This window comes from Dendrobates tinctorius, unplaced genomic scaffold (genome assembly GCF_039654945.1).
Source record: "Dendrobates tinctorius isolate UK_male_01 unplaced genomic scaffold, ASM3965494v1 ptg000069l, whole genome shotgun sequence".
Lineage (NCBI taxonomy): Eukaryota > Metazoa > Chordata > Amphibia > Anura > Dendrobatidae > Dendrobates > Dendrobates tinctorius.
Genome location: NW_027361737.1, coordinates 19465980 through 19538068, shown reverse-complemented (window position 1 = coordinate 19538068; position 72089 = coordinate 19465980). Strand labels below are relative to the sequence as shown.

The window sequence follows — 72089 nt, the reverse complement described above, 5'->3', positions numbered from 1 at the left end:
TTTCAGCCCTACCACAGGAAAAAGAAAGAAAGGGGAAAAAGAGGAAAAGGAAGCAAGGAAAAAAGTAAGAATAAGCTTTCGGGATTGAAACAAAAAATTACCAATAATAATGAGAACATCATCAATTTGTCAGACCATACACTAACAGAAGAGGAGACAAGGGTTCTCAATAAAGGCTTACTATTTTGCCCCACTAACCAGCCAGATGATTTTAAACTTTTCATAGATGTGCATCAATTTATTAGGAGGTTGACCCTCAAAAGACACTTTTTACTTAAACCTGACAACAACAGTGATAATAGAGACATAATACAATCCAATCCCAATTTAAAAGCAAAGTCCAGTTTTTATCCCCTGGAGAGCAGGGGCCACATACTTGAGACATTTCAAGATTTACTATTGAAAGACCTCAAGAAAGATATTCTTATAAAGAATAATAACACCTACACAGGCAGGATGAAGGACAAAAATAACCTGACGAAAAAAGAAAGAGAAGCACTTCAGAATCTGAGCAAGAACAGAGAAATAGTGATTCGGGCAGCCGACAAAGGTGGGGGCATCGTCATACAAAATATTGATGACTACAAAAAAGAAGCATCAAGATTATTATCAGATACGAAATATTATGAAAAAATCAAAGACAACCCATATCCCTCTCTGATAAAACTTTACAACCAAAAAATAAATACGGCATTCCAACAAGAAATAATCACTGCAGATTTAAAGAAATTTCTGATAAAAAGGCAACCCCCCACCCCGTTTCTATACCATCTACCTAAAATTCACAAAAATTTGGTCAATCCCCCTGGACGACCAATAATCTCAGGTATTGACTCTCTCACAAGTAATCTCGCAACCTACATTGACCAAAATCTACAGAAATATGTGGTGACATTAGACAGCTACATCAAAGATTCGACAGACATGATCAGGATCCTAAAAGGAATGACATGGAAGAAATCTTACAGATTTGTCACTATGGATGTTACTTCATTGTATACAAACATAGGACATGACATAGGACTTTTGTGCACAGAATACTACCTGAAAAAGGATACACAATTGGATAAAGGAACCATCAATTTCATCCTCGATGGGCTGAACTTTATACTTAACAACAACTATTTCACATTTGATGGTGCAATGTATCACCAGAAACATGGCACAGCAATGGGCTCAAAAACAGTTTGCTCTTATGCAAACCTATTTATGGGTCTTTTTGAAGGAATACATATATATGACAACGAACATAAGAAAGGCCTGGTCCTATACAAAAGGTACATTGATGACCTGTTCCTCATCTGGGACACTGAGCTTGGCAATTTCGACAACTTCTTTGATAATATAAACAACAACAACTGGGGCATCAAGTTCGTGCCAACAACACATGAAAACAACATCAATTTCCTTGACCTTACAATCTTTTCTGTTGATACACAGATCTACACAAAGACATATTTTAAACCGACAGACAAGAATTCCTACATCAACTACAAGAGTGGACACTACACAAAATGGTTGCGTAATATCCCGGCAAACCAATTCAGAAGAATAAAGAAAAATTGCACTTCAGAAGAAGATTATACATCACAATCCCAAATCCTCAAAGATAGATTCTTAGAGAGAGGTTACCCGAAGGAATTAATATCCAGTACGCAGAGACACAGTGGAGAAATCCCTCAAGCAATTCTCCTAACACAGAAGAATAAGAAAAAGACCGAGGAAGTGAAAGCACTGAATTTTATAACAACATACAATAATTGCCACAAAACCATCAGGAAATGTTTGAACACTCATTGGCATCTACTTCAGAGTGACCCCATCTTAAAATCAATCATACCTGGGAAACCAGGGATAACATTCCGTAGAGCCCCAAACATAAGAGGAATAATAGCTCCAAGTCGGCTTAAACAAAAAATGACCACGAAACCCAGTAAAGAACCACTGAAAAAGGTCTTAAAGTGCAGAAGAAATAGATGCCTCTGTTGTCAAAGTATACAACAGACAACCACCTTCCAATCTACCTCAACAAAAGAATCCTTTTCCATCAAACATGGTATGAATTGTTCAACAGAATTCGTTATCTATTTGCTTGAATGCCCGTGCGGATTGCAATATATAGGGAGGACCATCAGACCGCTTCACGAAAGGCTAAACAAACACCGTTCAAACATAAAGAATGGTTATAGAGCCCATGGTGTGTCACTTCATTATGACACCCATCACAACAGAGATATAAGAGCAATCAAACTAACCCCAATTGATCACATAGCAGACAATGTACCAAATAGGTTCGAACACCTAAAAAAACGTGAGAAATACTGGATGTTTAAGCTGGACACATTAAAACCAAAAGGCTTGAATATAATTTCTGAATTGATATGAATTCCCACACCACGCTCACTTCCTGACATTTATCTAAGTGGGTGACACAATCACAGGTAATAGATGCTATCAGTATAAACACATACACACTGAGATCACTCCCAATCCCTTTCTAAAATCTGTTATTTTCAAATCTGTTTCACCCACAGTTTTGTATTTACTTTTATTTATTTATTATTATTTTATTATTTTTTCCCCCACTGGTATATAGAAATCACAATTCACTAGTATTTGTTAGAATAATGTTCACTCGAACACAAGATACACGAATTCACATAAACTGATGGTTTAATATATCTATTTCTACATAGTAACAGCATCCACACTGCTTGGTATGAATGTATGTAGTGCCATCTACTGGTGCTTTAGAATACTAACACAAGATCTAATGAACAGCTATATGAATTTGTCTTGTTTTTTTCTGGTTATTGAAGATAGTATATGAATACCAACACAAGATCTAATGAATAGCTATGTGAACTTTCTGGTTTTTCTGATGGCGTGTATTTTCTCCTCATTGTCCTTTATGCTATATTGCTTGTGCTATATTGTTTGCGCCTGTATTGAGACCTGTGATCTTCCTGGGTATTAGAACCTAGGTTTGCTGTACCAACAGACACACGATCTATGGGTGATACCACCACAGCCAATATATAAAATAGTGACCATAAACACACGGAAGATGAGAAACACAGTTTTTAAGCCATTTTTAATAGTTTTAATACAATTTTTTAGATAATTTTTTATTGACAATAAATAATTAAAATAAAATAAAAATAAAAACTTTTAAGAAGCAGTTGATCTTAGGAATAATCTGGTTTATATTTTATGAAGTTTATTTTAATAGCAGTACCACTCTTTGCTCCCCTCCTAAAACAAAAATAAAGAAGATTGTTTGTTACAATAATAATAATATTTTTGACATATTTCTTTGATAATTTTTCATAACAATTCTTTTATAACAACCATAGGACCATATATTTAACAGGATAGTGTCATGAAAAAGCAGTTTATAGAACCTTCGATCCACAGGCACTGATACCAGTGAGATGGTGGCGCTCAACATTAGTCACAAGAGAAAACACTGAAACCAGCAAATACATGGGTTCTACTACCCTGAAAGTCGGGTGACAATGGGTTTATAAAGCATTTTTTCTGCAGTGATAGTCTGGATATTTTAGCAATGTTTCTGCTGCATTTTTTATGGAAATTTTTACATCATTATGTTTGTAAGATTTTTATGTACATTTTAGCAAGTGTTTTGGACCATTTTCTTGTTTTATCATGCTATTTATGTGAAATTCCGCCAAAAATGTTGGCCCCTCCCCCAGTGATGACCATTATGACATCACATGTAAACAGAACACACCCATAATTGCTAATGTAAGGGGCTATAAATTCCCTGCTCCTATGGCTGATGTAATAACCCTGAGGAAGGTGCCAGGAAGGGCGCCGAAACGCGTAGGAGGAAATAAAGGAGTACACTGCTACAACATCTTGCATCCCAGGTGATTTGTGAATCTCGGCAGCGCGGACTGCAACACACCCTGCTTCCCACAACTTTCTGAAGGTTTTTCCACGTGCGAGTGGTTGGTGGAGGTCCTGCAGCAGCTGATTCTGTGATATGCTCTCAAGCCAGTTGTGGGTTACACAACTGGAATAGGTGAGTGGAACTGTATTATACCGCTCATACTTCTAGTGTCACTAGTGATAGGGCACTATTGCGCCTCTTGTTCCCCCCACCATTTTTGTATTGAATAATGAGTTTGAACTATTCGCTTTTGACTGATGAATCAATTATTGCATAATGAGCCAAAGGGTATTTAAAGTTAACAACGCAAGAGGAGCCATCCCTGACGAAGGAATCCGTAGCAATTCTGAAACGCTTTGGATTTTTGGTTCCTTTTGCACACGGTAGCAGATCTGGGCACCACGTGACTGCGCGAGTCACGTGACTCAAATATGTCACGCAGGTCTTGCCAGCGTTCACCGCTGACACCGGCGCTTCAGCGTCTGGCTTATTGAGCACCCACCACCGGCCAGGGCAGCGCTCTAGGATTATTCTCCTCTCTTCCTCGGATCAACTTAAAGGACCGAAAGATAAGTACTAGTATCCTACCAGCACGGACTTTATACTGTAACAGCTGAAGGTATTGGGCTCGGCTAAGTGTTGACTGTTATTACCGCTCAGTTATTCCTCTGGCCCTACCAGCACTATTAGCACTTTACCTCCACTGCCATTAACACCTTGCTTGCACAATTCCATATGTTGCAGCGCACGATGGCACTCTTAGCACTTTAGCGGTTTTCAAATTATTTCGGATTCAAATATATCTAAAAATACATCTAGCACATACTGCACTTTAAGATACCATCTGCTTATTTGCACAAAGTTGCTGAATTATATAGTCAGTGGTTGGTACCTATAGGTACGGTATATTGTATTGTGTTTTATTTATTTATTTTTATCATATATCCTCCACCATGGGAGGTTTGTAAGTGCTGAAATGTAAAGTGCTGCGAAATATGTCGGCGCTATAGAAATAAAATTTATTATTATTAAGTGCTTCTTTTACTAGCATATCCTACTTTTTCAATCTATTTCGCCGTATTGATTTTACATCTGATCCATCAACTGGCACTTTATATGTTTCAAATCAGTTTTTGTGCTTATATGCTTGAGTCATAGCGCGAGTGCTCCATTATTACCCTTCCCGTATTATATCTTGGTTGTCATAAAAGGACTGCGTCCCAAATACGTTTCTTGCACAGAGGCCCCAAGCTGTCAGTGTCCATCCCTGGTTCTAATGATGGCTTTCTTGTGAATTCTGGAAGTATTTCAATGGAAAATGTTTACAACATAACCTGTTTTGCAACATGAAGCAATTAAATATTTGTAAATATAATATAAATATTTGAATCTATGAACGATCAAAGCCAAAAAAGCTGACTACTTGCAAACTACTGATGTGTGTTGCATATTTTAAACAGAGATATCTCTAAATAGATCACGGAAGCTGTAGATCTAATCATCTATATACATAGCAATGTATAAAGATAACAGATACGTTTATTACAAGAGATTGCAAAGGTAAACCAATTTTTAATCATCAATCATTGATAACTTAGAAATGATTAATCAAGGAAGGCAGGAAAGGATCAGCCCATTCTGCGCGAATAATTAATTCTATCTAAATATTTTTATATGGTTATAAATGGACGTAGCAAACAGTCAGCATTGTCAATCATACATAATGCTGGGTGTACCTCCAGCAATCAGTTATTAGATGTGTAGTAATCAATCCTGTAGGTGTCAGAGCTCTCAGTGATGTGATGCTCCAGATTCCACGTTTCTCTATTGTATGAAATGCTGACTTTCCAATGGTGCGAGGAGTCAGGAATAAATATTTTTTTTACATTCATTACTATTTTTATTCAGATGTTATGATAATGCTTCCCATTGGTGACCATGGGCTCCAGGAATCAAGTATTAACGTTTAGAGTTTGCCTTGTGCATTCCACTGCACCACTACTGCCAGATCTGAATGCCACCTAGAACTGTGGAGAATTGTGGGCACTTTAAGGGGGTTGCATAGGTTTGTTTTTTTTTATAAAGTGTTACTAATAACACAAACATAGTTTTGTCACATCTTTATGTACATTGTCACTTTGCCCACATCAAAGATGCAGAATATCTACACCATACATATACAGCTGGAAGTAAAGTTTGGAAGCTCAAAAGGTAAAGAAATACTGGCAACACTACCTGAAATTGGCAAAAAAAAATTCCTGGATGAGGCAGGAAGTCAAAAAGAATTGATGGTAGCAGGCACTGAGGTTTCAGTTTGTTCAGTAAGGTGCCTGCTAAAGGCTGGTTGTCTCCATACCAGAACCCCAATATTAACACCTCTACTGACCCAAAAGTATAAGAAAAGGCAAAACCATATAAATAAAGCAGCATAGTTTTGGGAGTCTGTTCTCTGGATGAAACAAAAGTAGAACTTTTTGTGATTATGGATCAGCAGTATGTCTGTAGGAGGAAGAAAAAGTCATATCCTGAAAAGAACACCCTGGCTACAGTGAGGCATGTTGGGGGCTCAGTTATGCTCTGGGGCTGCTTTCCTGTTTCTGGCACTGAAAACCTGCAGTGTGTGGAGGGAGAAAAAAGATTTATTCAATCAAGTATCAAGAAATCCAAGGAGAAATTGCCTTCTATGAGACAGCTGAAATGTGGACACGATTGGACCTTACAATAGCACAATGATCCCAAACATACCTCAGTGTCCACCAAGGATTGGTTTCAGAAGAAGTCCTGGAAGATTCTGTGGTGACCGTCACAGTAGCCTGACTTGAACCTCATAGAAAATCTGTCATCTGTTATGAAGAAGGTGGTTGTGTCATGATCCAGGACGGGATTTCGCTTTGACCCGTCCTGGTTAGACTAGGGGTTAATTGTGCTGCCTCTCTCTGGCAGCAGGAGGCTATTTAGTGCTCACTGGACCTGGGTCCGGTGTCAGTTATACTCCTGCCCTCGGCTGAGTTAAGTGACCTCTTGTATACGTGTGCCTTGTGCCTGATATCTTGCTTGTTTGTTCGGTTGTGATCTGGTTCTGTCCCTGTTACGAGTTCTGCCTGTCCCTCTTGTACTGCGCTACCTCTCGTGTATGACTCTCTGCTTGTGACCCGACTTCTCTCTGCTCGTCCCCTTGGTACCACGTCGCCCTCTTGTGTATGACCTTTGGCTCTGTCTGACTACCCGTCTGTTGGTCCCTCCTGTACCTCGTTCGCCCGTACTGTGTGTGACCTCTGTTTTGCCTGACTCTGAGCTGTTGTATGGTGTCCTGTCCTATCTGAATACAGGACGCTAAGCCCCGCCCCCTTGCAGTCACATGACCATAGGTCCCGTGCACATTATTCAGTTTTAGTGTCCGCAGGTCCTATGCATCTTTACTTTCCAGCACTGACTGGATCCTGACACTATTAGCCTGAAGCACGCCTGGTCACCTCTGCTGCCCTGCTCCCCAGGTAACTCTTAGCACTGCTTCTGTACTCAGGACACGCGCACTGGCTCTATGAGCAAGTGCAGTGCGGTGTCTCTGACATTATAACTGACCCATACCATTTTTTTTTCTCTGCTCACATTCACCTGTGTGTGTGATGGATCCTGTGCACGCTCTTTCTGAGCAGGTTAAGCATCTGACGCAGATGTCTCAGAAACTCTTTGGAGAACAAAGAGTCCTGGCTCAGTCTCAGCAGCTGATCGCTGACACTGTGCAGGGGGTTCTTTCATTGGGGGCTCGGGATGTTACATTAATTTCCCCTGAGTCTCCAGTGAAGTTACCAGATACCTTTTCTGGAGATAAAAATGACTTCAGAGTTTTCAAGGAGGGCTGTAAGCTTTTTTTTTCCTTAAGACCACACTCTTCTGGGGATGAAAGTCAGAGAGTGGGGGTCATTATGTCTCTGTTAAGGGGAGCCCCCCAAGCTTGGGCTTTCTCCCTTCCTACCACGGCCCCTGAGCGTATGACTGTGGATGCATTTTTTGAGGCCCTGGGGCATATTTATGATGAGCCTGATCGGGTGCGTATGGCTGAGGACAGGCTGATGAATGTTTGTCAGGGGAAACACTCAGCCGAGTGGTTTTGCTCAGAGTTCAGACGCTGGGCTGCTGAGGTCTGCTGGAACGAAGCTGCTCTCCGGGGGTTGTTCCGCAGAGGCCTGTCTGAGCATCTGAAAGACGCCTTGGCTCTCCACCCCCCACCTGATGCCCTGGAGGAAGCTATGACACAGGCCGTCCGAATGGATCGCAGGTTACGGGCAAGGGGAGTGATACAAACCGAGACATCATTGTTCTCCCAAGGAAGGGGAGCCAGTTCTTCACTGAAAATCACGGCGATGGGAACCATCAACCGTAAGGAGGAAGAAAGGAGGCAACGGCACGTGAGAAAATGCTGTGTTCACAGTGGCGAGTCTGGACATGGGAAAAAGGATTGCCCCTCCCGGCCACTAACCAACAAACGACTGAGCCCGGGTGATTATCGTGGAGGTCACCCAGGCTCTCAGGTACCCTTTTCTGCATTTTCTAAAATGTCATTCCAAGTGGAACTTTGTTGTGGGGGTGTCTCCACATCCACAACTGCCTTCGTGGATTGCGGTTCATCATTGAACTTTATTGACTCTGACTTGGTGGCCAGGTGTAAGTTAGGGACAGTTAGGTTGGAGACTCCGATTCACCTTGTTGCTATTGACAAAACACCACTGGGTAAGAATGACATTGTGTTTTGAACTGAAGAGTTTCTCCTTAAAGTGAGTTCCTTACATCAGGAACGTATTTCATGTTTTGTAATGAACAACCTGCCTGCGGGACTGGTGTTGGGGTTCCCCTGGTTACAGCTGCATAATCCTGTGATTAATTGGGAATCTCGGGATATTGTTAAATGGGGTCCCTATTGCTCTGAGAAATGTCTTGTTTCTGTGTCTGTGTCGTCCGTGGGTCTAGAAGGCATTCCGGAGTGCCTGATAGATTATACTGACGTTTTCTCCGAAAAAGAGGCTGAGGATTTACCACCACACCGCCCATTTGATTGTGCCATTGACCTGGTTCCAGGTGCTAAATTGCCCAAAGCCCGCCTGTATAACCTCTCGGGTCCGGAACGGGCTGCGATGAAGGAATATATTTCTGAGAGCCTCCGTAAGGGACATATTCGTCCTTCTGTTTCTCCTGTGGCGGCAGGGTTCTTTTTTGTAAAAAAAAAAAAAGACGGTGGTTTGCGCCCATGCCTCGATTTTCGTGAGTTAAATAAAATAACTGTGAGGAATACTTATCCCCTTCCACTTATTCCTGATTTATACAATCAGTTGTCCGGAGCTAAGTGGTTTTCGAAATTAGACCTACGGGGAGCGTATAACCTTATCCGAGTCCGGGATGGAGATGAATGGAAGACCGCCTTTCTCACTACTGAAGGGTTGTTTGAAAATTTGGTCATGCCCTTCGGCCTGACCAACGCTCCAGCGGTCTTCCAAAATTTCATAAATCATGTGTTCTCCGATTTGATTGGACGTTTTATGGTGGTGTATTTGGATGACATTTTAATCTACTCGCCTGATAAACAGACTCACATTGGTCATGTTCGGGCAGTTCTCCAAAGGCTCAGGGAGAACTGTCTGTTTGCTAAACTTGAAAAATGTTTATTTTTTGTTCAGGAACTGTCCTTTCTGGGGTTCATCGTGTCTGCTGAAGGGTATCGCATGGATCCTAATAAGGTGCAGGCCATTCTCGAGTGGGTTCAACCGTGTGATTTGAAGGGTCTGCAACGTTTCCTAGGGTTCGCTAATTATTATCGGAAATTTATAAGGGGGTTCTCACAGGTGGTTAAACCCCTCACAGACATGACTCAAAAGGGGGCCGATATTCAGAATTGGTCAACCGCAGCGGTAGCGGCATTTCAGTTTTTGAAAAAATGTTTCATGTCGGCCCCGGTTCTTATCCAACCGGACCCCTCTGAACCATTTATTGTTGAGGTAGACGCCTCAGAGGTGGGGGTGGGGGCGGTATTGTCCCAGGGACCCGCCACTTTGACCAATTTAAGACCTTGCGCCTTTTTCTCAAAGAAGTTCTCTCCGGCAGAGAGAAACTATGATGTGGGGAATCGGGAACTTCTGGCCGTAAAATTGGCTTTTGCAGAATGGAGGCATTTTTTGGAGGGGGCTGTCCATCCTATAACGGTAATCACGGACCACAAAAACCTAGCTTACATCGAGTCTGCTAAAAGGTTGACTCCCAGACAGGCTAGATGGTCACTTTTTTTTTCTCGATTCAACTTCTCGATCACTTTCCGACCAGGATCCAAGAATATCAGAGTGGATGCGTTGTCACGCAGTCTAGATCCGGTGTCCCCCCCGGAACCTCCATCCTCCATTCTTCAGCCTGGGGTTGTGGTGGCAGAGGTTTCTAATGTGTTGGAACGAGAGATTCGAGAAGCCCAGGCTCTTGCACCTCCAGCTAAGCCGGTGGATAAACTTTATGTGCCAGCTCAGTTTCGTCTCAAGGTCCTCCAGGAGTTCCATGACTCAGTTCTGGGTGGACATCCAGGGATCTCAGCGACCCGGAAGGCCATTGCTAGAATGTTCTGGTGGTCTTCTTTAGCCTCTGATGTTGGGGAGTATGTGTCTGTGTGTGAGGTTTGTGCCCGTGCGAAAACTCCCCATAACCGGCCGGGGAATTGGTACCACTGCCAATTCCTGAGAGACCATGGACTCATCTGTCCATGGATTTCATCACCAACCTTCCCCCTTCCAAGGGTAATACCGTGGTCTGGGTCGTAGTGGACAGGTTTAGTAAGCAGGCACATTTTGTACCTTTGGCAGCTCTACCTAATGCAGAAACATTGTCCAGATTGTTTGTGGAGCATGTGGTGCGGTTGCATGGGGTACCCCTGAATGTGGTGTCTGATAGGGGAGTGCAATTTGTGTCCAGATTTTGGAGAGCTTTTTGTAGGAGGTTGGGTATTAGTCTGTCCTTTTCATCCGCCTACCATCCAGAGACTAATGGGCAGACTGAGTGGACCAATCAGTCTCTGGAGCAAATTCTGCGTTGTTTGACCTCAGCCCGACAGGATGATTGGTGTTCTGTGTTACCATTGGCTGAGTTTGCTTTTAACAACCGCCCTAACCAGTCTACGGGTACATCTCCTTTTTTTTGCAATTATGGGTTTCATCCTCATTTTGGAGAATTTTCCCGCTTGAATTCTGGGTGTCCTGGGGCGGACGAGTCGATCCAGCGGTTGGGGGAGGTATGGCGGGAGGTCCAGAATAACATTACGAAGGCCCAGGACAAATTTAAATTTTTTGCGGACAAAAAACGAACCGTGGATCCAGTGTTTCAGGTCGGGGATAAGGTATGGTTATCCACCAAAAATATAAGGCTCAAGGTCCCCTCTGCGAAGCTTGGACCCAAGTTTATAGGTCCCTATGTAATTACCAAAGCAGTTAACCCGGTGGCTTTTCGGTTGCAGCTCCCGCCATCTCTGCGGATCCCAAATGTTTTCCATAAGGCCCTTTTGAAACCTGTGAGGTCCAGTGGGGTGGGATCATCATCTTCCCCGACACCGGTTCTGGTAGATGGGCAGGCTGAGTACGAGGTGGAACGAATTGTCGTCTCCAGGTTGGTCCGTCGCGCCCTTCAGTATTTGATACATTGGAAGGGCTACGGTCCTGAGGAACGCTCGTGGGTTCCTGCTCGATCAGTTCATGCGGATCGGTTGATCCGAGCCTTTCACGCCAAGTACCCTGAGAGACCTGGGGGTCCGGTGGCCCCCCATTGAGAGGAGGGTACTGTCATGATCCAGGACGGGATTTCGCTTTGACCCGTCCTGGTTAGACTAGGGGTTAATTGTGCTGCCTCTCTCTGGCAGCAGGAGGCTATTTAGTGCTCACTGGACCTGGGTCCGGTGTCAGTTATACTCCTGCCCTCGGCTGAGTTAAGTGACCTCTTGTATACGTGTGCCTTGTGCCTGATATCTTGCTTGTTTGTTCGGTTGTGATCTGGTTCTGTCCCTGTTACGAGTTCTGCCTGACCCTCTTGCGCTACCTCTCGTGTATGACTCTCTGCTTGTGACCCGACTTCTCTCTGCTCGTCCCCTTGGTACCACGTCGCCCTCTTGTGTATGACCTTTGGCTCTGTCTGACTACCCGTCTGTTCGTCCCTCCTGTACCTCGTTCGCCCGTACTGTGTGTGACCTCTGTTTTGCCTGACTCTGAGTTGTTGTATGGTGTCCTGTCCTATCTGAATACAGGACGCTAAGCCCCGCCCCCTTGCAGTCACATGACCATAGGTCCCGTGCACATTATTCAGTTTTAGTGTCCGCAGGTCCTATGCATCTTTACTTTCCAGCACTGACTGGATCCTGACACTATTAGCCTGAAGCACGCCTGGTCACCTCTGCTGCCCTGCTCCCCAGGTAACTCTTAGCACTGCTTCTGTACTCAGGACACGCGCACTGGCTCTATGAGCAAGCGCAGTGCGGTGTCTCTGACAGGTTGCAGCTCTAGAATATTAGTAAACTGGAGCCCATTACCTATGAGAACTGGGCTAAAGGCCCCATTACACACAGCGATCTTGCTATCGAAATCGCTGATTTTGTGATGCCACAGCGATCTCACCAGCGAGATCGCTGTGTGTGTGACGAGGATCAGCGACCGGCCCCCCTGCCGGGTATCGCTGATCGTGCTCGATCGGCCTGGGCCATTTTTTGATCGCTGGTCTCCCGCTGGCCAGCACGCATCGCTGCGTGTGGCAGCGAGAGACCAGCGATCGGCGATGCTGGACGCTGGTTTCTAATGTAAACATCGGGTATCCAGGAGCCGCGGCTCCTGGATACCCGCTGTTTACCTTGGAAACTGGTGTACATGCTGGTTTCCAAGGTAAACAGTGGGTATCCAGGAGTCGCGCAGCTCTTAGATACCCGATGTTTACATTAGAAACCAGCGTCGCTGGTCCTGATCGCTGGAGGGGCTGTCTATGTGACAACTCGCCAGCGATCAGTCTAACGATGTCCCAGCGCTCCCATCATGTCGGATTGTTGGTGGGATCACTGGGACATCGTTATGTGTAACGGGGCCTTAAGATTCCTCAAGAATACTGCCAGAAGCGGCGGTCTGGTTATGCATCATATTTGCACAGGTCACATTAGCCAAATAAGTTCTTCTAAGAACTAAAGATGCTTGTCATGAAGGGGTGAATTTTGAGCTAAATTTGGAGAAACCACTTGTTATATTAGATGTGTTGAGATATATACAGTAAATTGATCTTGTTTGATTAGTTTATTGCAAACAACCGAAAATTTGTAAACTTTGCTAATAAACCTAATCTGCAATAGGGGATGACTACTGTTAATTGCAAATGTGTACAAACATTTCCGGTAAGACACTTTACCACATACCGAGCCTGAGAACGTAGGTATAGTGGCCAATACTAGCACTCCAATAGCATGGTGTCAGCATAAGAGAGAGTAATACATCTGTTGTTATGTGTTGTGTGGTGCTTATTTAACTTTTGTTAATATAGATATTAAATAATGGTAAGTAAAACAACAATATAGAAATTTACATAATATTTTATATATATATATATATATATTTTTTTTTTTTTTTTTTTTTTCTTTTTTAACCCCTTCACCCCCAAGGGTGGTTTGCACGTTCATGACCGGGCCAATTTTTACAATTCTGACCACTGTACCTTTATGAGGTCATAACTCTCGAACGCTTCCATGGATCCCGGTGATTCTGACATTGTTTTCTCGTGACATATTGTACTTCATGTTAGTGGTAAAATTTCATTCAAATAACTTGCGTTTATTTGTGAGAAAAACGGAAATTTGGCAAAAATTTTGAAAATTTCGCAATTTTCCAACTTTGAATTTTTATGCCCTTAAATCACAGAGATAAGGCACACAAAAAACTTGATAACTAACATTTCCCACATGTTTACTTTACATCAGCACAATTTTGGAACCAAAATTTTTTTTTGTTAGGAAGTTATAAGGGTTAAAAGTTGACCAGCGATTTCTCATTTTTACAACACCATTTTATTTTTAGGACCACATCACATTTGAAGCCACTTTGAGGGGTCTATATGATAGAAAATACACAAAAGTGACACCATTCTAAAAACTGCACCCCTTAAGGTGCTCAAAACCACATTCAAGAAGTTTATTAACCCTTTAGGTGCGTCACAGGAATTTTTTTGAATATTTAAAAAAAAATGAACATCTAACTTTTTTTCATAAAAAAAATACTTCAGGTTCAATTTTTTTTATTTTACCAAGGGTAACAGGAGAAATTGAACTGCAAAAGTTATTGTGCAATTTGTCCTGAGTACGCAGATACCTGATATGTGGGGGGAACGACTGTTTCGGCGCATGGCAGAGCTCAGAATGGAAGGAGCGCCGTTTGACTTTTTCAATGCAAAATTGGCTGGAATTCAGATTGGACGCCATGTCACGTTTGGAGAGTCCCTGATGTACCTAAACAGTGGAAACCCCCTACAAGTGACCCCATTTTGGAAACTAGACCCCCCAAGGAACTTATCTAGATATGTGGTGAGAACTTTGAACCCACAAGGGCTTTACAGAAGTTTATAACGTACAGCGGTACAATTAAAAAATCATATTTTTTCCACAAAAATGATCTTTTCACCCCAATTTTTATTTTCCCAAGGGTAACAGGACCCTAAAAGTTATTGTGCAATTTGTCCTGAGTACGCTGATACCCCACATGTGGGGGTAAACCACTATTTGGGCGCATGGCAGAGCTCGGAAGGGAAGCAGCGCCATTTGACGTTTTTGGCTGGAATTGAGATCGGACACCATGTCGCGTTTGGAAAACCCCTGATGTACCAAAACAGTGGAAACCCCCCACAAATGACACCATTTTGGAAACTAGACACCCTAAGGAACTTATCTAGATGTGTGGTGAGAACTTTGAACCCCCATGGGCTTCACAGAAGTTTATAACATAAAGCCATACAATTAAAAAATAATATTTTTTCCACAAAAATGATCTTTTCACCCTCAATTCTTATTTTTCCAAGGGTAACAGGACCCTAAAAGTTATTGTGCAATTTGTCCTGAGTACGCTGATACCCCACATGTGGGGGTAAACCACTATTTGGGGGCATGGCAGAGCTCGGAAGGGAAGCAGCGCCATTTGACTTTTTGGCTGGAATTGAGATCGGACACCATGTCGTGTTTGGAAAACTCCTGATGTACCAAAACAGTGGAACCCCCCACAAATGACACCATTTTGGAAACTAGACCCCCTAAGGAACTTATCTAGATGTGTGGTGAGCACTTTGACCCCCCCAGTGCTTCACAGAAGTTTACAACGCCCGGGCGTGAAAATAAAAAATTCGTATTTTTTCCACAAACATGATCTTTTAGTCACCATTTTTTTATTTTCCCAAGGGTACCAGGAGAAATTGGACCCCAAAAGTTGTTGTCCAATTTGTCCTGAGTATGCTGATACCCCATATGTGGGAGAAAACTACTGTATGGGCACACGTCGGGGCTCGGAAGGGAAGTAGTGACGTTTTGGAATGCAGACTTTGATGGAATGGTCTGCGGGTGTGATATTGCCTTTGGAGAGCCCCTAATGTACCTAAACAGTGGAAACCCCCCACAAATGACACCATTTTGTAAACTAGACCCCCCAAGGAACTTATCTAGATGTGTGGTGAGCACTTTGACCCCCCCAGTGCTTCACAGAAGTTTACAACGCCCGGGCGTGAAAATAAAAAATTCGTATTTTTTCCACAAACATGATCTTTTAGTCACCATTTTTTTATTTTCCCAAGGGTACCAGGAGAAATTGGACCCCAAAAGTTGTTTTCCAATTTGTCCTGAGTACGCTGCTACCCCATATGTGGGAGAAAACTACTGTATGGGCACACGTCAGGGCTCGGAAGGGAAGTAGTGACGTTTTGGAATGCAGACTTTGATGGAATGGTCTGCGGGTGTCATGTTGCCTTTGGAGAGCCCCTAATGTACCTAAACAGTGGAAACCCCCCACAAATGACACCATTTTGTAAACTAGACCCCCCAAGGAACTTATCTAGATGTGTGGTGAGCACTTTGACCCCCCCAGTGCTTCACAGAAGTTTACAACGCCCGGGCGTGAAAATAAAAAATTCGTATTTTTTCCACAAACATGATCTTTTAGTCACCATTTTTTTTATTTTCCCAAGGGTACCAGGAGAAATTGGACCCCAAAAGTTGTTTTCCAATTTGTCCTGAGTACGCTGCTACCCCATATGTGGGAGAAAACTACTGTATGGGCACACGTCAGGGCTCGGAAGGGAAGTAGTGACGTTTTGGAATGCAGACTTTGATGGAATGGTCTGCGGGTGTCATGTTGCCTTTGGAGAGCCCCTAATGTACCTAAACAGTGGAAACCCCCCACAAATGACACCATTTTGTAAACTAGACCCCCCAAGGAACTTATCTAGATGTGTGGTGAGCACTTTGACCCCCCCAGTGCTTCACAGAAGTTTACAACGCCCGGGCGTGAAAATAAAAAATTTGTATTTTTTCCACAAACATGATCTTTTAGTCACCATTTTTTTTTTATTTTCCCAAGGGTACCAGGAGAAATTGGACCCCAAAAGTTGTTTTCCAATTTGTCCTGAGTACGCTGACACCCCATATGTGGGAGAAAACTACTGTATGGACACACGTCGGGGCTCGGAAGGGAAGCAGTGACGTTTTGGAACGCAGACTTTGATGGAATGGTCTGCGGTTGTCATGTGCGTTTGGAGAGCCCCTGATGTACCTAAACTATTGAAACTCCCCACAAGTGACCCCATTTTGGACACTAGACCCCCCACGGAACTTATCTAGATGTGTGGTGAGCACTTTGAACCCCCAAGTGCTTCACAGAAGTTTATAACACTCGGACGTGAAAATAAAAAAATCATTTTTTTTCCACAAAAATGATATTTTTGCCCCCAATTTTTTATTTTCCTAAGGGTAACAGGAGAAATTGGACCCCAAAAATTGTTTTGCAATTTGTCCTGAGTAGGCTGATACCCTACATGAGGGGGTAAAACACTGTTTGGGCGCATAGCAGAGCTTGGAAGGGAAGGAGCACCATTTGACTTTTTCAACTCAGAATTGGCTGGAATTGAGATCAGACGCCATGTTGCATTTGGAGAGCCCCTGATGTGCCCAAACAGTGGAAACCCCCAATTCTAACTCCAACCCGAACCCCAACACGCCCCTAACCCTAGCCCTAACCCTAGCCCTAACCCTAGCCCTAGCCCTAACCCTAACCCTAGCCCTAACCCTAACCTAACCCTACCCCAACACACCCCTAGCCCTAACCCTAATGGAAAAATGGAAATAAATACATTTTTTTTATTTTATTATTTTTCCCTAACTAAAGGGGTGATAACGGGGGGTTTGATTTACTATTTATGGCGGTTTTTATGTTTGGCGGCTGTCGCACGCTAAAAGACGCTTTTTATTGTAAAAATAGTTTTTGCATCACCACATATTGAGAGCTATAATTTTTCCGTATTTTGACCCACCGAGTCATGTGAGGTCTTATTTTTTGCGGGACGAGTTGACGTTTTTATTGGTACCATTTTCGGGCACGTGAAATTTTTTGATCGCTTTTTATTCCGATTTTTGGGACGCAGAATGAACAAAAACCAGCGTTTCATGAATTTCTTTTGGGGGGGGTGCGTTTACACCGTTCCGCGTGCGGTAAAATTGATAAAGCGCTTTTATTCTTCGGGTCAGTACGGTTACAGCGATACCTCATTTAGGTCTTTTTTTATGTTTTTGTCGGTTTTATGCAATGAAAACTATTTTATATAAAAAATAATTATTTTTGCATCGCTTTATTCTGCGAGTTATAACTTTTTTATTTTTTTGCTGATGATGCTGTGTGGCAGCTTGTTTTTTGCGGGACAAGATGACGTTTTCAGCGGTACCATGGATATTTATATGCGTCTTTTTGATCTCGCGTTATTGCACTTTTTGTTTGGCGGTATGATAATAAATCATTATTTTTTGCTTCGTTTTTTATTTTTATTTTTTAAGGGGTTCGCTAAAGGGGTTAACTAATGGGACAGTTTTATAGGGCAGGTCGTTACGGACGCGGCGATACCTAATATGTGTACATTTATTGTTTTTTTTTTTTATTATTTTAAAAAAATGAATTTATTGGGGAATATTTTTTTTTTTTTTTTACTAATTTATTTGGCGATTTTTTTTAATTTATTTTTACAATTTTTTTTTAATTTTTTTTTACTTTATTACATAGTCCCAGGTGGGACATCACTGTCCTGTGACAGATCGCTGATCTGTCACATCACAGATCACTGTGACAGATCAGCAATCTGTCACAGGCAGTGCACAAGGCTTCCTCATGCCTGCGCTTTGCAGGCACTGAGGAAGCCAGCTTCCCCAGGCCCCCGAAGGCCCCCGTCGCCATCTTGGATTCGGGGGCCTGGGGGATAGGAGTCCCCCGCAGCAGCGCTGCACATTGCGCTGCCGTGGGGGGCTCAGGGAAGCACGGAGGGAGCCCCCTCCCTGCCGATGCTTCCCTTTAACTCCCGGTACACCGCGATCGCGTTTGATCGCGGTGTGCAAGGGGTTAATGTGTCGGGGGCGGTCCGTGACCGCCCCTGACACATTGTGCCGGGTGTCAGCTGTGATAATCAGCTGACACCCGGCCGCGATCAGCGGCGCTCACCACGTGGGCGCCGCTGATCGCGGTAGACGTACTATCCCGTCCCCGGTCATACGGGCCCGGGTACCGTGGACGGGATAGTACGTCTCATGTCAGGAAGGGGTTAAACTTGATCTTTTGCACAAAGCATATAGAAAATATCTTCCTGACTGGCTATCACCAACATTTTAAAACTGTTCAAGGTGGACATACCAGTCTAATATGTCCAGGAACGGTCATAGTTCTCATGTTTGTACCTTGTCTTCCACTCTTTTTTGAGTGGGTACTTCATCAGCATTCTGTAAGCACCATCGGTGCAAGAACATCTCTTCCGTCACTTCCTAGGATGGATTGTGTCTGCCCCTAACAAAGTCTACCTCTCGCGTATGCCTGTATGCAGTTTGACAGACAGGAGAGCAGCCAATAACTGATCTACAGTCATGGTCAAAAGTCTTGGCACCCTTGTTGTTGTCCCAGATAATTAAGTATTTCTTCCAGAAAATTATTGCAATTACACACGTTTATTTCCATTGTGTGTATTGGAACAACACAAACAAAAACTGAGAAAAGGGACAAATTGGACATCATTTCACACAAAACCACAAAAATGAGCTGGATAAAATTGTTGACACCTTTCTAAAATTTTGCGTAAACAACTTTGTTTCAAGCATGTCATGCTCATTCAACTCACCTGTGTTTTGTAACAGGTATACGCAATATAAAGATCACTCCTGAAACCAAATAAAAAAGGGGAGAAGTTGACTTAATCTTTGCATTGTGTGTCTGGGTGTGGCACACTAAGCATGGAGAACAGAAAGAAGAGAACAGTCTGAGGACTTGAGGCACAAAATTGTTGAACAATCTCAAGATTTAAAGTCCATCTTCACAGATGTTTATGTTCCTTTGTCCACTATGCGCAACATAATCAAGAAGTTTACAACCCATGGCACTGTAGGACATCTCCCTGAACTTGGACATCAGAGAAAAATTCATGAAAGGTTGCAAAGCAGGATAGTACGGATGGTGAATAAGCAGCCTCAATCAAGTTCCAAAGAATTTTAAGCTGTCCTGCAGGCTCAGGGTGCATCAGTATCAGCGCGAACTATCTGTCGCCATTTAAATTAAATGAAACGGTATGGCAGCAGACCCAGGAGTACCCCAATGCGGACATAAGAGACATAAAAAGCTAGACTGCAGTCTGCCAAAATGTACGTGAGTAAGCCAAAAGCCTTCTGAGAAAGTGTTTTGTGGACAGATGAGACCAAGATAGAGCTTTTTGGTAAAGCACATCATTCTACTGTTTACCGAAAATGGAATGAGGCTATGAAAAGGACACAGTACCTACAGTCAAATATGGTGGAGGATCAGAGATGTTTTGTTGCCTCTGGCATTGGGTGTCTTGAATGTGTGCAAGCCATCATAAAATCTGAAGATTACCTAAGGATTTTGGGTTGCAATGTTGTGCCCAGTGTCAGATAGCTGGGTTTGCGTTCTAGGTCATGAGTCTTTCAGCAGGACAATGACATCAAATATATTTCAAGAAGCACCCAGAAATGAATGGAAACAAAGTACTGGAGAGTTCTGAAGTGGTCAACATTTAGCCCGGATCTAAACCCCATTGAACACCTGTGGAGAGATCTTAAAATTGCTGTTGGGAGAAGGCGCCTTCAAATATGAGAGACCTGGAGCAGTTTGCAAAAGAAAAGTGATCCAAAATTCCAGTAGAGAAGTGAAAGAAGCTTGTTGATGGTTATAGGAACCAATTGATTAAAGTTATTTATTCCAAATGGTGTGTAATAGTAATGAGTAGAGTTGAGCGACTTTTGGTTTTTTAGGGTCGCCTTTCGTTTCGTGAAACCCGACTTTTCCAAAAGTCGGGTCGAGCAAGATCGTCCGATTATAGGGAAAAGTCGGGGGTCGTCCCGAAACACAAAACCCAATGTAAGTCAATGGGGAATAAAAGTCGGCAGTGAGAGGAGGACAGGAAACACACCTACAGTGCCCATTTGAATGCCAAAAGCATCAATTCTTCTTACTTAAGCTTGTCAACCTTAATCAACTTCATAATACAAGTTACGCAATGAAAAATGGGGGTTATTTGGCTAAAGTTGTGGGGGGGGGGAGGGCTGGCTGCAGGTTTTCATGTGCCCTGGGCGAAAGAGCGCCCCTTTAACACATACCACAACTCATCATGCTCCGATACGGCAGAGAAATAGCGGTATAGTACAATGAAAAATACCTCACTTTTTACATCTCATGAAAATCATTGGTCCCATATAATGTTTGAAACAGTATATGATGAGCTCCACATAATGCTACAGTATATGTTGGTCCCCATGGATGAAGCTCCACTGTCTTATGGGCCCAAATAATGCTCCAAACATAATGGGCCCCATTTCTAATGCTCTAGTGTATAATGGGCCCTGTAAATGCTGCTCCAGTGTCTGATGTCCACCTTTGGAATGTTCCAGTGTATGGTGGGCCCCATCTATCATTCTCCAGAGTATAGTGCTCCCCAAAAATTGCTGTCCCAACATTGAAAACAATCAAATAAGTCTCCTCGCTAGGGAATCCCTGTACTTGTCTGGACTCCTCGTCGTCCCCATCTTCCATCTCACTGCACAGAATTTCAACTTTGCAAGTGCTGTGATCCTGAGCAAGCAGGGGGGGCCCACTCGTTGGCGACGGCACTGGCACAGGGCCCCTGATAGTACGGTGGTGTGTCTGATGGCGGGTGGGCCGAACCTGCACTTTCATCTGCAGCTTCCTCTTTGTCACCGTGTAAGATGGAACTGTATATGGGAAGGGTAACCTGAGTTTCATCAGGGTCAGATTCAGGTCGTGTAGCGTGCGAGGGGAATGTAGTGGTCTGGGTCAATGTACCAGCAGATTCATCGAGCAGTGGCTGGGCATCAGTGCACTTGTGTCGCCCCCAGGAGTACGGTCGCCACAGTGGCATTACCTTCTTCCTAGGGAGTGTGATGTCATGCTTGGGAGCAACGAACGATCTCTCTAGCAGGTTAACTGATTGGGCGGCGTTATTCCCACGAGTCATGACCCTCCAAACAGCGTTCATGAAGGCAAAGTGTTTGTTTTACGTGGGCAGTATGGTTGCAAAGCTGAACCTTAAAGGAATGTCCAGAAGGGCACCACCAGGAGTGGAGTCTACGGTTAAATTCGACTCCACCTGGGAAACCTCAACCATGCCAGCTACAGAACAGATGCATACATTGCAAGCTTAATTCCGTTAACGAACGAGACTCCGTCATGCCCCGCGGTCCGAGTCCGGCTTACTAGAGGGACACGTGAGGCTCTGGCACATGAGATTGGCCAATAACTGGTGTGTCATGCCCTTACATGTCCGTGGCTGCATGTGCGCTACACTGAAAAGGCCAGCGTTTGTCGCTTACAGGTGCAGATAACCCGCTGAACAACGTTAGTGATGGGGATCACTGATTACAATTATTACCCGCGAACAATGATTTCCCAGTAAGTGCAGGTCAACCGCAGTTCCGGAATTAGGCCTAACCGTCATTCCTGAAAAAATGAAAAACTTACGTGTGCAAACCACAGGTGCTGTAGCTTGCTTAACAGCTCGCCAGCCGTTCTCACGCCCAGTATGGATTACACGTGATTGCACAAAGGTGAGAAAGGGTACTGTATCCCCGGATAACATGTATGGATAGCGTACACATTCAAAATATATGTCTATACATCAGGAGGCAGGCTCAGACGGTGTTAGGCCCAGTATGGATTGCACGTGATTGCACAAAGGTTAGAAAGGGTACCGTATCCCCGGATAACATGTATGGATAGCGTACACATTCAAAATATATGTCTATACATCAGGAGGCAGGCTCAGACGGTGTTAGGCCCAGTATGGATTGCACGTGATTGCACAAAGGTTAGAAAGGGTACCGTATCCCCGGATAACATGTATGGATAGCGTACACATTCAAAATATATGTCTATACATCAGGAGGCAGGCTCAGACGGTGTAAGGCCCAGTATGGCTTGCAAGTGATTGCACAAAGGTTAGAAAGGGTACCGTATCCCCAGATAACATGTATGGATAGCATACACATTCAAAATATATGTCTATACATCAGGAGGCAGGCTCAGACGGTGTCAGGCACAGTATGGATTTGACAGCCCAGACTACACAGCGGAGGAGCAGGGAGAGGTAAAGATTGCAAATGCTGGGGCCCTGCCCAAGCAAGGGGGGCCCACTCGTGGGCGTCGGTACTGGCACTGGGCCCCTCATAGTACGGCGGTGTGTCTGACGGCGGGTGTGCACCACCACCGTCAGAGACACTTGATTGCACTATGAAGGACCCTGTGCCAGTGCCCGCGCCCAAGAGTCGGCCTACCCACCTGTCCAGGGCAACGGCACTCGCACGGTGTCGTGCGCTAGGTGGTGACCCCGGCAATGGGGGGGGGAGGCAGCACAGTTAGGGAGTTTTAGAAAGTGGCATATGTTGATGTTGGACATTCAGCTGATGCAAAAGGTGAAATAGGTCAAGTCCCAGGAAGAGGTGGACCAAAGCAAGCCATTTTTCTGTCACCCTATGTGTCATCAGGGGAAGGTGGGACAAAATCCTTGGAAACCCATGCGTGGTTCATTTTAATGAAGGTTAGATCATCCACATTTTGGGTTGACAGACGGGTCCTTTTTTCTGTCAGGATTGATCCAGCTGCACTAAAGACTCTTTCCGATAGCACACTTGCAGCTGGGCAAGCGAGCTCCTGTAAGGCATATTGTGCCAATTCAGGCCAGGTGTCCAGTTTAGCGGCCCAATAGTCAAAGGGGAATGACCTGTGTGGGAGAACATCGATATGGGAGGAAAAGTAGTTTGTAACCATAGTTGACAACTGCTGTCTCCTGTCACTTTCCATCGATGCAGTATTACCAGTTGTGTGAGCGGTACTTGAAAAATCAGTCCACAACATTGTCATGAAACCCCTGTCTCCAACGCCACTTCTGCTGTGTGCACCACGAACACCTCTGCCAAGCTGCCCCCGGCCCGTACGGCTCGTGTGAGAACCATCACCGCTGCTGTGTGCTGGGAATGCCTCAAGCAACCGATTTACCAGAGTTGCTTGTTTATTAGTCAATATTAGGTCCAGGTTCTCCTGTGGCATGATGTTTTGTAATTTGCCTTTATAGCGTGGATCCAGGATGCTGGCCAACCAGTAGTCGTCATCGTTCATCATTTTGGCAATGCGTGGGTCCATTTTTAGGATCTGCAAGGCATAATCTGACATGTGGGCCAATGTTCCCGGTGTCAATGATGCACTGCGAGTGCTGGTTGGAGGAGCACTTTCTGGCAAATCCACATCCCTCCAGTCACGCACAAACCCTGTACCAGACCTTGCCACGCCAACATTTTCACTTGCCCCACGAGATGCATCCTCCTCCCCTAAGTAATCATCCCCATCATCCTCCTCCTCCTCCTCCTCTTCTTCCTCCACCTCGTCCAGGAGAGGTCCCTGAGCAGACAATGGCTGAATGTCATCAAGGATTCCCTCCTCCTCTTCCTCCTCATCAACATTGGCTGCAGACGCCTGCTCCTTAAGGTGAGTCAAAGTTTGCATGAGCAGACGCATAAGTGGGATGCTCATGCTTAGGATGGCGTCGTCTGCGCTTACCAGCCGTGTGCATTCCTCAAAACACTGAAGGACTTTACAGAGGTCTTTCAGCTTCGACCACTGCACACCTGTCAACTCCATGTCTGCTCTCAAAGTGCCTGGCCGTGTATCCTCCCACAAATGCATTATGGCCTGCCTCTGCTCGCACAGCCGCTCCACCATGTGCAGGGTGGAGTTCCACCTTGTTGCAATGTCGATAATGAGGCGGTGGTTGGGAAGGTGGAGCAATCGCTGCAGCTTCTGCATACGAACGGAGTGTACAGGCGACCGGCGGATGTGCGCGCACAGTCTTCGCACTTTCTGGAGCAGGGCTGTTAACTCCGGATAATTTTTGAGGAAGCACTGCACCACCAGGTTCAAGGTGTGAGCCAAGCAAGGTATATGGCTGAGTTTTGAAAGGGCTATGGTTGCCACAAAATTACAGCCGTTATCACTAACTACCTTGCCTGCCTCAAGATGTACACTGCCCAGCCATGACTCAGTTTGTCGCTTCAAGTACTCGGCCAGCACCTCGGCGGTGTGTCTGTTGCCCAAACACATCATCTGCAACACAGCCTGCTGACGCTTTCCACTAGCTGCTCGATAGGGGGACACATCGTGTGCAACAGTGGCAGCTGCAGATGGAGTGCTCGTACGACTGCGCTCTGTGGACGAGCTTTAGCTTCTGGAGGAGGAGGAGGAGGGTCGAACGCCTACAGCCAACTGTTTCCTATACCGTGGGCTAGGCAGCACTGTCCCACCACCGCTGTCCCCTGTGGACCCTGCATCCACCACATTAACCCAGTGCGCAGTGATGGACACGTAACGGCCCTGGCCATGCCGACTGGACCATGCATCAGTTGTGAGGTGCACCTTTCCGCTCACTGACTGCTTGAGTGCATGGACAATGCGGTCTTTCACATGATGGTGGAGGGCTGGGATGGCTTTGCGAGAGAAGAAGTGGCGACTGGGTAGGTCATAGCGTGGTACTGCATAGGCCATGAGTTCGCGGAAAGCTGTGCTTTCCACCAACCGAAAGGGCATCATCTCAAATGAGATTAGTTTGGCAATGTGGGCGTTCAAACCCAGTGTACGCGGATGAGAGACTGAGTACTTTCTTGACCTACTCATAGTGTCTGGGAGGGTGAGCTGGACTTGAGAGCTGCATATGGTGGAAGTAGCGGTGGACAGGGCGGACTGAGAGAGGGTTGATGATGGTGATGGAGTTGGTGTTCTTTCTGATGGCCTAGAATCAGTCTTTCGTTGATATAACAGTGGGATTCCCTGACTGCTGTGGCCTTGCAACGACACCTCAACATTTGCTGCTGTGCTAACCGGTGGGCTTACAGTGGGGGAAACAATGTAGCGTTGCTGACTACCTTCGTTGTGATCGTTGCACATGTGGCACTTGAGGTTTGGTGTTGTGTCCACGCTTGCAAATGCATGCTGGTTAAATGTCTAAGCATGCAACTGGTATTCAAATTTTTCAGATTTTTCCCTCGGCTAAAGGTCTTTGCGCACTTCTTACAGATAACCTTGGCCTGATCATGAGGATTTTGGTCAAAAAAGTGCCACACTGCACTCTTCCTACTTTGGCAGACATTTTGCGGCCTAGCACGCTGTGATCTTTTGACCCTCTGGACAAGCTGTCCAGCAACTCTTTTGATGTTTGGAACCTGTCTTTGGAGTGCTCCGGGCCTGCCAGATAACAGCTGTTGCGATGTCGATGTCTGCTGTGGATGCTCCTCATCTGAGCTATTGGAAGCAGCACCCTCTTCCCCCAATGGATGCCAATCTGGGTCAACAACTGGGTCATCCATCACCTCCTCTTCTATGTCATGTGCACCTTCCTCTGTGTCACCGTGTATGGTGGTATAGTGTGCGGGAAGGGGCACCGGAGTCTCATCAGGGTCAGAATCTGGAATCTACTCCATGGAGTAATCAGTAGTATGGCCTGCGTCATCCTTCAATCTTGGTTGGGGGTGAAGGACACAAGGAAAGGTGTGGTTCATGAACATGAGCCTCCAATGACGACTCAGTGCTTTTACTTTTTACAACTGAAGAAGAGGAGGCGATAGAGCTGGAGGCTGAGTCAGCAATGTAAGACAAAACTTTTTCCTGATGCTCTGGCTTTAAAAGCGGTTTGCCAACTCCTAGAAAACTAAGCGTTCGAGGCCTTATGTAGCCAGACGATGACGCAGGCTCAACACCTCCTGCATTCGGTCCTATTTTGCTCTTGCCACTACCTTCAGATCCACCACCAACACCATCATTACCAGTTGCCAACCCCCGCCCAATTCCACGGCCTCTTCCACCAGCCTTCCTCATTTTTGGTAGAAATGAAGACAAAATCCAACAAACTATATAGTAATGTAAAACAAGGTACAAAGTGTCTATCGGACAGGGGAGATTTTGAATTTCTGCAGACACTTGTGGACACTGGTCACTTTTGGATTGTGTGAGGGCCACTGATATCTGAGCGCTATGTCACAGGCTCGATGGCACAGCTGTGACAAAAGTGACGAGAGGATAAGGGAGATTTTGAATTTCTGCACACACTTGTGGACACTGGACACTTTTGGATTGTGTGAGGGCCACTGATATCTGAGCGCTATGTCACAGGCTCGATGGCACAGCTGTGACAAAAGTGACGAGAGGATAAGGGAGATTTTGAATTTTTGCAGACACTTGTGGACACTGGACACTTTTGGATAAGCCCACTGATATCTGAGCGCTATGTCACAGGCTCGATGGCACAGCTGTGACAAAAGTGACTAGAGGATAAGGGAGATTGGATTGCTTTTAAAAAAGCAGTTTACAGAGCAGTGGGTAAACAGCAATGCCAGCCTGTCAGGAAGCCTTAAAAGGCAGCCCAACAACCAACACCACAATATAGCCTCCCCTTGCACTGCACACACAGTGACTGGTGTGTTGTACAGGCCAAATCGCTAGCAGCAGAAGCAGTTTTTTTTTCTTCTCAGCAGGACAAAAAAAAAAAAAAAAAAAAAATTGGGATTGCTTTTAAAAAAGCAGTTTGCGGAGCAGTGGGTAAACAGCAATGCAGGAATGTCAGGAAGCCTTAGAAGGCAGCCCAACAACCAACACCACTGATACACCACTATATAGCCTCCCCTTGCACTGCACACACAGTGACTGGTGTGTTGTGCAGGCCAAATCGCTAGCAGCAGAAGCAGTTTTTTTGTCTTCTTCCCTGCCTAACGCTCTCCCTACAGAATCAGCAGCAACCTCTCCCTATACTGAGATCGGCAGAAGTAAGATGGCGGTCGGCGTGCACGCCCTTTTATACCCCCTGTGACGCCCACCAAAGCAAGCCAATCACTTGCATGCCCTTCTGAAAGATGGTGGTGACCCCTGCCTATGTCATCACGTTGCCCACAGTGTCCGTGGATCCTGATTGGCTGAAAAAGAGCGCAAAACAAACTTTTGAAACGCGACTTTGGCGCGCAAGTCGCCGACCTCGTGGCCGACCTCATCCTAGGGTCGGGTTTCGTTTCATGAAACCCGACTTTGCCAAAAGTCGGGGACTTTTGAAATTTTTCGACCCGTTTCGCTCAACTCTAGTAATGAGCGAACATGCTCGATTAAGGTCTTATCTGTGCGTGCTCGGGTGCAAACCATGTGTCTTCAGCATGCTCAAAAAATATGTTTGTCTCATGGCTGTTCGACAGGTGCAACACATGCAGGGATTGCCTGTTTGTTACGCAATCCTTGACACTCTGTTAGAACCCAAACATGTTCGGATAAGACCTCATCTGACAACATTCGCTCATCGCTAGTTTGCAACCACATATATAGTTCAGGGTGCCAACAATTTTGTTCTACCCATTTTAGGGGGGTTTTATGTGAAATTATGTCCAATTTGCCTTTTTTTGTCTTTTGTTTGTTCCTATACACACAAAGTAAATAAACTTGTATAATAAGACATATGTAATTGCAATAATTTTCTGAGATAAATACTTTATTTTCTGGAGTAATTTCAAGGGTGCCAACACTTTCAGCCATGACTTTATATATGCCGCTATTTGCTACTTTAGAATTTTACCATTGTAAGTGGGGTATGGGTGTGCTTGGTCATTTCTTGCTTCATGGCATCATTCACTGCTTATTACTTCATAGCTTACTTTTAGTGATGATCTTTAAAAAAAAAAAAAATCATATTTAGACATCAGAGGTGTTTTTCAGCGTTTTTTTCAGAATATATGCATGCTCAGCCTAGCTGAGTGTGCATGATTATATTGGGATCAGGAAAAATAGCTCTCTGCCAAATGAGCTGACAGAGCTATCTAAAGTGTATATTCACCTTCATTTGCTTTTCAGTCTACAATTGAACGGTCTTAGTGGGATATAACACTGGCGTTTGGCTTATATATTGCATACAGTCATAAAAACACACTATAAAATATAAGAAAGGGAAAACAGCAAACTGAGCCTTTCACATGATCGCCAGAAATCATCTTATAAGTGAGATTTCGGACTGTGATCAGAGCTCTGGCCTAATGGGCTCTCCTTTGCTATTTCCAGCCTGAAAGCTTTGGGAAAAGTCCAGACCTCCATTCTCTTTTTGGTAAATGAATTCATTCATTCCATTTCCTCAGAATACATTATTTTGGGTTCTCCTTGTTCATCGTTTCAAATCCAAGACTTAATTTGAGGAAGAAATATTTACATGAAATGAAGAAAGATGACACAAAGGATCGACAATATATTAAAACGACAGCTACATTCATTCTTTATGACACGGTTCTTTATGTAGAGGTTTCATCACACACATTACATTCTTTCTGTCACGTGTGTCTCCTAACCAAGTGTTGGTCCATGGGCAACAGTGGCTGCTGTTCCTGGAAGACTCGTCATGGGTCACGTGAACAGACCATATTTCACGCTGGACATCAGAAAGATATTTCTTATTATTTCAGCAGTCAACACCCCAGGATGCCTCGATTACCAGGTGTTGTGCTGTGGAAACCCCCACCATGTTCTGATATTGACAGTCACTCCATCCTCACAGCTCTGGTGGCTTTTGGTCCAGATAGTCTTTTAAGCTTTGATTTCATATCAGCACCAAGGAGTCGCTCTGTTGAAGACCAAACCGTTCCTTGTGAGCATTGAAAAGGTCTTGTAGACTTTTTATGTAGAGAGAATGATACGTTTCCACCTGCTGCTCAGAGGGTTTCACAATTTTAGGCACGGGGATAGGTTCACCAACTGAAGAGAGAGACATATGTTGAGTTTGTGATGATATATCTAGTCATAGGTGTCACCTAATGGAAAGGTTTGAGCCCCTTGAGTAAAAAACACACCTTATGATTCACGCTGCATCTGTTCTCAATGTGTTAATAGCAGTCTGTGAAGACAGAATTGCAGCTATACTTATTGCACAAACTATTCTAAAAACTGCTCCTGGGCACTAGAGGCATCTGTGGTTACAGCAGGTTATAGATTCTCAAAGACACGGCTGAGCTATGTCTCTGCTTCTATAACCTTGTCAGGATGGGAGAGGAAGAGAGGATGGACAAGACGAGAGGAGGAGAGGATTGGGGGGACTTGTTTCCTAGTGAACTTTTACTGAGCTCTGCAGCTTCATAAGATAAAACTGAAAACCGTACTAAAAGCTACACAGAAACCAGAAATAGCCAAACTTCAGTCCATCTTTATATATTAAAGGGGTTTTCCCCACAAAACAAACTAACCTTTAATCAATAGATGTTGTGAATAATAATAATTTACACAATTGGTGTTAAAAAAAAAAAATGTTCCTGTGCTGAGATAATCTTATAAATGTGCCCCTGCTGTGTACTGTGTAATGGCCGTGTCTGACCGTACAGGAACATTGTCTGATCCTACCACAGCTCCTGGGCAGGGGAGGAAGCAAGAGAGAGGATACAGACAGGACAGCACGGGATCACAGCTGATTTTTTTGTGTGAGGCAAAACATTTCACCGTTTATTTTTAAGCAATGATAATTCTCAGCACAGGAACATTTTTATTTTTTTTAAAACACATACAATTGTAGAACTTATTATTATTATTATTAAAAGAATTAAAATTTTGATTACAATTATCTGTGCCAATGGGAAGACCCCTTTAAGCTTTATTTCCTAAATATTGTGAATCTGCACTGCTCGTTGTGTGGAATCTCCGGTGACAGGGCAGGGAGCGGTGGGTGTGTGACAACAAGTATGTGATTTATATACATGAAGTCATGTGCCAACTAGACAGGCGCTGCCTCGCTCAATGCAAGTGTACTGATTGAGGCCAGGTATAATATAGTCAGATTGTGGCGGACGTATGCAAATCACATGCTTGCAGTCACATCATCGCCAGTGCCGACACCAGAGATTCCTTTAAGTGTACAGTATGAGGATTCATAAGTCTGCAGTCACATAGTGTGGCTGCAGATTTATAGCTTAAAGGGAATCTGTCACCTATTTTTTTGACTATCAGCTGCCGGCACCGCCATCAGGGGCTTAGCTATAGCATTCTGGAAAGCTGTAGATAAGCTCCTGATGTAACCTGAAAGAGAAGAAAAACGAGTTATATTATATTTACCCAGGGGCGGTTGTGGTCCGGTCCGGCACCTCCCATCTTCTAATGATGACGTCCTCTTCTTTGCTTCCCGTTACGGCTCCAATGCAGGCGCAATGCTCTGCCCTGTTAAGGGTAGAGCAGAGTATTGTAGTGCGCAGGGAAAGGTCAGAGAGGTCCGGTGCCTGCGCACTGCAGGACTCTGCTCTGCCCTCAACAGGGCAGAGCAATGCGCCTGCGCAGGAGCCGCGACGGGAAGCAAAGAAGAGGACGTCACCAATAGAAGATGGGAGGTGCCGGACTGGACCGCAACACCCATCGGACCAAAACCTGACCCAGACCGCCCCTGGGTGAGTATAATATAACTCGTTTTTCTTCTCTTTCAGGTTACATCGGGGTTTTATCTACAGCATTACAGAATGCTGTAGATAAGCCCCTGATGGCGGTGCCGGCAGCTGATAGTCGAAAAAATAGGTAACAGATTCCCTTTAAAGCACCACTTCAGCAGTTGGGAGTTTCAGCACTGGAATGGTGCTTCAAATCTAAGGTTGGCCTGTAGTCTTATACTTACCCGCTGCCATCTTCACTTTTTATCGATGCCACTCCGGTCCCACGGCACCATCTTGTGATCACAGATTCTGATTGGCCAGAGTTCAGTAGCTACATCACAAGCTCTCAATGTAAACCAACAAGAGCCAGAACAAGGCTCTCATAGACTTACATTGATAGGTGACTTCTGGCTTACCATCAAACACTGGAACGAGCCGACAGGTCACAAACTGCTGGAGACCAGATGGAGCGGCGGTGATAGAAGATTAAGACGCCAGCAGATAAGTATGAGACTGGGGGCAGTGACTTTAGATTAGAAGCACCACTCCAGCAGTGCAATAAACAAAAAAACTGGAGTGGTGCTTCGAAATCAGGCAAGCTCTCTAAGTAAAAAGGGGAATTTTATCAAACCTAGTAAGATCAGAGGAAACGGGTCACAATTTGTAACTCACATAAAACGTCCTTCATCAGAGGGAATGCAAAATATTTAAGAGGCAATTACATGTCTTTGATCATAACTTGGCAATCCTACTCTACAACTGGCACCTTATATTTAAGGAACTTATGAAGCCGTTTGGGTGGAGTAATCAAACTGAGATTTACATATTTTGCAATAAAGGCTCATAACAAGCACACGCCTTAAAACGATGTATTCATCATATGATCTACTAAATGAATTAAACCATGGCTGCTGGGATGCTGAGTGTGCAGATAACCAGCAGTCAGGTGTCAATCACTGCAGACAGGTAAGGTTGGCAGAAAGCTCACCCCATGAATAGACTGGACTCATAAGCTGTGTGCTTGGAGTTTTATGCATTTTGACAAATAGGAGAGCAGACCTGTACCCATACAACACAGCTCTGACATACAGCGGTATAGTTTAAGGACAGAAGCGCTTTGTATTATAGCCTGGCAACAAAAAGCGCCCCCCACTGGACTCAACTGAACCATGAATTACATGGTTACCCATTTCCTGCATTAATCCATTTCCATTTTCACAGCTGAGCAAAAGAACTTTGTGGAGGCGGCCACTTTTCCTGCCTTATCAGCTCCCTACAAAGCAGGACTGGTGGCAGTCACTTGATGTCGTTATTGTGGCAACCAATTTTTCACGTTAAGGAAACCTAGACTATCCAAGAATCCCAAGGCAACAGAGGATCCTTAGAATGTTAGATCTTTATTCCATAGTATTAAAAATCAATAGGAAGACAAGGCAACGTTTCGGACATATCTGGCCTCTCTCAGGCCTCATAATACAGCTATGTATGACTGAGGCTTGAGAAAGGCCAGATGTTGCCGAAATGTTATCTTGTCTCCCTATTGTTGTGATTTTTTTTTTTTAATACTATGGAATAAAGATATAACATTTTAACCCCTCTACAACCTTGCGATTTTCCGTTTTCGTTTTTTGCTTCCCTTTTATTCCCAGAGCCATAACATTTTTATTTTTCCATCAATATGACCATATGAAAGCTTATTTTTGTGGGATGAGTCATGCTTTTGAGTGACACCATTGATTTTACCATATAATGTACTGGAAAACAATTCCAAGTGTAGTATACAGTTGTGGCCAAAAGTATTGACACCCCTGCAATTCTGTCAGATAATACTCAGTTTCTTCCTGAAAATGATTGCAAACACAAATTCTTTGGTATTATTATCTTCATTTAAGGCTTAAATGAAAAAACACAAAAAGAATTGTCCTAAAGCCAAATTGGATATAATTCCACACCAAACATAAAAAAAGAGGGTGGACAAAAGTATTGGCACTGTTCGAAAAATCATGTGATGCTTCTCTAATTTGTGTAATTAACAGCACCTGTAACTTACCTGTGGCACCTAACAGGTGTTGGCAATAACTAAATCACACTTGCAGCCAGTTGACATGGATTAAAGTTGACTCAACCTCTGTCCTGTGTCCTTGTGTGTACCACATTGAGCATGGAGAAAAGAATGAAGACCAAAGATCTGTCTGAGGACTTGAGAAACCAAATTGTGAGGAAGCATGAGCAATCTCAAGGCTACAAGTCCATCTCCAAAGACCTGAATGTTCCTGTGTCTACCGTGCACAGCGTCATTAAGAAGTTTAAAGCCCATGGCACTGTGGCTAACCTCCCTAGATGTGGCCGGAAAAGAAAAATTGACAAGAGATTTCAACGCAAGATTGTGCGGATGTTGGATAATGAACCTCGACTAACATCCAAACAAATTCAAGCTGCCCTGCAGTCCGAGGGTACAACAGTGTCAACCCGTACTATCCGTCGGCATCTGAATGAAAAGGGACTGTATGGTAGGAGACCCAGGAAGACCCCACTTCTTACCCCGAGACACAAAAAAAGCCAGGCTGGAGTTTTCCAAAACTTATCTGAAAAAGCCTAAAACATTTTGGAAGAATGTTCTCTGGTCAGATGAGACAAAAGTAGAGCTTTTTGGGCAAAGGTATCAACATAGAGTTTACAGGAGAAAAAAAAGAGGCATTCAAAGAAAAGAACACGGTCCCTACAGTCAAACATGGCGGAGGTTCCCTGATGTTTTGGGGCTGCTTTGCTCCCTCTGGCACTGGCCTGCTTGACCGTGTGCATGGCATTATGAAGTCTGAAGACTACCAACAAATTTTGCAGCATAATGTAGGGCCCAGTGTGAGAAAGCTGGGTCTCCCTCAGAGGTCATGGGTCTTCCAGCAGGACAATGACCCAAAACACACTTCAAAAAGCACTAGAAAATGGTTTGAGAGAAAGCACTGGAGACTTTTAAGGTGGCCAGCAATGAGTCCAGACCTGAATCCCATAGAACACCTGTAGAGAAATCTAAAAATGGCAGTTTGGAGAAGGCACCCTTCAAATATCAGGGACCTGGAGCAGTTTGCCAAAGAAGAATGGTCTAAAATTCCAGCAGAGCATTGTAAGAAACTCATTGATGGTTACCGGAAGTGGTTGGTCGCAGTTATTTTGGCTAAAGGTGGTGCAACCAAGTATTAGCCTGAGGGTGCCAATACTTTTGTCTGGCCCTTTTTTGGAGTTTTGTGTGAAATGATCAATGTTTTGCTTCATTCTCTTTTGTGTTTTTTCATTTAAGACAAATTAAATGAAGATAATAATAACCAAAGAATTTGTGTTTGCAATCATTTTCAGGAAGAAACTGAGTATTATCTGAAAGAATTGCAGGCGTGTCAATACTTTTGGCCACAACTGTACTTACAAAAAAGTGAATTTCCACAATTTTTTTTTTTTTTTTTACTTACTATGTTCACTAAATGCTAAAACTGACCTGGCAATATGATTCCCCATGTCAGTAAGGAAACCCAGATACCAAACATGTATAAGTTATTTTTTATTTAAGTGGTAAAAATAAATCCGAAATTTGTAAGAAAAAAATATTGGGATCTGGGACTGTGTGAAGGATTATTTTTTGCGCTCCGAGCTGATGTTTTTAATGATACCATTTTGGGGTAGATATGATGTTCGATTTTTTATTTCTCGTTACTCCGTTTACCAATCGTATTAATTTACTTTATAGTTTGATAAATTGGACATTACTAAGCACAGCGATACCAATACATGTATTTTTTTTATTTTCTTTTGTTTTATTTTTAGTAGCTTCAGTAGTCCACTTACACATAGTAGGGCTTCAGCTGTGCTATGTGTAGCAAAAAAAAAATAAAAAAAAAAAAAAAATCACAATCTCCTATGAATGCCGGCTCATGAGATTCACAATGACAGATGCGGGGTTCTTCTGTAGACCCCCGGCTATCATGGCAACCCATCGGCCCCCGTGATCAAGTGACAGGGGTGCCGATGGGCAGTACTTGTGACGTGCTTCCAGCCGGCGAGTGTTAAATGGTGCTGTCATTGATTGACCGCAGCATTTTACTGGTTAACAGCCGTGGGTGAGACTCCAGGCAATCGGCTGTTAGATGCACAAGACAGCTGATCAGATTAGCCATCAAGGGTGGGGAAAGATGCGGGCTCAGCGTGTGAGCATGCATCAAAGATAGGGACACGACAGATGACAAATATACGTCATATATCATTAAGGGGTTAAGGATTATCGTCTGGTGCCTCGGGATTCTTGTATAGTCTACTGTTTTTGGACCTTGTGGGAGGCCCTGCCAAGCAAGCACATAATCCATCAATGTTGCATGGGACTTACCGTATGTAATAAGGAAGTCTGTTTAATAGCAATTTTGTTCTAGTCCCATTTAGATGAGATAGCAATTATTGATAAAGAAGTAGTTATAGGATTAGTAAAAAGCTACAAATAAGGAGAGAATCAGAAATGTAATGATGATGTAGGTTAGTGATAACATGATAGAAAAGTAGGCAAAGTTCATATCACCTTGATGACTATATTATTAATAATATTCAGATAAATATGTCTCCATATTGGGAAAACTAGTGATTTCCTCTGGTTATGTAATAGGAAAGGGGCAGTCATAAACCAAATTAAATATATTTAGAAGACGGCACTAACCCACGGTGTTGATGGCTTTACGAAGGGGCATTATTCCTTTGGAAGCACTGGAAAAGAGCCCTTGCCCAAAAAAGATACAAGGTGCAAAACCAATCCATTGCTGGAATGTTATTTGTAGGGTCCTTTTCCAGCTACCAGGTTCAAAATGATATTGCTCAAGTACTTCATTCTCTCCAAATGAATACACGGGAACCAAGGATGCTCTGCAAGAAATACATGGTATCACAGTACACCCAGGTAGGCACATGTATGTAGCACAGAAGATCGATCATGGCAGTCAGATGTTGAGTGCGTATGACCTTCTTGATAAAACACATCATCTTCTAATACAGACAGCAGTTGACCCTATTTGAGACCCTCCTCTAGAAACCGGATAAAGCCAATCTTACCCAATCTGGTGGACTAATATATCAGTATTACAGGTTCTCCTCCGCACTTGTTAGTCCAGCCTTAATCTTAGACTGCACAATGGCCGCCTATATAGGAACATGTGACCAGACCGTTCATCAGTCTTCCAAAAATTAAAAAATAGATTTCCCATGTACAGCGTTGGAGGAGGACGATGGACCGATCTTGATCAAGTTTTTTTCTGCAGATCACAGTGACTTCCAGTAGTGGGACATTCAATGATCAGCATATTTTGGGTGCCCTTGGCCATAACCAACCCTGTTATTCATATGTATACTGTAGTGTAGACATGTAGCCGTCAGTCCCGTCTGTTGCTCCAGCTGTACAGCTACACTCAGCCCTGCCAAATCCTTCTCAAATTTCATCATCTAATCTTGATATAACACAACTCTACATTTATATAGATAAAGATTAGTTTGTGTTCTCACTTAATTCTTCCTTTTCAAGGGCACGGGGCTGTGTCTCGGTGTTGTGAGTAGCTAATGCAGCTCCGGTCACTGGGTTCCTCCAGCACTAATGTTTACAATGGAGTGTAATAGATTTCTGGTTGGCATGAGCTGTTGGTTCAGCAGTGATTACTTACCCATTAGTGAGGGCCTTCCTGATAAAGCCCTTTCTCTTTTTCAAGGTCAGTATATGTTTATTCCTGGTGCAGTGTAACGCCTCCGCTGCTCCACCGATGACAATTACAACTGCATTACCAGAGCAATGGCTGGAAAGTAGGTAGTCTATGGAGGAGTGGGCCACTGAGCACATCCCTGTCACCAAAATTTACATGTCAGAAGCCTTATTATTATTATTCAGGACTATATATATCACCCTCAAATGCCCATAATTCATATTTGCCCCAAATGCACGCTTTTAACAGTTGCTGTTAACATAAGCTGTGAATTACCATAAAAAATAAGCAACATTTGGTACTAAAGTGCAACCGTCCCATCTAAAGTAATATTGTACAAAATATTTTTATTGCCTTAAAACAAAGCAAACAAATCCCTATAATATGAGATAAAATTAGGGACCATATTATTCACTTCGTTAAGCCACCACTTCAGCAATTTCTTTTACTTCACTGCTGGAGTGGTGCTTAAAATCCAAGTCCCATACCCGTGTCTGATACTCACCTTCTGACATTTTCATCTGTTTTTGCCGCCGCTCCGGTCTGTCTCCTGCAGTTTGTGACCCGTCAGCTGCTCTAGTACATCAGGGAGCAAGCAGTAGGTCACTAATCAATGTAAGTCTATGAGAGCCTCGTTTTGGCCTCTTTCTGACTGTCAGACTTTCATTGCATTCTTGTGATGTAACTTTTGAGTTCTGGTCAGTCAGAAGCCGCACTCACAAGATGGTGCCGTGGGACCGGAGCGGCTCTGAAAAACGGTGAAGATGCCAGAAGATAAGTATATGACCGGGGCAGGGGATTTATGTTTAAAGCACCACTCCAGTAGTGAAAAAACAAACAAATACTGAAGTGGGGCTTTAAAGCGACCCTCCTCACCGAACCTAAATGTGACTATGCATTTCCCATATAGTCAAAATACTTGGTGTTCTGGAGCCACCCCAGCCCTCTATTAGTTGGGTGCATGTTCTTCTCTTCTTCAAAAAGGCCATTACAGAGACAAGCCGTTGAAAGTCTGAATCATGCCTCCCCAGGTCCAGACTTTCTGCAGAACACTCCATATTTCGTGCTGCTGCAGCCACTTTGGAGAAGAGGAGAATGGGTTGCGGTGTGATGCAGGATGTTCATGTCTAACTGAGAGAAATAGAGGGTTCTGTTCATTTCTTCCTGCTCGGTCTAAATTTATGAAATAGACCTATGGTAAGTTTAGAATGGAGTAAGGGTATGTGAACACACAGCGGATTCTGCTGCGGTTCCGCAGCATTTTTGGCTTTGCGGATCCGCAGCAGTTCTGCAGACATGGTACAGTACCATGTTATCCTATGGGTTTTCAAAACCGCAGTGCTCACGCTGCGTTTTTTTCCCGTGCGGTTTACAAACCGCAGCAGGTCAATTCTTTCTGCAGATTCTGCAGCGGTTTGGCACCTGTTCCATTGTCCAGGTGTCAAACCGCAGGAAAACCGCAGGTCACTTTACCTGCGGATTTATCAGCGGATCCGCGTGGAAAAACTCGCAGGTGAATCCGCAGAGTGTGCCCATAGCCTTAGGCTTTGAAATGCATTTCATCATAGCGGTCAGCATGGTACATTTACCTGCAGCCAGTAGGTAATCTCGGTATAAAGGCACCTTAAAATTTCCTGCTAATGTGGTCAAGTGTGGCTTCAAACTGGGAAAGATGTGTGAAAATCCTGTACTATCTGTGCCAAAGTTACAGAAAGCTCCAAAGCTCATGATGCCGTGAGGATGGTAGGCAAATATATAGTTGAGTGTTGGGTCCAGATCTGTTGTTTTATGGAGCTGGAAATGAAAATTGACATTGTTAAGGTTCATTTCCATTTTGTGTCATAATCTGCACGAAATCCATTTATAGCAATAAAGCAAACAGCTTATCAGATAATGTGTATACGTGAAGTTATTTTTGATATACAGTACAATCATCCTACAATACATTGATCTTTAAACATTTTTTGGGTCAAATATCATAACATTAGTAGGTCCTTTAGAAGGAAGACCGTACTAAGGCATGTAAAATGAAAGGCTTTATTTTTAAATAAATGCTAAAGTAATGAAGATATACATAGAAAAATGTTAAAATTTGAGAGTCCTCACCTGTGTCCTCTTGTGCATACTGTATGTGACTCTTCAGATTTTGTATTAGTCTATGCCTGATGAAAAGACCTGAGTAGTCTGGAAGCTGCAATTTGTTACCTTTTAAATGGATAACCAAAAAGATGGTATCAACCACTGAAGACTCTCAAAATTTTAATATTTTTCTATCTACTGGCTAACACGGTACAAAAGAGATAGATAGATATATATATATATATATATATATATATATATACATACATACATACATACATACATATACACACACACACATACACAGTCGTATGTAAAAGTTTGGGCACCCCTATTAATATTAACCTTTTTTCTTTATAACAATTTTGGTTTTTGCAACAGGTATTTCAGTTTCATATATCTAATAACTGATGGACTCAGTTATATTTCTGGATTCAAATGAGGTTTATTGTTCTAACAGAAAATGTGCAATCTGCATTTAAACAAAATTTGACCAGTGCAAAAGTATGGGCACCCTTATCATTTTCTTGATTTGAACACTCCTAACTACTTTTTACTGACTTCCTGAAGCACTAAATTGGTTTTGTAACCTCATTGAGCTTTGAACTTCATAGCCAGGTGTATCAAATCATGAGAAAAGGTATTTAAAGTGGCCACTTGCAAGTAGTTCTCCTATTTGATTCTCCTATGAAGAGTGGCATCATGGGCTCCTCAAAACAACTCTCAAATGATCTGAAAACAAAGATTATTCAACATAGCTTTTCAGGGGAAGGATACAAAAAGTTGTCTCTGAGATTTAACCTGTCAGTTTCCACTGTGAGGAACATAGTAAGGAAATGGAAGAACACAGGTACAGTTCTTGTTAAGCCCAGAAGTGGCAGGCCAAGAAAAATATCAGAAAGGCAGAGAAGAAGAATGGTGAGAACAGTCAAGGACAATCCACAGACCACCTCCAAAGACCTGCAGCATCATCTTGCTGCAGATGGTGTCACTGTGCATCGGTCAACAATACAGCGCACTTTGCACAAGGAGAAGCTGTATGGGAGAGTGATGCGAAAGAAGCCGTTTCTGCAAGCACGCCACAAACAGAGTCGCCTGAGGTATGCAAAAGCACATTTGGACAAGCCAGTTACATTTTGGAAGAAGGTCCTGTGAACTGATGAAACAAAGATTGAGTTGTTTGGTCATACAAAAAGGCGTTATGCATGCGCTGTATTGTTTACCGATGCACAGTGACACCATCTGCAGCAAGATGATGCTGCAGGTCTTTGGAGGTGGTCTGTGGATTGTCCTTGACTGTTCTCACCATTCTTCTTCTCTGCCTTTCTGATATTTTTCTTGGCCTGCCACTTCTGGGCTTAACAAGAACTGTACCTGTGTTCTTCCATTTCCTTACTATGTTCCTCACAGTGGAAACTGACAGGTTAAATCTCTGAGACAACTTTTTGTATCCTTCCCCTGAAAAGCTATGTTGAATAATCTTTGTTTTCAGATCATTTGAGAGTTGTTTTGAGGAGCCAATGATGCCACTCTTCATAGGAGAATCAAATAGGAGAACTACTTGCAAGTGGCCACCTTAAATACCTTTTCTCATGATTTGATACACCTGGCTATGAAGTTCAAAGCTCAATGAGGTTACAAAACCAATTTAGTGCTTCAGGAAGTCAGTAAAAAGTAGTTAGGAGTGTTCAAATCAAGAAAATGATAAGGGTGCCCATACTTTTGCACCGGTCAAATTTTGTTTAAATGCAGATTGCACATTTTCTGTTAGTACAATAAACCTCATTTGAATCCAGAAATATAACTGAGTCCATCAGTTATTAGATATATGATACTGAAATACCTGTTGCAAAAACCAAAATTGTTATAAAGAAAAAAAGTTAATATTAATAGGGGTGCCCAAACTTTTACATATGACTATATATATATTATATATATATATATATATATATATATATATATATATATATATATATATATATATATATATATATATATATATATTTTTATCAATTAACCCCTTACCTACAATGGACGTAATATTACGTCCATGTGACCCTGGACCTAACTACCATGGACGGAATATTACGTCCCAGCGATCAGCGGCGCCCACGTGGTGAGCGCCGCTGATCGCGGCCGGGTGTCAGCTAGTTATCATAGCTGACACCCGGCACAATGTGTCAGGGGCGGTCACGGACCGCCCCCGACACGTTAACCCCTTGTACACCGCGATCAAACGCGATCGCGGTGTACCGGGGGTTAAAGGGAAGCATCGGCAGGGAGGGGGCTCCCTCCGTGCTTCCCTGAGCCACCCACGGCAGCGCAATGTGCAGCGCTGCTGCGGGGGGCTCTTTCCCTACAGGCCCCCGGATCCAAGATGGCGACGGGGGCCTGCAGGGAGCTGACTTCCTCACTGCCTGCAAAGCGCAGGCATGAGGAAGTCTGCAGCAGTGCCTGTGACAGATTGCTGATCTGTCACAGTGATCTGTGATGTGACAGATCAGCGATCTGTCACAGGACAGTGATGTCCCACCTGGGACAAGGTAATAAAGAAGAAGAAAAAAAAAAAAAGAAAATCGCTAAATAAATTAGTAGAAAAAAAAAAAAATATTCCCCAATAAATCCATTTTTTCAAAATAAAAAAAAAACAAAAATAAAAAGTACACATATTTGGTATCGCCGCGTCCGTAGCGACCCGCCCTATAAAACTGTCCCATTAGTTAACCCCTTTAGCGAACCCCTTAAATAAAAAACGAAGCAAAAAATAATGATTTATTATCATACCACCGAACAAAAAGTGCAATAACGCGCGATCAAAAAGACGCATATAAATATCCATGGTACCGCTGAAAACGTCATCTTGTCCCGCAAAAAACGAGCCACCATACAGCGTCATCCGCAAAAAAATAAAAAGTTATAGCTCGCAGAATAAAGCGATACAAAAATAATTTTTTTATATAAAATTGTTTAATGCAAAAAACCGACAAAACATAAAAAAACGACCTAAATGAGGTATCGCTGTAACCGTACTGACCCGAAGAATAAAAACGCTTTATCAATTTTACCGCACGCGGAACGGTGTAAACACACCCCACAAAAGAAATTCATGAAACGCTGGTTTTTGTTCATTCTGCGTCCCAAAAAATCAGAATAAAAAGCGATCAACAAATGTCACGTGCCCGAAAATGGTACCAATAAAAACGTCAACTCGTCCCGCAAAAAATAAGACCTCACATGACTCTGTGGGTCAAAATATGGAAAAATTATAGCTCTCAATATGTGGTGATGCAAAAACTATTTTTACAATAAAAAGCGTCTTTTAGCGTCTGACAGCTGCCAAAAATAAAAACCGCCATAAATAGTAAATCAAACCCCCCGTTATCACCCCCTTAGTTAGGGGAAAATAATAAAACTAAAAGAAAATGTATTTATTTCCATTTTCCCGCTAGGGTTAGGGTTAGGGCTAGTGCTCAGATTAGGGTTAGGGGTGTGTTGGGGTTAGAGTTGGAGTTATAATTGGGGGGTTTCCACTGTTTGGGCACATCAGGTGCTCTCCAAAGGCAACATGGCGTCTGATCTCAATTCCAGCCAATTCTGCGTTGAAAATGTCAAATGGTGCTCCTTCCCTTCCAAGCTCTGCCATGCGCCCAAACAGTGTTTTACCCCCACATGTAGGGTATCAGCCTACTCAGGACAAATTACAAAACAACTTTTGGGGTCCAATTTCTCCTGTTACCCTTAGGAAAATATAAAATTGGGGGCAAAAATATAATTTTGCGGAAAAAAATGTTTTTTTTTTTATTTTCACGCCCAGGCGTTATAAACTTCTGTGAAGCACTTGGGGGTTCAAAGTGCTCACCACACATCTAGATAAGTTCCTTGGGGGGTCTAGTTTCCAAAATGGTGTCATTTGTGGGGGGTTTCCACTGTTTAGGTACATTAGGGGCTCTCCAAAGGCAACATGACACCTGCAGACCATTCCATCAAAGTCTGCATTCCAAAACGTCACTACTTCCCTTCCGAGCCCCGACGTGTCCCCATACAGTAGTTTTCTCCCACATATGGGGTGTCAGCGTACTCAGGACAAATTGGACAACAACTTTCGGGGTCCAATTTCTCCTGTTACCCTTGGGAAAATAAAAAAAAGGGGACTAAAAGATGATGTTGGTGGAAAAAATACGATTTTTTTATTTTCACGCCCGGACGTTATAAACTTCAGTGAAGCACTGGGGGGTTCAAAGTGCTCACCACACATCTAGATAAGTTCCTTGGGGGGGTCTAGTTTCCAAAATGGTGTCATTTGTGGGGGGTTTCTACTGTTTTGGTACATCAGGGGCTTTCCTAACGCGACAAGTTGTCCGATCTCAATTCCAGCCAAAAACGTCAAATGGCGCTGCTTCACTTCCGAGCTCTGCCATGCGCCCAAATAGTGGTTTACACCCACATGTGGGGTATCAGCGTACTCAGGATAAATTGCACAATATCTTTTAGGGTCCTGTTACTTTTGGAAAAATAAGAATTGAGGGTGAAAAGATCATTTTTGTGGAAAAAATATGATTTTTTAAATTGTACCGCTGTACGTTATAAATTTCTGTGAAGCCCTTGGGGGTTCAAAGTTCTCACCACACATCTAGATAAGTTCCTTGGGGGGTCTAGTTTCCAAAATGGGGTCACTTTGGGGGGTTTTCACTGTTTAGGTACATCAGGGGCTTTCCAAACGCGACATGGCGTCCGATCTGAATTCCAGCCAATTTTGCATTGAAAAAGTCAAACGGCGCTCCTTCCCTACTGAGGTCTGCCATGTGCCGAAACAGTGGTTCCCCCCCACATATCAGGTATCAGCGTACTCAGGACAAATTGCACAATAACTTTTGCAGTCCAATTTCTCCTGTTACCCTTGGTAAAATAAAGAAAATTGAACCTGAAGTATTTTTTTTTGTGAAAAAAAGTTAAATGTTCATTTTTTTTAATATTCAAAAAATTCCTGTGATGCACCTAAAGGGTTAATAAACTTCTTGAATGTGGTTTTAAGCACCTTAAGGGGTGCAGTTTTAGAATGGTGTCACTTTTGGGTATTTTCTATCATATAGACCCCTCAAAGTGGCTTCAAATGTGATGTGATCCCTAAAAATAAAATGGTGTTGCAAAAATGAGAAATCGCTGGTCAATTTTTAACCCTTATAACTTCCTAACAAAAAAAATGTTGATTCCAAAATTGTGCTGATGTAAAGTAATCATGTGGGAAATGTTATGTATTAAGTTTTTTGTGTGCCGTATCGCTGTGATTTAAGGGCATAAAAATTCAAAGTTGGAAAATTGTAAAATTTTCAAAATTTTCGCCAAATTTCTGTTTTTTTCACAAATAAACGCAAGTTATTTGAATGCCATTTTACCACTAACATGAAGTACAATATGTCACGAGAAAACAATGTCAGAATCACCGGGATCCATGAAAGCGTTCCAGAGTTATGACCTCATAAAGGGACAGTGGTCAGAATTGTAAAAATTGGCCCGGGAGTTAACATGCAAACCACCCTTGGTAGTGAAGGGGTTAAGGCTTTAAAAGTCTCAAAGCGGCTGGCAAAAGATAGTGGAAAATTCTTCAGATGGCTTCCACTTGGATGCTGCTCACTATTATAAACATACATGATACTGTATATACAGTGGGGACGGAAAATATTCAGACCCCTTTAAATTTTTCATTCTTTGTTTCATAGTAGCCATTTGGTAAATTCAAAAAATTTCATTTTATCATTACTGTACACTCTGCACCCCATCTTGACTGAAAAAACAAAACAAAACAGAAATGTAGAAATTTTTGCAAATTTATTAAAAAAGAAAAACTAAAATATCACATGGTCATAAGTATTCAGACCTTTTGCTCAGTATGGAGTAGAAGCACCTTTTGAGCTTGTACAGCCATGAATCTTCTTGGGAATGATGCAACAAGTTTTTCACACCTGGATTTGGGGATCCTCTGCCATTCTTCTTTGCAGATCCTCTCCAGTTCCGTCAGGTTGGATGGTGAATGTTGGTGGACAGCCATTGTCAGGTCTCTCCAGAGATGCTCAATTGGGTTTAGGTTAGAGCTCTGGCTGGGCCAGTCTAGAATGGTCACAGAGTTGTTCTGAAGCCACTCCTTTGTTATTTTACCTGTGAGCTTAGGGTCATTGTCTTGTTGGAAGGTGAACCTTTGGTCAAGTCTGAGGTCCCGAGGTTTTCGTCCAGGATATCTCTGTACTTGGCCGCATTCATCTTTCCTTCAATTGCAACTAGTTGTCTTGTCACTGCAGCTGAAAAACACCCCCATAGCATGATGCTGCCACCACCATGTTTCACTGTTGGTATTGTATTGGTCAGGTGATGAGCAGTGCCTGGTTTTCTCCACACATACCGCTTAGAATTGCCACCAAAAAGTTCTATCTTCGTCTCATCAGAGCAGAAAAATCTTGTTTCTCATAGTCTCGTAGTCCTTCATGTGTTTTTTAGCAAACTCTATGCGGATTTTCATATGTCTTGCACTGAGGAGGGGCTACCGTCGGGCCACTCTGCCATAAAGGCCCAACTGGTGGAGGGCTGCAGTGATAGGAGAAAGCTCCACAAAGTCAACTATCTCCCTACTGCATCTGTGGAGCTCAGCCATAGTGATTTTGGGGTTCTTCTTTACCTCTCTCACCAAGGCTCTTCTCCCACTACTGCTCAGTTTGACTGGACGGCCAGGTTTAGGAAGACTTCTGTGCTCTTAGGAACCTTGAGTATCGCAGAAATTCTTTTGTAACCTTGGCCAGATGTGTGCCTTGCCACAATTCTGTCTCTGAGCTCCTTGGCCAATTCCTTTGACCTCATGTTTCTCATTTGTCAGACAAGCACTGTGAGCGGTGAGGTCTTATATAGACAGGTGTGCGCCTTTACAAATCAAGTCCTATCAGTTTAAATAAACACAGCTGGACTCCAATGAAGGAGTAAACCCATCTCAAGGAGGATCACAAGGAAATGGACAGCAGGTAACTTGAATATGAGTGTCTGAGCAAAGGGTCTGAATACTTATGACCATGTGATATTTCAGTTTTTCTTTAACAAATTTGCAAAAATGTCTACATTTCGGGTTTTTTTGATGGGGTGCAAAGTGTACTCTGAACTTTTTTGAATTTACCAAATGGCTGCAATTTAACAGAGTAAAAAAAAAAAATTTAAGGGGGTCTGAATACTTTCCGTGTTCGTGCCCAATGTAACGATAGATAGATAAAAAAAAAGCCATAACAAAAACGAAATGACACAGAAGAAGCCAAAAAAGACACATAAGGAAACACATTGCTGGCTTTTTGCTGTGGTGTCTTCCCCTACCAAAAGTCGGCGGCTATGCTGGCATCTAAAAGACGTTGTGTGCACATACTCCATCGTCCACATCTGCATAGTCCATCAATACCACAATAGAAAATGATTTAATTCAATTTCGTTATTTTTTTTCGTCTCTTACTGCAAAACATATGCACCTCATACAATCCTCACCCACCTTTATAGGGAAATAATCTCTAAAATGTTTCCACATAGTCCATTTACTCATCCAAATCGACCTCCGTCCACCTGCAATTGGGGCAAGAACTATAAGATTTGACAACATGTTTGATTGTTAAAATAAGCATTGGGGAATGGATATTAGCAGCAATTCCAGACACAGCTCATTGACAGACATGGCGGTGTTGCTGGAAAATTCTTGCTACTTTTTTTCTAGTCCTGTACAACCCCTTTCATATCATCTCTACACAAAGACTTAAAGGAAATCTGTTTGCGCAAAATGACTGTTTAAACCAAGCACATGTGCTTTTCTTTTTTCCACATACCGTATACCACTAATAAAAACTTAATAGGTAATCTGTCATGCGCTTGGTGTACCCTTGGTGTGACCAAATAGTTCTGTGCACCTTCCCACCGGCTTGTTTTCCATCTGTCTCAACCTTTTTCTGGCAAAAACAGTGGTGTAGATGGAAAACAAGTAGGTGGATGGTACAATGAACTGTTTGGCCACAACAAGGGTGCACCGAGTACCTGTGCACCTGAGAGACTAGTGGTAGACAAGAAAAAAAAAACATATTAGCTAGAAGATTATAAGTAACTAATCTTTTTTGGACTGTCCATAAATACCAGGGCAGACTACAAGTGGTCTGTGTCCCCCAGGCCATAATAGTCATGGGCCCTGACATTCTGTATTTGTAGATACACAAAGCCCTGTAGTGTTGTAGATACAGTACAAGATGTCATATCCCGGTAGTAACCCAACTGGCCAAATTGGCCACAAAATGGCAGATGCGGTCCAGTGATGAGAATAATAAGGTTATACATCCTTAGACCCAAACTAAATCTGCCGTTTATTCCCCAAATTGACCCCTACTGGGTGAAGCCACAATGGAGCTGATTCTAACCTACCGTAAATTATAACAGAAGAATTTCCTGCCTGACGTACAGGAAACCGGCCAAATGTGGGCAAATATTCGTAACACAAAAATTCATGTTGGAGCCACTTGAAAAATTATATTTGGGTTTGATATTGCACCACGGCTCTTACACCTTGTTTCTCCAACTGTTGTCTTCGTATGGAGACCACTATTTACAGCGTACCTCTTTCTGGAGTTTTCCTATCAGAGATCATCCAGATGATGTACATGACAAACACTGGCCATAGCTTGCTGTATATAACCCAGCTGATCAGGAGAGCACACACTGGACCTGAAAATACAAGAAATGCCTTTACTAGAAAGACCTGAAAATAGGATCAATCACAAGTGCAGATAATACCGTTATAGCACAGCTCTCAGTGGATTCTGCCAGCCCGACAATGAATACCAGCACCGTGCATACTGTAGCATTGCTCCATTCACAGTTCTCCATAGTACAATCATGTAATGAGGTGGAACAGGGGCAGAGAACTCCTGTGCTAATGATCTGTGGATCCCCAGCAACATTTGTCACCTACAGTATCCTATTGATAGGCAAAAATTGTGAGAAAGCACTTTAATAGATATGAAACAGTCCACTAAGCTTGATTTGGCCAAAATAAACCATGACACAGCAGCCATGCTGGGCATCCACTATCGTCAGCAAGCTATAATAGAATTGATCTACTCTATTATTTCTAAACACTTTTTTTTTTTTCAGTGATTACTTTGTATCTCATTTTCACACTGCACCCACACAAAAATGATACACCATTTGAAAGGTAAACTTGCCCCCTTCAGCAAGAAAATAGCCAAACAAACCACACATCCACGATTTGATCACAAAATACAGTTTAAACATTAATTTTCATAAACCTGCAGTAAGGAAAAATGACCTGCAGGTGGCACCACAGTACCCCAAGGCACACTACCAACACATTTGTAAACATGCACTGCTTTTTCGCTCATTACTTCGCCCCACATACACAAATGATACACCATTTGAAAGGTAAACTTGCTCCCTTCAGCAATAAAATAGCCAAACAAACCACACATTCATGATTTTATCACTAAATAGTCTACCTCAAAAGGCACAAGCTGAAGGTTTTACAATGGCCCTCACAGTCCCCTGATCTGAACATCATTGAAAATTTGTGAATAGACCTTAAAATATCAGTGCATGCAAGATGACCCAGGAATCTCACAGAACTGAAAGAATTTTCCAAGGAAGACTGGATGAAAATCCCTCAAACAAGAATCGAAAAACACACTTGTGTGGCTACAAAAAGCATTTTCAAGTTTGGTATTTGCAAAGGGGGCGCTACTAGGTGCTAAGCACAGTGCCCAAACTGTTGCATTGGCACATTTTCGTTTTTGTAATTTTTAAATTATAAATAATCACAATATGTATATATTTAGCATAAAATACAAATGAAAAGTGTCATCTTTAACTTTAGTCCTTTCAGAGATCATTTCATCTTTAACTTGCTTAACTGTTCAAAATAAAAGTAATTTTGACCAGTGGTGCCCAAACTTTTACATGCCCCTGTAACAATAATGTATCCATTGTCATCCTTATATTTAGATGTGTTAGGAAAACTAAGAATGCTCTTGGCAGAATCATCTACACAAGAGTAGCATAGTGTGAAGAGGTCCACCAAGTTTGGGGAGATCCACCAGGTGCAGAGAGATCAACCAGGTGTTGAGCTGGGTGGACTTTCCCTTATGTGCCATGTTCTAGGGGGCATCAGCAAGGCACTTTGCTATAGGGTAATTAGATACATTGCTAGGGCAGCAAACGGAACCGTGTCCTTGAGCAACTTAAAATTCTAAGGGCTCGGAGACCCACAGTACTATTTGCTCAAAAATATTATGCTATTTGGATAGCAACAATCAATGCAAAATAAACACTCATAGCAAAAAGTCAGCTGTATTTTTAGCAGATTAATTTCAAGGGCGCTCTTCCTGACTTTCAGTGGCAGTGACAGTGACTGACATATGCATTGCGGATACATGGCAGCTATTAGTCATTAGTTAGCGGGGTAAGATGAGGTGAGGAGTGCTCACCTTATGAATAAAACAGATGCATAACTTGGAGTCCACTGTGTTCTGTCTTAGGCTAAGTTCGCATAAGCATATGCAGAAATTGTCTGCAATTTTTTGTGTGTAATCAAAATTCACAAAATGCCTAGCTCATTGGCAACCTCCAAATATCAAATCATCTCATAAAGAAATTAAGAAGTCATATTGCCATAAAAATACAAATTTTATTTCAATAGAATTTAAAAAGATACAACCAATCCATTTATACATTTAAAATATGGGGACAGCCAATGCAAAAAATAACGGTCATTGGAGTTATGAAAACAACCAGACTGCATGTACTGCTCATGGATAGGTAACCTGTACGTATAACATTCAAAAGCAGCCAGAAGGCCTACAAGAGTGCATAGTGTATATCACAACCAAAAAAATGGCTTTATATTTCCTATAAGTGAGTAAATGCTATGTACCGCATATAAAGCAGCCTGGAAGAAGTATCATGCGAAACGTGCGTCGGGGGGTGTCACGGCCTATTGGAGGTATGATATGTTATCATTTGGCTGCCTATTTTTACTTATTTGTTAATCTGCCCTTTAAACTTTAGTTTCCTATTATACCACTTGGGTTTTATTATGGATATTTGAATTTTGAGGCATCTTTTAACTTAGGCATTTAAGCTGAATGTCCCTAAATGGGGTTTGCATATAGATAAATTTGATTACTGGACATAGTATGTACTCTTTTATATTTACAGGTTGCTATATGCACTTTTATAGGCCTTTTTGGCTGCTTTATATACGGTACATAGCATTTACTCACTTATAGGTAATATAAAGCCATTTTTTTGGTTGTGATATACACTATGCACTCTTGTAGGCCTTCTGGCTGCTTTTGAATGTTATACGTACAGGTTACCTATCCATGAGCAGTACATGCAGTCTGGTAGTTTTCATAACTCCAATGACCGTTATTTTTTGCATTGGCTGTCCCCATATTTTAAATGTATAAACGGATTGGTTGTATCTTTTTTAAATTCTATTGAATAAAATTTGTATTTTTATGGCAATATGACTTCTTAATTTCTTTATGAGAGAAAATTTTTTTTTATCTGTGTAGGAACTCAAAAGCTACCATATATGGATGATCTTTATGGGATCTAATTATTTTAGTGCACCCATACACTTAAATATGCCTTTATGCACATATCCAATGTTTATTTCAGACACCTTTCTCCTGTTTTATTGTCATGTACCAACAATGGCTGCAGTATCTAGTATAAAAGACTCAGACATTTTCTGCATATTTTATTTTGCTTCATATCATTCGGTCCATGTGAAAAAACTTTTGTCACGACTCAGCTGTCAGGTGACCAGGGACCCCTTCCCTGTCCCTACCACTAGGGGGTGTGCCATGGCTCGCCCCATTTCCTGGGATACTTCTGAAGGTGAAGATGCCGGGGCCGCCATGCTTGCCTTATCTCCTGAGTTAAGGCCCCGTCCCACATAGCGATCTCGCTAGCAAGATCGCTGCTGAGTCACAAGTTTTGTGACACAACAGCGATCTCACCAGTGAGATCGCTGTGTGTGACAGCGATCAGCGACCGGCCCCCTTGCCGGTATCGCTGATCGCTCTTGGAAACCTCTGGACATTTCTTCCATCGCTGGTCTCCCGCTGGCCAGCACGCATCGCTGCGTGTGACAGCCGGGAGACCAGCGATCAGCTGGTAACTAACGTACACATTGGGTATCTAAGGGACGTGCGTCCCTTAGAAACCCGATGTGTACCTTAGTTACCAGCTCCCTGTATCAGCGTGCTGGTAACTAACGTGCTCGGCGTCGCTGTGCTGATCGCTGGTGAAGCTGCCTGTTTGACAGCTCACCAGCGATCCTGACAAGTTGATATCATTGTCGGGATCGCTGGTGAGTCGCTATGTGTGACTCCAGCTTTAGCCCACAGTCTGTTCTCTTCCCCCACCCAGGGAAGAGGGGTGCTAATGTGCACTGCAGCACACCAACCTGACAAATAAGGTAACACATAATTGAGGGTAACTGAAAATAGCAAGCATACAAGTATTACTTCACATATAAAAGAGGAATGCATCAGGGAGTTTAGGCTGGGGAAGAAAACAATGTAGAAAAGGAAAGGGAATTACCACAGTTACAAACCACGCAACAGTCACAGATAACTCCTCAAAAAGTCCTTCTCATAGGAACACCTCTCCTCCTAAGCCATGCAGTAAATGCTAGCTCTGACATGGTTTTGAATCAAGACCCAGATTATAAAGGGGAAAGGAGTGGCTAACTGAGCTCAGAGATTCTAACAAGGCCAAGTAACCCCTGTTCTGCCAAAAGACACACACACCATTAAAACAAAGGTGAAGTGCTTCTTCTCAGCGCATGGGTAGGAGCAATGTGGTCTTTTGGCTCCTCTTAGTTGCGGTAACCCCATGACATCTTTCATGTGAACAGTGCTATTGAATTACATTGGTCCAAGGGTTGGTTATGTGAGGTCAGTTTTTGTACAGACTGAACATGGACCGAAAATGTGGTCCTGTGAATATACCCTCAGGTTACATTAGACAAAATAGGATACCATGTTTAGGTGACTTAATCACTTGAAGATTTTATATTAACGTATCACTAAACTTAACCTGCTCTATAACTAATAACGAGAAAGATACAGTAAGTGGATTTAATGCATGTGTTATCATAGTTACCTAGTAGCAAAAATGTCAATATCCATTGTAAGACGCTCAGAGTCTGCAGGAACTCAGTGTATGAACAGTTGTGTTTCTGCCTCTCTTCTCTCTGCAACAATCAGAAAACAAGTCCTTAGATTTCAATGATCAAAACAGTTAAGGAAGGAAACAATAAAAAAATACATATCTCACATGGGATAAATCTTAGGCTGCTCCAGACCCATCACTCTGGTCGTCCTTGTCCCTTTGTTGATTTTCCTAGTGTGCCAAATACGTAAAAGGGTTTAAAATGGGCCCACCACCCTCTTAAAAAACATATGACTGTTGCCATATGAACCGCACCGTTACATGCTGAGTATTAAGATAGCCTTTAATGGTTGCTGTATATTACCATTGACAATTATGGCGGAGGTACCAAGTGCTATTAACTTGCAGATATAGGGTTAGTCTGAATGTTAACGTTCCAATGCTGTCGTGCCGCTTCACTGAAAGCCCCGCTGCCGAGGAGGAAATTAACTTTATTCCCCTCAGGAGCTGCCAGCTTTCAGTCAGAGGTGTGCCTGGAGCTGCTACAGTCATCATTCACAGTATTGGCTGTAAGCACGCTCCGACACTTAGAATCACAGCTAGCTCTGACGCAGTTGCGCTGCACCACGAGCTGTCAATTAAAGTGCCGAGAATGCTAACAGACACCGCTCACTTTGTACTAAGTGGCCACTCCATGCACGCCTCTAACAGAAAGCTGGCGGCTCCAGAGCGGAATAAAGTTTATTTTCTTCTGGTTAAGGTGGCCAAACAGGATTGGGATACTATTAACCTGGAGAAGAACCTTATATCTGCAGGTAAATACCATTTGGGCACTTAAGAGGTTCACTTTAATCTGAAGCAGAGTTACAAAGTGTGTAGTAATGAAGTGCTCCCATTTTGTAATATGTAACCTTCTATAATTGCGGCCACTTGGTAGCTAGCCTTGGAGGCAGTAATGAGAACTACAGTTTTGTCTATGCGGGTAGCTGCATATAAAGGGAACCTGTCAGCAGTTAGTTGGTTCCTTGTTGGATTCTGTTGCTAAAAGGGAGTCTGTCACCCCCTAAAGTGCAAATTGAACTTATTAAGCATTTATGAAGGGAATGTATCCCTATAAAAATCATACCACACATACATTTTAAGGTTATTTTTGCAGAAAAATCTAGTTTAATGCAAATGAGTGCTCCCAGTGCACCCTTGTTGTGGTCTATGGCTTGGTGCACGTTCATGTTAGGGCCAGTCCCTTGTCTTCATAGACAGCACTCATTTGGCAAGAGCAGGCACTATCTAAAACAATCCCATTTCTGAACTTGCGCACTGACATGGGAGCCCAGTTGTGCACGGACAATGCGAGCAAGCTCTTATGCCGGGCTCCAGCCTGTCCGCAAATCGCACACCACAAATCTTCAAGCCCTTTCCTCCTTTTTGAAGATGCTTGCTTGCTAAACTTTGATATAGCGAGCAATGTCCGCAGACAGGAAGAAGCCAAGCGTCAGAGTGCGCCCGCAGCCATATTGTGTCACGATTGCTTTGACACCGAGTGCGCCACTTGTCTCCTTCAATGTCAGTGTGCAAGCGCAGGAACAGGACTTAATTTTATACACCACTCGCTCTTACTAAGCGACTTTATCTGTCATGACAAGAGACTGGCCATAGGCCACGCCAAGGGGGGCACCAAATGCCTTCTTTTGCTTATTAAATAGAAGCAGATTTTTCTGAAAATATAAAGTTAAAGTGTATATATCTTCTTTGATTTTAAAAGGGACAAGGTCCCCTATACAAATGTTGGGGCAATTATTGCACTTTGAGGAAGACGGACTCTGTGAAGGACGAAGAACAATTCTCTTCATTCCTGAAATGTGCCCTCACCCTTGCATCCCCCCAAGGCCATAAAAAGCCATGCAGTGTTTATCTTTAATTAAAAACCAAGAACAAATCCTTTGAAGCTCATAAAACAAAGGTGCAAAATCCCCTGAAAACTACAGGCAAACTGAAGTCTTTTGTCTGACTTGAAACAAACCGATATACCTCGTCCTACGACAAATCACTGCAAGGCTATGAGGTATTGCATCTGGAAAATTACCTATAATAACAGAATGCAATATCTCTGAGCCTAGCCAAGCCCATCAGCCGAATCGGCGTTCCTTCCCCCATACGCCTGTGCCCGGCAGCCAATGGTAGCACTAGGGAGTTATAACGCGTAGCCACCCAGAATTACATACGGGAGGCATATTTGGACTTTATGCGCAGATAAAATCCAGCCAAATCCAGTGACAATGCTGCCATTCCATTCAGAGCTTCGGGCAGAAAGTTGTGGGCCATTCACGGTTCTGGACTGGAAATCATACTCTCAGAGATCGGAGGAGAGAGGCTGAACAAGCCCAGGAGTGGGTGCAGAGTGTGGGAGGAGCAGCCAAGGAGATAAGTGTCAGATCCTCATTTTGGAGACCATTTTTCTTCTGGCTGGAGGACCAGTTATTTGCCCTCGGTGCAGTTCCCTGATTGACCTGGGGCAAGTGGTGGCGCCAGAGAGCTGACCCCTGCTAGGTCCTTCTCTCCCCTCCCCCGAGGTGAGCGAAGTTGACCACCCCTTCCCCTGTGAGATCCCCACAGACTCCTTTTAATAGAATAATTCCCACAGATAACAATTGCTGAAAGGGGGTCTTTCAACCCAGGTTTTTCTGTTTGGATTATTGTTTTGAAGGTATACCACTTTATCTGTTAGAACCCTTCAATAACATGGCAGAAACAGTATGTGAGACTTGTTCTTAACAGGCAGCGCTCACCTCCTGGTGGGAATCCATCTGTTAGGCAGCTGTGGCTTTGGTCATACATCTGAAGATGCAAAGATCCACATAGGATATCAGCAGTACTGGAGGCCAGTAATCACATAATTATTGCTGAAAGAAAGAATTATGCTATTTAGTAACAATAAAATAACACTAACCCTGATCTTATCACTGACATGCTTGATAGGGAATTTTTATTGTGGGTCCCAACAGGGACAGTGATGAAAATGTCTGTACAGCAGTGCAGAATATTTAGGCGCTAAATAAATAAGCAAGATAATAAATAAAAAAAAAATAAAAAAATAAAAAAATAAAAAAAAAAAAAGCCAAAATATTTATTTTACAGATAAATAAAAAATCCTGTATGTATCTACCCTTATGATCAACAGCCAAAATTAGCGTCCTACTAAGGGCTCGCACACACCATTATCGGTCCGATTGCAATCTGACAAAATATTGGATTGCACTTCAAATGAAGCTAGTCTATGGTATCGAGCACATGTCTGATTTTGTCCAGTTCTGTCCGAGGATAAATAATCGCAGCATGTCAAAGTTTTGATCTGCACTCAGCCATGCAAACCTATGAGTCTGTTGAAATCATTGGACTACAGTATGCTTGGATGATATCCGATTTTCCGCGCACTGACACAATGGAGAAGATGGGGAAATTTTGTTCTCCATCTACACCTCATCCGAGAGAATTGGATCACACTATGACAAAGTGTCATTTACATAATCAGCCAGATTCTCTGGAATGAAAGAATCCCCTGCTGTGTGACCCTAGCCTAAACAAGAGGGCCAAAAAACATTGGATATTGCAACACTTCTTTTAGGCTAGTTTCACACTAGCGTTTTTGAGCGCAGCGACGGCCTGCGCACGGCCGCCGCTAAGCCCCACCCCTGCCACGCCTCCGCCGGTAGCTCCGCCTACCGGCGCATGCGCCCCCTATCTTTATCACTGGGGCGCAGGCCGTGCGCAGTATGCGTTTGGCGGCGCATGCGTCCTTTTGACGGTGCGCCGACCTGCGCCAAATGCAACCTGCTGCAGTTTGGATGCGCCGGCGCACCGTCAAAAAGGCGCATGCGCCGCCAAACGCATACTGCGCCCCCAGTGATAAAGATAGGGGGCGCATGCAGCGTCATGCGCCGGTAGGCGGAGCTACCGGCGGGGCTTAGCGGCGGCCGTGCGCAGGCCGTCGCTGCGCTCAAAAACGCTAGTGTGAAACTAGCCTTAATGGTATATAACAGTGCCTGATGAATCTTTGCTAAATTCAGTTGTTGCATTGTACGCAATACTCACTGCTGTATATCCATGTTGGTGTCACTAGATTTGTTAACTGGTGCAAGGTGTTATAGCATATAGATGTAGCCAGGCCCAATGCCTTTGATCATCTAACCTCCCCTGGTGTGCTGGCCAATTGCTAATTTATCCAAAACTAGTTTCCACAATCCCTCTCACCCGATCCTCTATCAGTCCTATAAACTTAGTAGCATCCTAAGGGTGCACGCGTGTGGGGTCTGGCACGTGTCCCCCTGCAGCAAAGCATCACTGCAGCTAAGTATCGAGAAGCTGCAGTTTATTTCAACGTCAGAATAAACCCAAAATATAGGGCCTAGATTAATGGTACTTCCCAATAAACATATCACCCAAAAAGATTAAGGAAGCATATGGCCATAAAATTACATAGCTTTATTAAAGTCAAAATCAAAAGACATACATATCCAATATGATACTACAAAGTGCATAGGTTATTCAATTATCCAAGCAGTAACATGCTTAGTGCTGCAGTATAATCAAAAAGGGGCATTACCACAAATCAAAAAATGGTAGCATGCTTAGTGCTGCAGTATAATCGACGAGACACTACCATAAATCTTGCACTATAGTGTGCAGAAACAATCATGTTAAGCACCTAGTATAATAGCAATGCCAACCCTAGGCTATTAAATAGCGGCAAAGAGATAGAGCTAATTGCTAGCATGTAAAAAATAACAGTGCCGCTATTACAGTGGGGCAAAAAAGTATTTAGTCAGTCAGCAATAGTGCAAGTTCCACCACTTAAAAAGATGAGAGGCGTCTGTAATTTACATCATAGGTAGACCTCAACTATGGGAGACAAACTGAGAAAAAAAAAAATCCAGAAAATCACATTGTCTGTTTTTTTTTCATTTTATTTGCATATTATGGTGGAAAATAAGTATTTGGTCAGAAACAAGCAATCAAGATTTCTGGCTCTCACAGACCTGTAACTTCTTCTTTAAGAGTCTCCTCTTTCCTCCACTCATTACCTGTAGTAATGGCACCTGTTTAAACTTATCAGTATAAAAAGACACCTGTGCACACCCTCAAACAGTCTGACTCCAACCTCCACTATGGTGAAGACCAAAGAGCTGTCAAAGGACACCAGAAACAAAATTGTAGCCCTGCACCAGGCTGGGAAGACTGAATCTGCAATAGCCAACCAGCTTGGAGTGAAGAAATCAACTGTGGGAGCAATAATTAGAAAATGGAAGACATACAAGACCACTGATAATCTCCCTCGATCTGGTGCTCCACGCAAAATCCCACCCCGTGGGGTCAGAATGATCACAAGAACGGTGAGCAAAAATCCCAGAACCACGCGGGGGGACCTAGTGAATGAACTGCAGAGCTGGGACCAATGTAACAAGGCCTACCTTAAGTAACACACTACGCCACCATGGACTCAGATCCTGCAGTGCCAGACGTGTCCCACTGCTTAAGCCTGTACATGTCCGGACCCGTCTGAAGTTTGCTAGAGAGCATTTGGATGATCCAGAGGAGTTTTGGGAGAATGTCCTATGGTCTGATGAAACCAAACTTGAACTGTTTGGTAGAAACACAACTTGTCGTGTTTGGAGGAAAAAGAATACTGAGTTGCATCCATCAAACACCATACCTACTGTAAAGCATGGTGGTGGAAACATCATGCTTTGGGGCTGTTTCTCTGCAAAGGGGCCAGGACGACTGATCCGGGTACATGAAAGAATGAATGGGGCCATGTATCGTGAGATTTTGAGTGCAAACCTCCTTCCATCAGCAAGGGCATTGAAGATGAAACTTGGCTGGGTCTTTCAACATGACAATGATCCAAAGCACACCGCCAGGGCAACGAAGGAGTGGCTTCGTAAGAAGCATTTCAAGGTCCTGGAGTGGCCTAGCCAGTCTCCAGATCTCAACCCTATAGAAAACCTTTGGAGGGAGTTGAAAGTCCATGTTGCCAAGCGAAAAGCCAAAAACATCACTGCTCTAGAGGAGATCTGCATGGAGGAATGGGCCAACATACCAACAACAGTGTGTGGCAACCTTGTGAAGACTTACAGAAAACGTTTGACCTCTGTCATTGCCAACAAAGGATATATCACAAAGTATTGAGATGAAATTTTGTTTCTGACCAAATACTTATTTTCCACCATAATATGCAAATAAAATGAAAAAAAACACAGACAATGTGATTTTCTGGATTTTTTTTTTCTCAGTTTGTCTCCCATAGTTGAGGTCTACCTATGATGTAAATTAGAGACGCCTCTCATCTTTTTAAGTGGTGGAACTTGCACTATTGCTGACTGACTAAATACTTTTTTGCCCCACTGTATATTAGACAGGTAGAGCTTGCAATGTGGCAATAGTTAAACACACACCGTGGAGTGGTCAGCATACTCTAAACTGGCATAGGTGCCTGTATAAATTGTCCATAGGACCCGTACATTGTACCGCTTCCACTCCCCATGCATATGTAAACAGCCCCAAATGCAAACATAAAAGAAACAGATGACCTTGCAGTATCCTGGTCCCCGACGTGTCTTTCACGTTAGCTTTGTCTCAGGGGGTAAGTGAGTATGGCTACGTGTCTATTGTGAGCTTATATACAATGTCTATTACCGTGGAATTACCTTTCACATGTGTAGATGCAGTGCCGTGGCTCCTGGCGTGTGACGTCATCCCAGGGTGCATCCACCAGCCGCTCAGCCACACCCCCATCCGGCACGTCAGGACGAGGAAGTAGATGAAACAAGCAGAGCGGGAAGCGTCTCCAGGCCAACGCACAACATTGCGAGGTAACGTCACTGGCCCCCTAGACACACCTCCGTTCTACGTCTTTACTAAATTCAATTGTTGCATTGTACGCAATACTCGCTGCTGTATATACATGTTGGGGTCACTAGAGATGTTATCTGGTGCAAGGTGTTATAGCATATAGATGTAGCCAGGCCCAATGCCTTTGATCATCTAACCTCCCCTGGTGTGCTGGCCAATTGCTAATTTAGCCAAAACCAGTTTCCACAATCCCTCTCACCGATCCTCTACTCAGTCCTATAAATTTAGTAGCATCCTAAGGGGTGCACGCATGTGGGGTCTGGCACGTGTACCCCTGCAGCAGTATCACTGCAGCTAAGTATTGAGAAGCTGCAGTTATTTCAACGTCAGGACCCCACACTATGTATTTGTCTCTTTTGGTATGTCTGCCGAGTAAGCACTTATTACTTGGACCTAACTTTTCTATTAACCCATCTTACTCCTTCCCCATGTTTACATATGCCCTTACAGTGTTTACTCCCTTAAGGGGGTTTTACACATAGCGATATCGCTAGCAATATCGCTAAAACGTCACTGATTTAGTGACGTTATAGCGATATCGCTACGTGTGATACTTACCTCCGACCGGCTCCCCTGCTGTCCATCGCTGATAGCGCGAGATCGGGCGGCTCCATTTCTCGTCGTCTGCTTACTGCTGTGACGACGAGCGACACGTGGAGGCGGGCGGGAGGACGTCAGGATCGCTGTGTGTGAAAGGTGAGTATCGTGCGCTGCGTTGCTGCTGCATCGCTGTGAGGTCTTTCTGTGTGAAAGCTCACTAGCGATCATTTAGCGGTGCACCAGCGATCCTGACCGGGTCGTATAGCTGGTGCATCGCTAAATGTAAAAGGGCCTTTAGACCTCAGTCCAGAGCCTCTCCCCTAGCCAAATCAGTTCTCATACTTTGCACTGATGAGAGCCAATAGCTCAAAACACCGTGTCTGCAAATTGAGATTCTGATTTGGCTTTTATCCTAAGTCATATTACAAGACTCGTTAAAGGGTTGATTGTGACTTGTAGGATCGCTACTACCAACAGGTGGCGCTATAGAGTTCAAGTCCTCGTTCTTTGAAGAGGCAATTTGCATGCTCCATTTATCCTCACTCTTCTTCGCTATCCCCAAACCCCAGCACCCTCTAACCAAATAATCATCTCCCCTTCCCTCCCCACCTGACTGCCTCTGCTGACCTGCTCCTCAACAGCAGATCTCTCCTAATAAAACATAAAACAAGCCGGTCACTCTCCCACTCTGCTTCTCCTCACTGCTGGCGACATATCTCCCAATCCTGGACCCCCACAGCTCATACCTCTCATTACTACCCCCTCCTACCACTTCCTATCTAATATGAACTACCACAATCTCTCCAACGTAAAACCTGTGCCCTTGATGCCCACTCCCCTGATCCCTCTCTCTGGAATGGCCGCTCCATCTGCAATAAGCTTCATGTGATTCATGACCTCTTTCTCGCAATCTTGCCTTCCTCGGTCTCACAGAAACATGGCTGTCACCCTCCGACACCGCCTCCCCTGCTGCGCTGTGTTACGGTGGCCTCCACTTCACCCACACTTCTCGCCCCGGCAACAGACATGGTGGAGGAGAGGGTCTTCTCCTTTCCACTAACCCAATCCCACCTCCACGCTCCCTTATCTTCCCCTTTTTTGAAGTCCACTCGGTCCGCATCTACTCTCCCTCCAACCTCCAAGTGGCCATCATATACCAACCTCCGGGCCCGGCCACTGCTTTTATTGACCAATTCTCTACCTGGCTTCTTCACTTTCTTTCCACTGACATTCCCACCATCATCATGGATGGCTTCAAAATCCCCACTGATACCCTTCAGTCAACAGCCTCCAAACTTACTTTATCTTTTGGACTTACTCAGTGGTCCTCCACAGCCACCCACACAGACGGACATACATTAGACCTGGTCTTCACCCGTCTCTGCTCTCTATCTAACTTCACCACCTCCCCTCGCCCTCTCTCTCTCTGACCACCATCTACTCACTTTCTCATCCCTGTCCTCCTCACCTGTCACCCATGTCTAGCAACATGCGCACCCCTGAAGAAACCTCGCACACCTAGACACCCACACGCTCTCTGACTCTATTCTACCACTGGCATCCATATCCTCAATCCACGACACAGACAGTGCCACTGCTTTCTACAATGCCACTCTCTCATCAGCTATTGACACGGCCGCCCTTCTCGTTCATGGCAGAGTGCGACATCAATAGACAACCCTGGCACAATAACATCACTAAAAAGCGTCGGCAAGCGTCCAGGGTTGCAGAGCGACGTTAGAAGAAAACAAATTCCCAAGATGATTTCACTGCATTCAAACAGGCAACACTCGCTTTCAAATCTGCCCTTACCTCTGCTAAACAGGCCTACTTTACAACCCTTGCATCTTCCCTATCCTACACCCTCAAACAGTTATTCAAAACTTAAACTCCTTCCTCCGCTCATCACTGCCACCTCCAACCTCCCTCAACTCTGCTGAGGACTTTGCCACACTCTTCAAAAATAAGATCGACCAAACAAGGCTAGTTTTAATTGTTCAACCACAACAACCTCTTTGTATAACAGACCAGTGTCCAAACCCCATAACGTCCCTCTCCAACATCACTGACGGGAAGCTTAATTGTCTCCTCTCCAAATCACTCCTCACCACTTTTGAACTAGACTCCATCCCACCTCCTCCCCAACCTCACCACCACACTTATCCCATCCCTAACCCACCTCTTCAACCTATCACTAACTTCTGGTACTTTCCCTTCTGCTTTCAAACATGCCACAATCACGCCTATCCTTAAAAAGCCAACCCTCGACCCAACCACTATATCCAGCTATCGCCCAATATCGCTGCTCCTTTTCGCTTCCAAACTCCTGGAGCAGCACGTCCACACTGAACTTTCCTCCCACCTCTCATCTAACTTGCTCTTTGTCAATCTACAATCTGGCTTCCGTCCCCATCATTCCACTGAGACTTCCCTGATCAAAATTACTAGCAACCTACTTACAGCCAAAGCTAACAGACAATACTCTATACTCCTCCTAGACCTGTCCTCTGCTTTTGACACAGTTGACCACTGCCACCTACTACAGATCCTCACCTCCTTTGGCATCAAAGACCTCGCCCTATACTGGATCGCCCCATACTTTTCCAACCACACATTCAGCGTCTCCCACACTACCTTCTCATCCTACCCGCTCTCTGTTGGAGTCCCCCAAAGCTCTGTTTTAGGACCCCTACTCTTCTCAATCTATACACTTCGTCTGGGACAACTCTGAGTCCATGGATTCCAGTACCACCTGTATGCTGATAACACTCAGATCTACCTCTCTGGCCCAGACGTCACCTCTCTGCTGTCCAGAATCCCGGAGTGTCTATCAGCCATATCCTCCTCCTTCTCCTCTTGCTTCTTCAAACTCAATGTGGACAAATCTGAACTCATCTTTCCTTCATCTCACAGATCTTCCTTACCTGATCTATCACAATTAATGACATCACGCTTTCCCCCATAATGGAAGTCCGCTGCCTCGGAGTAACCCCTGACTCTGCCCTGTCCTTCAAACAGCACATCCAAGCTCTTTCCACCTCCTGTCGCCTCCAGCATCTATCCTTTTCTGAACCCTCAATCTACTAAAATGCCCGTGCATGCCCTCATCATCTCCCGCCTCGACTACTGCAACATCCCTTTCTGTGGCCTCCCTGCTAACACTCTCACACCTCTCCAGTCCATCCTTAACTCTGCTGCCTGACTAATTCATCTCTCCTCGCTACTCCTCCGCTTGTCCTCTCTGCAAATCTCTTCACTGGCTCCCATTCCCTCAGCGTATCCAGTTCAAATTACTAATACTGACCTACAAAGCCATCCATAACCTGTTTCCTCCATATATCTCTGAACTAACCTCCCGATATCTTCGCTCATGTAATCTATGGTCCTCCCAAGTCCTCATTCTCTCCTCCACACTTATTCGCTCCTCACCTAATCGCATCCAAGACTTCTCCCGAATATCCCCCATCCTGTGGAATTCTGTGCTCCAACATGTCTGACTAGCAGCCACATTCGGATCCTTCAGACGGAACCTGAAAACCCACCTCTTCAACAAAGCTTACAGCCTGCAATGACCCCGCTGCCTACTCACCACTACCGGAGCTACCGCCTCACCAACACCGGAGCTGATGCCACCCCCCAACCTACAGTCTCATTCCCCACCATCCTATAGAATGTAAGTGTGGCGCCCCTTAGGCTCAGTCGCCACAGAGGTACTGCACTTTCTCCTAAGGTGTAGTGTCCCACCACCTAGGTAAGTTGGGAACTCCTTTCCACACTCCAACACTTGCATCCCACACAACAGGGTAGTTCTGCACATCCACAGTGAGGTGTCTCTCTCCTCCTAGACATTAGGAGTGCCTTGGTGGTTTCCTGCATGAACACTGGATGTGCTGGGAGGTGGGTGGAGTTAGTATAAAAGAGGGGGGGAAGGTTTAGAATTGGAAGTCGAGAGGGAGAGGGAGCTGACAGCAGGTCAGCCTGAGGGGAGTTCAAGGCGGAGGAAGGCAGTCAGTCAGGAGAGGCTGAGGACTGGTCTTAGTGGAACGAGCTCCTCAGAAGAGAGATAGAAGAGAGTGCTGCAGCTGCCTCAGTGATCTGAGCCAGCTGGCACGGGAAAGAGAAGAGAAAGACGTAGACCTGCAATCTAAGCTTCCATAAGAGAGAGAAGGAACAGTGCGGAACTAAGGAGTAAGAGAACAGAGAGGAGTTGTGGGTTGGAAGAGGAACCCTGCCATTAGGTTCTCAGCGCAAGGCCAGGGCCCGATCCCCGAGGTTGTATGGACACTTATGGTTCTGCAGCAGACACCGGTGGAGTAGTTGGCTGTAAATGCACTACTCCCATCCAAGACTTGGGACACAACAGCAACCGATTCGTGAGCCAGGGCTCTGAGAGGAGTCCCCGATAGAGGCTACAGCTGTCTGTCATACAAGTGACGTTCTAGGAACATCTGACAGGAGGAATTCCAGAGAAGTACGGTACTGGAGTTCTTCACATTAGAAGGCGCAATAGAGGAGTCGTTCAGGAAAGGCACATGTCGGTGGAGTGTTGGAGGAGAGGAGAACCCTGACTTGCCCGGGAGGTTGATTGTGTCTCTACCCCGGAGGACACGGCACGGAGGCAGGCACCAGTGGGTACCACGAACTGTGAGTAAAGCTTTGAAACTGCAAGCCCTGGTGTCCTCCATTCATTCGCCGTCAACACCGCTACATCTGGGTAACAGCATCTACACCATTCTGTGCCTCTCCTCACCCATTGCACCTACACTGCCCTGGGACTACAGCTCCACCTGTGGAGAGCTATACCATCTTTGCTGCACCACACCATCAGTCCCAGCGGATCTGCATGCAGCGTTGGCTTACCATCTACCTTGCCAAACACCACGGGTGGCATCACGAACTATTCAAATAAACTTTAACACCATCAACATCACCGCCATTGATATTGGGCGCCCAGGGCCACGGACTGGGTCACTGCTGCTGTGACACATCCCCCTGACACCGGCCCGGTACCGAGTACCCTGCTGCCCTGGGTGTGAGGGACGACCCATAAGCATGCAAGGGCAGGATCCTCTCCCCTCTGTATCAGTCTGTCATTGTTAGTTTGTTTACTGTAAGTGATATCTATAATTTGTATGTAACCGTTCTCATGTACAGCATCATGGCATCAATGGTGCTATATAAATAAATAATAGTATTGATTGTAAGCTTTCGAGCAGGACCCTCGCTCCTCTTAGTATCTGTTGATTTATGTATTATTGTTATTTGGTGCTGTCTTTTATGGTCTGCACAAGTCTCCTCTAAAATGTAAAGTGCTGCGGAATATGTTGGCACTATAGAAATAAAATTATTATTAATATAGAAGCCCAACAGAGATATGTCTGTATTAGAGATGGCTTTCTTGATATGGTGGTATTCTGGAGAGGTTTCATTATACCCCAATTCTGATAACCTTTCTGAGGTGTATATCCGGTCTTTTACATGCTTTTTTGGAACAGCTACATGATCACTATACTGATACAATCAAACTCATACATTGCCTTAGATCCCATCCCCTCATTAGCTGTAATGTGTTATTCAATACTCTAGACGATCCTGTGTATGACGCTCTACGTTGCATTGAGAAGATCTGTTCATCTCTATCCCGGGCCTTCAACTCATTAATCTAGAATCAAGGATGATTGTGAAGTAGTCCAGCTCAGCCTTATAACAGACTTCCCCACAGGCCACAGCAGTGGGATTAGCTCCCCCACCCTACCGAAGTCATTCACACAGAAACCTACCTCCCCCCCAGTAGGGGCAGACACTGGGCTGTAGTCCTGGGAGCGTGTCATTGGTAGGGGTCATCCACAGCTGTGCCCACACATGGTCCTGACCTGAATGTACCAGGGCAGATAGAGGTCTGGTACCCACACACTCACACATACAGGATGCAAGAAGGATCCCGATTTGCTGCTTTCTGCGGCTTCTGATTGGGCAGAGTGTTTTTTTTTTTCTATTCATCAGATGCCTAGCCGAAAAGAATTAACTCCTGCACAGCCAAAGCATGTGATAGGAAATAAAGACTGGACAGCAAATCTTCTGACGATGATGAAATCCGAGAAAGATCAGTGGAGGCTTCTGATTTGACAAATAAACTTAGTTGAACACTGGATTTACTATTTGTTGCTTAGAAATACATGATGTGCATGTTTTTTGCCGCTGATCTGCACTTAGCAAATTGAAACGCTATTGACATCATGACATGGGGCCCGTCGTTAATTTGCGGTGATTCTGCTCAAAATGCAATAAGTTGACAAAAAAAATTATTCCAAAGAATGGAAATAGATTTTACAATCTCTTAGAAATTGCAGCTACATAGACAACAATGCTTGTTAGGCTAGTGTGCTATTGTAAGAGGAATATGGACATAATTTATAGTAGTATGTCTGCGGTATCTTGTGCTACAGCTTCTCTGGTGCCACCTATTATGGTCGCTCGCCTGCCAGTCAATGTTTGACCCATTAAGGAGTCTAATCTTGAGCTTAGATTAGGGATTCAGCCAAACCAGAGGCCCCGTCTCACTAAGCAATCTCGGTAGCGAGATCGCTGCTGAGTCACAACTTTTGTGACGCAACAGCGATCTCACCAGCGAGATCGCTGTGTGTGACAGCGATCAGCCCCCCTGCCGGTATCGCTGATCGCTGGAAGAAACCTCTGGACATTTCTTTGGTCACTGGTCTCCCGCTGGCCAGCACGCATCGCTGTGTGTGACAGGCGGGAGACCAGCGATCAGGTGTAAAAAATAAAAAAAAAAATAAAAAATATAGTTATTCTCACCTTCCGATGTCCCGTTCAGCCATCCTGCCTCTCTCCACGCTCCGGTCCCAGTGATCCTTTGCATGAATGACCGCGAGACTTTGTTATCCCGCGAGACCGTGACATCTCGCGGTCATTCGTGCAAAGGATCACTGGGACCGGAGAGAGGCCTGATGGCTGAACGGGACGTCGGAAGGTGAGAATAACTATATTTTTTATTTTGATACTATTTTCTACAGCGATAGCCAGCGATGCCGGGCGCTCGGCATCGCTGTGCTGATCGCTGGTGAAGCTGTCTGTGTGACAGCTCACCAGCGATCACATAGCGACTTACCAGTGATCCTGACACCTTCATATCGGTGTCGGGATCGCTGGTGAGTCGCTTAGTGTGACGGGGCCTTTAGGCTAAATCCCTAGTCATGATTCAAGAAAAAAAAAAAAAAAAAAAAGAAAAAAAGTCTGAAAGAATGAGCGCTGCTGATCAGGCAATATGCATAAATAAAGAAATTCTAAAAAAAAAAAAAAAAAAGGAGCAGTGAACAAGAGAGACTAAAGGCCCCGTTACATTTAGTGATGTTCCAGCGATCCAGACCACGATACGACTTGGTCAGGATCGCTGGTGCATCGCTAAATGGTCGCTAGTGAGCTGCCAAACAGGCAGATCTCACTAGCGATGCAGCAGCAGTCGGCGGTCGAGCTCACCTGTCAGACGCGGCGAAGGTGACCATCTTCCGCCTGCGTCCATGGCTCGCTCGTCGGCGCCAGCAGGAAGCCGCCGCCGAGAAATGGACCAGGCCGATCTCGCGCGATCAGCGATAGCCAGCGGGGGAGCCGGTTGGAGGTGAGTATCACATGTAGCAATATCGCTAGTGATATCGCTGCTGCATCACAAAATGACGCTTTAGCGATATCGCTATGTGTAAAGGGCCCTTTAGGCTATGTACACACATTGCGTTTCTGCTGCGTTTCATCTCTCTGCCAGTTTTTTCATTCTGGTATGCGTCTCCTTTTTTAACAGCTTTTAATCTCTTGGGGGGGGGGGGGGGGAAGCATAAAAAACGCTCGTTTTTTTTTGTGCAAAAACACACAGAAAATGCATGGAAAACGTGCAGAAAAAACACGCGTTTTCTGGGAAGGAGTCCGGTTTTCATGCAGAAATTTTCTGCATACGTGTGCACATAGCCTAAGTGCTGTTCCCCGGCGGCTGGTGTTCAAGCTGGCTTTCATTCATTCTCCCCTGCTCTGCCACGATCAGTGCGAGCAAAGGAGAATGAATGTGAAACTGAACTCCTGGGATCTCTGTACCGTGGGAGAATGGAAGTGATGAGGTCACTGGGACAGAGCTTGAACTGCCGTGACCTCATCACTTGCATTTTTCCACAGTACTGAGGTCACAGGCGTTTAGGCCGGCAGCGAGCACAGGCTCAGTGACGTCACCGCTAGTTACTGAGCTTGCACCCGCTGCTTCTCATACATTCCCCAGTAGTTTACAGCCGGAGCGGTCACATTAGCACCGCTCTGGTTGTAAACTTATTAACCCCCGGATATGGATTACAGCAAGGGACTGAATGCCAGAGAGATATGGTATATTGTTGCTTTATTATTTTTAATTTTACTTCAGGAGATCGAGGGTGTCGCGTGGATTAGGAGTAAAATAAAGATGGGAAAATGTGTTTGTGGTTTTATTTCCTTAAGGCCCCGTCACAGCGATCTCGCTAGCGAGATCGCTGACTTTGTGACGCCACAGCGATCTCGCCAGAGAGATCGCTGTGATGGGGATCAGCGACGGGCCCCCCCCCGCTGGGTATCGCTGATCGTGCACTATCGTCCTGGGCCGTTTTTTGATCGCTGGTCTCCCGCTGGCCAGCGCGCATCGCTGCATGTGGCAGCAAGAGATCAGCGATGCTGGACGCTGGTTTCCAAGGTAAACAATGGGTATCCAAGTGCCGCGCGGCTCTTAAACTCTTTTTTTAGAGCTGTGTGTGTTTATTTAACCCTTTTAGTACTATAGGATTGACACCTCTCCATTACTAAGCCGGGCTTAATGTCACCTTACAATAGGAAAATGACATTACCCACCCATTACCCCACTTGCCACTGCTACAGGGCAAGTGGGAAAAACTGGGCAAAGCTCCAGAACTGGCTCATCTAATAGATGCACCTTTGATGGGCAGCTGGGGGCTGCTGTTTTTAAGCGGGGGGAGGCCAAAATCCATGACCGCTTACCAGCCTGAGAATAGCAACCCACACCTGTGAGTTTTGTCTGGTTTATTAAAAAAAGGGGGGACCCCACGTCGGGTTTTAATTTCATTCATTCTCCACTGTTCGCCGGCAGAGCAGGGGAGAATATAATGACAGGCGCGTTCAGCACCAGTCACCGGGGAACAGTGGCTTACAGTAGCGCTACTTCCCCAGCGGCCGTCTATGCACACGGAGGACAGTGTGCACTGTCCTCTGTGTGCGGCAAGTGTGTCTGTGAGAAAACGGACATGTCTGCGTGTTTTGCACACGGACACACGGTCTGTGAAAAAACACGCACATGTACTTAGACCCATTCATTTGAATGGGTCTGTGTGTGTCAGTGTCTCGGGTAAGCGAGAAAACAGTCACCACACGTATCGGAGACAATGACGTGTGAAAGGGCCTTACATGACATTTTAGAAGTATAAGTAGTAAACTGATCCATATGGAATGCAGACGCATGACGAGGCTGAAGTTGGTTTCATGCACATATATAACTGACAAGGTAGCTCAGATGGTAAAGTTCATAATACACAGGTATCACCAAGTGCTATAACAATTACGTAGAAAAAGGGGGGTACAAGGTATACATATATGTATATAGGCATGTGTCAGCATATAAAAGTGTAATAAGAATCAGTCCACGTTATGGAAAGTGCCAATGCTCAAGTAAAAGAGTTAAATAAAGTGCAAATACATATTAATAAGCTTCCGAAAAAGTACTATAAGATGGGCACTTCCCCCAACACAAGGAGTGTAAACATTGCAAAAATATACATTCATATTTCCCAGCCTTAACCCTCTAACATACATTTCACTGATAGGTTCCTCAGAAAGGGTATCCCCATGATTTAGACCACATTCACACGGTCAGTATTAGGTGAGTTTTTTACCTCAGTATGTGTAAGCCAAAACCAGGAGTGGGTGGTAAATACAGAAGTGGTGACGTGTTTCTATTAAACTTTTCCTCCGATTGTTCCTCCTGGTTTTGGCTTACAGATACTGAATGTGGCCTTATGGTTTCTCATATGCCTTGCATTGGTGGACTAACACCTTGCATTGTTCAGGCTTGTATGTTGGAAGCAAAGGAGGGGCGGGGGACCGATCAGCTGCTATAACTTCACATAAATCCCAGAGGCTGCAGCAGCAACAAAATTAAGTGGAGAGGAAGGAGCGGACGCTCAGCTGCAAACTAGGCCGGACGGGCCCTTCCTGTACATTTAGTTTTAATGTAGTCGCTGTGAAGCTGGAGACTCACAGCAGAAAGAGAGCTGCATGGTGTGTGGGGCGCCCCATCTGCACAGCCCTGTAGGTGGAGGGGAGCTCCGTGCTGTAGATACCAGACTTCACAGCATGCAGACAGTTCTCACATCGATCTGCACACAATGGATGACACGGGGGCTACTAGGGAGGGACAGATGTAACAAGGTGGTCCAGGGTGGTAGTCCCAGCCAAGTCAACTAAGCCATAGTCAGTATACACCCTTGTACAGAAATAGCCAGGACAAACGTATTCCAGACACTTCTGTAGTCCAACAAGGAGAACAATTAACAGAGGTAAATGAGGTATAAACACAGACTTCCTGCTCTCTCCTCCCTAGCCTCATCCATGGCCATACCCACAACATCCACGGCGGCCAAAAGAGGCAGCAGTCCGCCCCCGCCCAAATCTGGACGCCTGAAGTCCTTTCGACAGGGCTCTTACGTAATCCTAGGGCCCGTGTTTCTGTCCTTAGTCTGAGGCAACAGATTCTATTCCCCTCCTGGGGTCACAGCAAATGTGCCTGGGCTACTGACTGAGGAGCAGGAACTTCCTGCTCCTTTTCTGGCTGCTAGTCACACCTCTTAATTTAACCTGTACTTGCCCTGAACTAGTTAGGCCTGTTTCACACATCAGTTTTTTTGGTCAGTCAAAATCCGCTAAAATGGCAGATAACGGATCCGTTCCTGTACTGACCACAACGTTTGGCACCGGACCGTTATTTTAACGGATCCGTCAAAGGAAGAATTTTAAAGGAGGAGAGAGAGAGCATTTTTCAGCCGCCAGAACAGAGTTTAGGGTTAAATTTGCGGCTGAGTGAAGTCTTTCAGGCATGCGCAGTGACAAATGCGGATCCGGCCACCCGAAAAAACGTTGCATGGTCCGTTTGGGCATGTCAGCGGACGTCAAAATTTTGGCGGATCCGCAAAAAACACTGATCCAACGGATGGCCATCCGTCAAGATCCGCCGGTAATGCAACTCAATGGGAAAAAAAACGGATCCGCCAAGAAAAATGGCGGATCCGTTTTTCTTTGCAAAACGGCAGATTTTGACTGATGGACACAAACGGATGTGTGAAACAGGCCTTACCGTACATGTCAAATACAGGGACAACATAAGAGTACAGTGAAACAAGAAAAACACAGCCCATCATAGGAATACAACACTCAAACAATTAAACAGGTACAACATATTTTACATACAAAAAGGGTAACCCAGGTTCCGTGTGGGGAAGGGGCACACGATGGTCTCAGCCACTAGTGCTTAGAACTCAATGTAAATACCACCCATATCCACTGTCAGGGTCTGCACAAGCCCCTTATACAGTTACAGTGCAGTACACAGATTTTTATACATCACCCATAAAGACCTATAAACAGTTTCATGTGTTAATAATGGCAGTGGACACGGATGGGGTGCGTATGACAGAACGGATCAGAATAGTGAACACTGCAACTTTTTTTTTTTTTTTTACATACTATTGGTCCACAAATAAACATGATCATGTCAACTACATCATTTGCTTGCATTATTATATAGGTGATACTGCGACTGCTGTGTATAGTCACAGTATCACCTATATAATGTATATACAGCAGTTGCTATATAACCTATATAACGTATATACAGTAGTTTCAATGTGATATAGTCAGTCGCACTGTCTCATAAGTGATGTATCTACATCAGCCTCACTGTCTCCTATGTGATGTATCAATCCTAATTTAGTATATAGTATAATACTGTCTTAATTATATTAGAGTTGTGTGTATGTAATGTATACAGTGGGGCAAAAAAGTATTTAGTCAGTCAGCAATAGTGCAAGTTCCACCACTTAAAAAGATGAGAGGCGTCTGTAATTTACATCATAGGTAGACCTCAACTATGGGAGACAAACTGAGAAAAAAAAATCCAGAAAATCACATTGTCTGTTTTTTTTTCATTTTATTTGCATATTATGGTGGAAAATAAGTATTTGGTCAGAAACAAAATTTCATCTCAATACTTTGTGATATATCCTTTGTTGGCTATGACAGAGGTCAAACGTTTTCTGTAAGTCTTCACAAGGTTGCCACACACTGTTGTTGGTATGTTGGCCCATTCCTCCATGCAGATCTCCTCTAGAGCAGTGATGTTTTTGGCTTTTCGCTTGGCAACACGGACTTTCAACTCCCTCCAAAGGTTTTCTATAGGGTTGAGATCTGGAGACTGGCTAAGCCACTCCAGGACCTTGAA

The 72089-nt window shown here is 44.0% G+C and overlaps 1 protein-coding gene across 6 annotated transcripts; it reads right to left on the bottom strand.

The window, feature by feature from the left end:
* Window positions 1–28204: 28204 nt before the first annotated feature.
* Window positions 28205–70434, bottom strand: LOC141095240 (diacylglycerol O-acyltransferase 2-like). Of its 6 annotated transcripts, XM_073581134.1 has the most exons (10): window positions 70301–70434; window positions 54901–55014; window positions 52106–52196; window positions 47531–47638; window positions 46428–46498; window positions 38425–38629; window positions 36800–36974; window positions 35809–36011; window positions 29565–29608; window positions 29331–29469 (listed from the first exon to the last, which is right to left on the bottom strand). In XM_073581134.1, the coding sequence occupies exons 2-9, from the start codon at window positions 54916–54918 to the stop codon at window positions 29598–29600; spliced, it is 882 nt and encodes a 293-aa protein (XP_073437235.1). In that variant the 5' UTR covers window positions 54919–55014; window positions 70301–70434; the 3' UTR covers window positions 29331–29469; window positions 29565–29597. The 6 variants fall into 6 exon arrangements, with proteins under 6 accessions (XP_073437236.1, XP_073437231.1, XP_073437232.1 ...); XM_073581135.1 differs by lacking the exons at window positions 29331–29469; window positions 29565–29608 and adding an exon at window positions 28205–28398; XM_073581130.1 differs by lacking the exon at window positions 29565–29608 and having other exon boundaries at window positions 28991–29469.
* Between the last annotated feature and the right edge of the window lie 1655 nt (window positions 70435–72089).

Coding starts and splice junctions, on each gene's coding strand:
- LOC141095240 (XM_073581130.1), bottom strand. Junction 47,639..52,105: donor ATTGACATTTTTGCTACTAG/GTAACTATGATA, acceptor TTGTATTTTCAG/GTCCAGTGTGTGCTCTCCTG. Junction 36,975..38,424: donor AGATTACCTACTGGCTGCAG/GTAAATGTACCA, acceptor TTTTGGTGACAG/GGATGTGCTCAGTGGCCCAC.